The 60,948-nt window shown below is 25.8% G+C and overlaps 2 protein-coding genes across 4 annotated transcripts in view; both read right to left on the bottom strand.

Moving 5' to 3' along the window:
* Positions 1 to 221: 221 nt before the first annotated feature.
* Positions 222 to 42,488, bottom strand: LOC112594986 (transcription factor 21). 3 transcript variants are annotated; one of them, XM_025340042.1, is made up of 4 exons: positions 42,281 to 42,483; positions 33,304 to 33,640; positions 2,807 to 3,003; positions 222 to 461 (listed from the first exon to the last, which is right to left on the bottom strand). In XM_025340042.1, exons 2-3 carry the CDS (start codon positions 33,631 to 33,633, stop codon positions 2,848 to 2,850), a joined length of 486 nt encoding a protein of 161 aa, XP_025195827.1. In that variant the 5' UTR covers positions 33,634 to 33,640; positions 42,281 to 42,483; the 3' UTR covers positions 222 to 461; positions 2,807 to 2,847. The 3 variants fall into 3 exon arrangements, 2 of the variants coding, with proteins under 2 accessions (XP_025195827.1, XP_025195826.1); XR_003114680.1 differs by lacking the exon at positions 222 to 461 and adding an exon at positions 4,054 to 4,196 and having other exon boundaries at positions 2,934 to 3,003; positions 42,281 to 42,488; XM_025340041.1 differs by lacking the exon at positions 222 to 461 and having other exon boundaries at positions 2,735 to 3,003; positions 42,281 to 42,482.
* Positions 42,489 to 57,225: 14,737 nt separating this feature from the next.
* Positions 57,226 to 60,948, bottom strand: part of LOC112594931 (protein ALP1-like) — a gene marked incomplete in the record, with an annotated part of 9,493 nt that continues 5,770 nt past the window's right edge. The window contains 2 exon segments of the mRNA XM_025339950.1: positions 57,226 to 58,027; positions 60,884 to 60,948. The exon segment at positions 60,884 to 60,948 is cut by the window's right edge and continues 478 nt beyond it. Coding sequence (XP_025195735.1) covers positions 57,226 to 58,027; positions 60,884 to 60,948 — 867 coding nt within the window.

The following is a 60,948-nucleotide window of genomic DNA, read 5'->3' as shown; positions in this document are numbered from 1 at the left end:
TAAATAGTAAATTAATTAATATCACTTTAAAATTGTTCTATCTTTCTATTTTGGAATCGATGAAAAATGGACATAACATAATATATTATTATATCGTATTGTGTTATAAATTAATAATACAAACTTTTTAATTTCAGTTAACATAACAATGATCGATTTTTATTAAACGTATTTTATTTTGAGACTTTTAAACTCAAGATACAACAAAATATCAGCAAAGAACTAGGACTTTTTTTTTAAATTTAATTAATTTTATTTCATTATTACTACAATCACATTTATCATCATATAAAGTGACATTACTTTCATACTTGAAGCTATTATTATTTTTATAGACATAATTTGTTTTTTCTAATCCCATTTTAATTAATAACATTCTTATTCGCATACGCCCTTGTACATTTCTGAACGTCAAAATTTAATGTTATGGTTACAGCCTGCAACGATATTATTTTAAATTGCTGTAAAAATATGAAAAAAAAATAAAAATTAATAGAACTGAAATGTCTTATTTATGCATTTGTTTTATTAAAAAATATAAAATGATTATGATATAGAATTCGTTATGCGAGAGTTATATTATTTCACATAGTACACTTTATCACACAAAATAAATACTTAAATGTATGTAGGTATGAAAGTATTTTTAATTAAATTAATATATTAATTCCAATAAAATATTGAAAAACCATTGCATATTTTATGAGATTAATATTTTATATTTGCACTGATTTTTTTCTTTTTATAAAAACTTGAAAAATAAATTATATGATTTTATTACAATTTATATGCATGTTTATTTTTTAATTATTTTAATATTTTAAAATATTAACAAATTATCTAAAAAATAAAAATTTGATATTAATTTTTAATTTCAGTTAATTAATATTATTTGTTTTAAAAAAAATTCTCACTCAGTTTCCCTTAACCTCCAACACCGCTTTGATGTCACGGTTGCTTGGTACAAAAATTGACATTTCAAAGTCAATCAATCTAAATCACCATACACTACACTACATTCACTCTTCGCGTGTCTCCCAATGGAATTTCTAAATAATATTCAAATGTCTACATCTCAGTCGACCAAATACTTAGGTCTAATTATTGACTATCGTTTCACTTGATCACACCACATCAAAATCAAAAAGTTTGCTTTAAATGCACGTCTCCGCTTACTTTAAACACTAATCATCAACAACATGCACACTACATTAAATACAAAACTGCTAATATATAAATCCCTTTTTAAGTTAATGTAAACTTATGATCTTAAACTCTGAGATAATGATAATAAATCAAACATTAACAAACCTTCCAAAATAATATCCTTCGTAAAATCACCAATTTACACCACATATCTTAAACCTAACATTACAACATCTCAATCTAAAAATCAAAACCATCCATGGAATAGCAGTAACCTTTTATGAAAGACTCCACTCCATACTGCCGTCTTCATATCTAACCTTGACTTCCTGGAAATCCCCCAAAAAGGCTCAAAAGAAATTGATGTCATTAACTACCTAAGTTTTAATGAAAGAAAATTTAAATTAAAAAAAATAATGACAATAATAACAAGTTTAGATAGTGTAACAACTGGGTGACTTTTTCTATCATGCGACTCATATAAAAAAATAAAACAAATCCTGTTATCACATACTATTATTGTTCCTTAGGAAACAGATTGTATATAACTTAAAATAAATAAAAATAAAAATGAATTATTTGTATAAAGAAAGATAATTTTTATAAAGGATAAATAAACAAGCAATGAGCATCTTTATTATTCAAAATTATCAAAAGCATTTGGGCTGACGAGTATAATTAAAATCAAGAAAATGACACGTTCTATCATTAATTAAAATTTGAATAAAACAGAATTCTTGAATTGAATTGTATGTTTAAAAATAGTTAAAATTTAATTCTCATAATCTTAAAATACGTTTTTAGCACTTACTATATTATTATCAATTACCTCAATCGTTTTAAATAAAGAAAGTTAATCGATTTATTCGATCGTGGATAATCTAACTAAGCTCTATGTAGAAATTGTTAAATAACCAAAAACATAAAGTTTTATATTATATTTAATGATAAAAAAAAAAAATAATAATAATAACTAAAATTATCTTATTTAGCTTACATCACTAAATATTATAATGATTATATTAGTGAATGAAACAATTAATAATCGTACATTATCGTTAAATAAAATACAAATTCCACCAAAGATTATTATAAAAGTTTTTTTGTATTCGTAGATATTTAAGAGTAATTAAATATGACAAATTAGTTAATCTTATTTTCGAGTTATGTAAATATGTCGTTTAAATAAATATTAAAAGCTTTTTTTTTCAATGCAATGTTTTCAGATGTATAACAAAGTATTATAATTCACTTGTACCTCATATAATATCTCTGATATTATCCAAATCAGTAGCACATCTCAACAGATGTTTTCTTTTATCCAAGGACCATCCAATATTAGGAAATGTTTATTGTTTAGGTAACCGCGTTTTTCATTTAATAATTACTCTGTAAAAATCTTACTTGTTAAATCGTCGAGTAATATTTTATCATGAACAATTTTCGATCTACTCTTTTGTTATATTATTATGTAGTGTATCCTCATAAAACCAGTTGTTATTGTTTTCATTATTTTTATTAAATTATCATTATACAGTTAATTGAAAATTATGTGCAAATCCATAAAATAAATTAAATGTTAACCTATCATAAAACAAGAATACAAATATTTTACAGTTGTCTAGATAATATTAATAATTTTTTTTTTTTTTTTAAGCACCTAGATCTATATAGGACACAATATACATGAATGACAAATATTCACGAGTTGATCGATGGCTTGTAATAATTATCGTAAGTCGAATACGATTTTCCTTCTAATGTATTGTTATAACTATTATAACAGTTGTATCTGTAGTCATCATCGTCAGGCGATGAACATTCTTTCACGGTGTTGTGTGCGCTATACGGCCAAGTCTGAAATAAAATTTAAAAAAAATTAAAATAAATATATATACATAGGTATATTAAATACTATAAAAAATAAAAAAGACAACAATCAAAATTCATAGTCATTGCAACCGGTGTGATTAACTAATAACATATGCCAATATGAATATCGGTACAATAATTATTCATTTGTATTAACGAGAATTATCAAATTCCTAACTAAAGAATACTAAAGAATTTTTTTTTAACATTTATTATTATTTTTGTTATGTTTAGGTTAGATACCTAGGTTATTGTTTAATCAGTTTTATTGTCACACGGTGGAAACTCACTACATAATTTAGTCTTGTGAATGTATGGCAAGTAAACACACAATCGTCACACATTTATGTATTATATATAAAAGTAATACAAAATAGTATTAGTATACGTCTTACACGGTAAAATTTGGTTATAAAATAGCATCTGGAAAAACGTCGTACTTCTGAAATTAAAGGTCATGCGTTAAAACTAACACAAAATTGTGTATACAATAACAAATATTGTTTCTCTTGTATACATTTTAATTTAAGTACAGTAATATTGCCAAAATATTCTTAGCCACCGTGGCTGGTTGCTGTATAATTAAGAAAACTGCTTATGCCTAAAGGGTTCGAAATATAAATCATAATTCTCTGAAAAGTAGAAAATATAAAAGTACTTCACAAATATTAGAAAATATATCATCACTAATACTCGCACATTACTATTTCTAATTCAATCAATCGTTCGAAAGAAAACTTATTATCTAACCTCTACACAATAGGTAGCTAAACCTTTGAATTGAAATCAAATTTTTAAAAATTTAAATTTTTTTCTATTTTTAAAAAGCATATAATAAATAATTCTTATTTCAAAGTAACGCAATTTTTATTTTAATTCATATTTTTCCTCTTATAGGTATTAGGAAAATAACATTTTAGTTGATGGATGTGAGCTGATTTGTATTAGTCCCATACTTTATGTTGGTATTCGACACAAATTAAACGGTGAATAGGTATTTTATTTGCAAAAAAAAATCTTACAGCTCACATATACCTCTTTGTGTACCTATACAGTAGGTATACAGGTATTAGACAAACTCACACTCCATTCATACGACGAATGGACTAGACAACCATGACAACCTCGAACTGTACACTACACACCGAAGACTGACTGAGGCTGATTCGATCTGGATTCTAAAATTAAAAGTTTTCTATTAATTGAATCCCGAATTATTTTATTTAAGTTATGGATTACTTTAGGTAATGCACTAATTAGGTCCTAGATTATTTTAGATGCAACACTAGTTAGATCCTGGTAATACTAATACACAGCACCCATTGGGAGGATAAAAACGAGCTACGTATTTCCCTCCTTGGAAAAATAATAATAAATTATAATTTATTAAACATTACCGTGATAATTTATCTAATAACTTAGACATCATGAAATAAAATATTGTTTTACTATGTGAAATGTGTCAAATGAAGAAATGTGCAGATTTTATTTAGACTTAAATTTGGTAACTATATATTCAATTAATACATTTCACCAGATTTTATTTTTTTACTTATTAAAATGTATTTTAATTATTTATAACACACTAATACAAATATTAATTAAATAAATAATAGTATATATTAGAACATATTTATATTTATATGTTAAAATAATATTACATATTAATTTAGCTTAAATTTACTAAAATAACTAAAATAAAATTATATACGTATACAAAATATGATAAATATGTAACGAGTTATTTACATATTATCAGTTATAACGAAATAGCGTAACTAATATACTCTAAATATTTTAATAAAATACTTGATTTTTTTATTTTCCACATACCATTATAAGTATTATGAATGTTTAATATTTTGTTAAAAGTCTGAAAAATATCATTCAATAATAATTATTAAATTTGGCAACGTAGGAAAAAATCGTTCGTTTTCAATCGTATAAATGCTAATACCAAAAATTATGATACAGTATATACTTATTATACCTGCTAGAGACTTACCTACCTAATTTTACCTACCTGGATCAATACAATAATATATGGGTATATATTGTTATGCGCAACAATGGCATATCAACTGTCACTAAATTGGCAATGGGTGGTCGGGTGACTTGAACGTCCCATTTAGAAATTTGCCTTTTATAAAAATAATCCCTATTATATCAATAATTTTCAGTGGGGCATTTGGTCAGTAGTTTCCAGCTAAAGAGCTGCTGTCCCTCAGTCCTAGACAACTCGTGTTCGTTAGCGGTTGCACTTCATATCGACGTGTTTGGTCTGCGTATATTCATAACTCAATAACTGTTTCAGACTGATATCATGGACCAACCGACAAAGGCTGTATTCGATGGGGTGTGGGCAGCCTTGGTCGCCAACAATAAACGTGAAAAATACTCTTGTATGGACGAGATGGACTATAATTGGCTGGTCAGAGAAATTCAACTAATCAAATACAAAACTGCACAAGGAATAAGAAAAACGCCCAAGGATTACCGGTTACTTCGGAAGTATGACGTTATGGTCGCGGGAGGTTGCGAATGGCTGGTGAAACCGACGCTTAAGGAAACTGACACCCCCAACCTACTGTACGTGATCACCGATAATCTATTTGACGTGATACACAGGGCACACATGAACACCAACCACGGAAACTTAGATGAAATGCTCTTTCAAATTCAGGCCAGTTACTGCAACGTAACCAAACAAGCGGTAACGACGTATCTAAAACTGTGCCAACCCTGTATACGCCGGGATACGATAATTGCGGAATCCCAGAATTATCCGTCTCTCCCGTTTAAGAAATATTCTTCCACCATTTCGGTTTTCTTCGGATTCGTCAACATGCAGCAATATCCCTGCGACGGTTATAATTACATTCTGGTCCACTGGTATCAACCAATCAATTTCTACCACCTGATACCGCTCCAGAACACGGAACCTAAGAACGTAGCCATCAGCTTGTTGGACATTTACTCGACATTTGGATTACCAAATTTTATCGATTCACCGTTCGATGCGCCGTATGTCAGTTCAATTATTGACCACATAAAATCAGTGTGGTTAGATGATGTGTCCACCACGTTAAAAAATCCGATTGATGAGAACGCTATTACCCTCGGTAATAGTGAGTTGCGAAAATTAATGGAGCCGTTGGTGAACAACGAAAGTTTCCAGATCAACTGGCCGCCGAAACTCAAGTATCTACAGTTCTGGAAAAACAACCGGATAGAACCAGGTAAGGTTATTAGCTGCATACTTGTACCCACATTGCCAATAAGAAGGGGAAGGGGTCTTATGTCTAAAACTAAATCGACATTGTTAGGTATAGAGGTTATTGAATTCTGAGCGGAACGATAAAGATATCGGTTTAATAATGATATATGTGTGTATTTATAAATTCTAAGCGAAACAATGGTTGTATTTTTATTTTGTGTTTATGTGTGTAGTTTTTTTTTTCTGTCATAGAACAGTAAAATTTCTTTTATCTTTGAAGGTGGCTTCTTTTAGCGAATTGAATATACGTACTATATAACTAGTATTTTAAGAGATAAAAATTAATACATCATCAATACATTCCAAAATAATTTGGAGAAGCCCAGAACATTTTACACGAATCTAGTTTTTGACAAAATCTATATTATTATTTTTTTTTTGTGTGTAATTTAAAAATTATATATTATTGAAACTAGATTTTTTCATAAAATATTCATAATAGCATTTTCTAGATGATAACATTTTCAAAGAATTTTCACTATTTTTGGCTATTTAAAGGTATCCGACATTTATGTCTTTTTTTACCTATTTTAATTTATATCATATGAAAATATTTTTTTATGAATAAAAATACTTGAAAATTAAATACAAAGTTCATCATAAGTTTGATTTACCTATATAAAAATATAAATAAAATCCATCCAAATCGTAAAAATAATTCACAAACTACTAGATTAGTATACTTTGGTCCACGAAAGAATGCATCCGTTTCACAAACAGACTGACAGCAAGGGTCGATGTTTACCGACGCTAACGTTATAGGTTTGTATAATTGGTGGGGAATGAGTGAATTTGGACAAAGTTTTCATTTAATTAGATATTTATAAGAAAAATAATGAATTTTTACTTGAACTATTCCGTTATTTTGTTTTAATTCAAAATATATTTTATAGACGTTTAAAATTAGATATTTAAACAAACAATTACATTCTTCTCTTAAATGGTTTTAGTTATTTTGTTGTAATTTAAAAAATATTTATCGAGTCTTAAAACTGTTCACCATTACATATATTATTATTTGCTACGTACAATGAAATTTAAAAATTATTTTACCAATGTACCTACCTATTCACATTATTAATTGGCTTAAAAGTTCATAACACGAATGCATAATATAAATATTATGTTATTAATTATTATATATTGTATAACAAATAATAAAATAGTATAACATTTTTTTGCTTTTTCGATTCCTCCCATTGTTCGTCATTCGTCAAGCATGGACCATAATGAGATATTCTTAGAAATATAGTCTGCAATGCTGTATTCGTTCAGAATTTTTTATTTTTAAGTGTAACCATTTGTCATTGAAATGAAATTGAACATATCCATTACTGTTCAATGGCGTGATACGCTCGAAATCTGCTGTACATCGGAATTACTTCCCCGAATTTTTAACTTCATTGAATATTGACAAACATTTTTAAGTATGCTTAAAATTTACTCTCACTTAAATTCCCCTATTCAGAAACTAAAATGGCATCGTCGCACCAATAATTATTTATACAAATTTAGTAATTTTTTTCAAACTATTCATTTTTTTATTTAGGCTCAGACGCAACTCCGTACCAGAAAATGTTAAATATTAAAGGTCGCAAGAAGAATTTCCGATGGTAATGACGGCGGCAGTCAAAAAGTGAACGAGGACCACTTAACCAATTACACAGATGTCGATTATTTTCCGAAGTAATTTTTTCTAAATTAATAATAAATACTGTTTTAAATTATTTTTGACTTCCATTAAGACATTCCTTTCAATAATATATTTTTTTTAATATTCTCATTATACTATTGTGATTTGATTGTATTAATAATATTCTTAACTAAAAGTTATTACTTCTATAATAATGTGTAATAAAATAAAATAATATTACATTTTTATTTTTATATGCCTATTTTATTTATACACAAATACGTTACTTTAGAAGCCAATGTGTTTTTGAACGCAATCAGAGTACTTTCATATAGAATACAATAAGGCATCACCAAATCACACGAAGTTTACGTTTTCGTTTTTTTTTTTTTTAATACACTAGTAAAACTGATCGAGTTGGTAGATACCTCCAAATAAATTTCAAGTAAATAGTTCAATATTTCACCTAATTATAAGCTCCAAAAAATTGGTTGTTTTAAGGTTACATTTATCCGTTTCACAAGTTTAATGTACAAACACTTAATGCATAATATCTAAGTGTATACATATAATATGTTTCTGTGATAAAGAGTTTAAAGATTACGATTACAAGTAAAGTATCCGAGCTGTACTAACGACTTTGAAAGCAATTAACGGTCTTATATTTAACGGTTAGATTCCTTATGTACCGCTTGAGTTTTAATTAGCTGCTTTATAAGTTATTTCTATTGGTTTAACCAAATACCTATATTACAAATATGTTTTTATGTATAATTGGTTTCTATAATTTGATATTTTTAGTTCCTTTATTTATATTTTTATTATTACCTATCACTTTTATCATTTATTACAATTAATACAATTACATGCATACAGGTGCTTAAGCAGAAAGGGGTGATTAAATGATTCGCCTCCTCCTCAGAAAATAAAAAATATATGTAATATTCATTGTAAAATAAATTATATAAGCCCCTTATCTCTTGAAATTTTTTTGTATACATTTCAAATACCTACACTATTAGGTGTTCAAAAGTTAATAAAGATACCTATTCATTCTTTTTTACTATTTATGTATAATAAATTAATACATCACTATAATAATATTATCAAAATAACTGAAGGCTACTATAAACCACTAATTTGTGCGATTTATAATTATATAATAGTATAATATAATTAAATAAAATGATGTATGTAATTAATGTTGTAAAAATAGATATTTTATATTGTGATATAGAATTAACGGAAACTTAAATGGAATAAAATTTTTAAACGTTCAAAAATATGCATATTATAATTAAAAAAGGTATATTTATAATTTTGTCTGATTACTTTTAATTTAATGGTTGGATTATTAACGACCATTTTCTATATTATTTATTTTAATTTTCTTAATTGCATTGAGATAAATTTTAAATTATTAAAATATTCATAAATAAAGTAAATTGGTACATTAAATACGAATAAAGTAACATTAAATAATAAATAGTTTAGTTCTGTGAACTATATTCTACATAAGTAAAATATAAAGCAGAAAGTTATTCGAACCAATAAATTATATATTCATACAAAAAACTATTATTATAACTGTTTTAGAAAAAACGGATTAATATAATATAATTTGATATTAGAGGTTTAAGTAAATTTAAAATGTTTTATTCAAGTATTGAAAATATTATTTTTTTAAGTTCTTACTATTATAATTTATAATATTGAATTCGGTTATTTATACTAAAATAAGATTAGCGTTTTTATAGATCACAATTTCAATTAACAAAACTAATATATACCTATGTACGTATAAATGCATATTTAATATTATTATGTTACAAGAACATATTAAAACCAGATTAATTTTTTGAAAACAAATTAACGTTTTTGTGCGTTTTATACTAAAGAGAAAAAAATAGATCAAAATAAGGATTTTAGCTGTAAAATCTCGTGCAGAATTATGATAAGTCTCAGAGAAAACATTTTTTGCTAAATGGTAAATAATATTCAAAAACAAGAAAATATTTGACCCGCTCACATATATTGAATATTATTATAGCTACATTATACACGACACACGTGCGCACACGAACGGATACAATATGCAGTAGGTAGGTAGGTAAACATATTATTATTATTTTAAGCACTCCCTTCAAGCATTAACAGTACACGTACTTAATGTTGACGACATAATAATATTGTATTTGTAAAGTATATACACAGGTATACAGTGTGATTTACCTAGCATAACAACCCCTGTAAATTGTTAAACTGACTTTTTTTTGTTTTTGAAAATGTTGTTGTATTAGATCATAATTCAAACGAGTTGTTTCTGATATAATAAAATATACATAATAATCTTTGAACAATGGTTCTACAAAAATATAAAACAGGTATATATTATATGTAATCTAACAATTATTATACTCAGACAAGTTTTACAAATTATAAAATATTAATGGAAAAATTGTGTGTTGATTTTGAACATGCTATAGATAACGCAATGAATAAGGTTTAGCCATTGAGATAATGGACGGACATCCGTTTCACCAAAGGCGATGACGGTATAGAACACCAAAATTGCACCTTTCTGTAGAATAGGAATTTAAACCTACTTAAAATAGAATTTTAAAATATTGTTTTTTTTTTTTTAGTAAAATATTATTTAGTGTAATAATTATAATGCTTAAAATATAGTTAAATGACTTATCATAGTACTAGTATATGACTTTATACAATTTAATATTATTTATATTTTGAATAATTTGTATATACAATATACTTACTTAAATGATTATTTTTAACCAATGTATTTACGAATTGTATGTTAATAAAGTAATTCAATAGGACAGGTAAAAGTATCGGCTACTTGGGTACAGGTACCAATTCAATTATTCTCAGAAGATATAGGTAGACCAATCACCACAGGATACTTCTTCAATGGTATAAAATGTCATTTCAATTAAGGCAAATATTTGAAACATATAATTCTTGATAATAATAATAATATTTAATTTTAATCAAAACTTGTAAACGTTATATTTGACAAAAAACGATTAAAATTTGTAAACGTAATTATAACGGAAAACGATAAAGATAAATAATTATACAACACAAAACAAAGCATATAACACACGTTATGTATGGAAAATAATTTAAAAAAATAATTAATTTCCTATTATTTAATAGTTATAAATTATAAAATATATTAAAAATTTTAATTCTGAATAACGAAAAACGCTAAAGTTGAATAACGATAAACTCAAAATTTGTATAACATTTTAATTATAAATAACGTATAATACATTTTTTTTTTTTCTAATGCAAACCCTGATTTTAATGTAATTTAAAGTAGTGGAGGGATAAAAGAGTAATTTAATAAGCTAAAAACTAATAGAATGATATCATTATTATTTTATTATTATTTTCTTTTTATTGAAAATTAAATATTTGATAAGTGTATATTAAATTATATGTACTTCTATTATTCGAATTTAAACATAAATTCTTAAGATTAGATTTTATATTAATTTTTAAAAATTTGTTCATCAAAGTTACTACATACCTGAGGTATACTACATTGAAATCCATTCAAACAAAATGTTTTTAAAGTGCATTAAATCGTTAAAAGTGGCCTTTGATCTGATGAAAAAAAATAGAAACTAACTAATCTATATTAAGTTTGTATATTAAAAAATTGCAAAGTGAGAATTTTGATATATCCATTGTTTAAGGAAAAGATGGCGGCGAGCATACTTGGTAAATCACCCTGTTATAGCAATATTATATTCTATATTTTTAAAAATATGTATATAAGTATTACTGGTGTCCTCGTTATATCCATGAAGCACTTAGGCGATTGGAATTTGGAAACCGTGCGAAAATAAATTGCGACGATGATGACAATGTAGCTCATCTCCGTCACTGGGTATAATGATAATATCGTAAATGGTAAGTCTATGATATTATACGTGTGAAATAGTATTACGCTATGCTAGTTTTATAGTGCTGCATTTATTATATTATGCGCAACGAACGTTCGGGGTACAAAATAAAAAAAATAAAAAAAATAAGATGCGAGTTGCCGTTCAGAAAAACATACGGATAGATGATACAAAAATAATAGACCTTTCGCAAAAACTTTTAACGTCTAAATGTCGAAGTCAAAACTGTCATATTATTTACAATGTTAATTAATTTTATTTAAAAACCAATTGATAGAAATAAGCGTGTTTTATATTTCACTGGTGTTTTTTGATTTCACCTGCAACACCATGTCGAAGTCGTTCCGTTGCGTCCTGTCACTTGTCTATTTTAATAATATTTAATTTTTTGGTCTATCCTTCTCTTCACGACCAACGACGAAGACATAATTGACAAACCATCGTCGCCTTCGAGAGAGGAGCTGTGACAAGTTGCACCTGTCCGACCATTTGTCTCTTTTGGCCCAGTACCCATTAGTCAAATACTATTCTTCTCAACTGTCAGTGGTATTTATAAGTTGCCGTTTTTTTTTTTAAATCTCATCTCGGGCACCGGTACCACCACTCAGCATGAAGTCGGCGTCGCTTTTTATTTCATACGTCACGTCGACTTCCACATTCTTATTAATGATGCGACAATTGCGACATCATAGTAATGTTTCAGACCCGTCCAAGTTGGTGGTCCTTTGAATCAAAAAGTGTTGTCTCTCTATTACTCTCTCATACACACGCACACACGAGTGGAGTGTACATACAAAATTATTTTTTTATCAAGTCAAACTCATTATTTAAAAATCTATAGACGATTTGAAAATATTTTTCTTACATAATTACTAGTTAAAATATACAAATATCTTTATCGTATTTTTTTTTTTTTTTTTTTGAGTTTTTACTTTTTTGAATGTCAATAACATACACTTTTAATTTCATATTCTTAAGCAAAAGATATTTTGGTATATTTTAAAACATAAAAATTGAAATACAGACAAATCGTTTATGAGTTATAACTAGTTATAAGTATGGCTCGGATTTTATAGCATTTACTAATTATTATAGGATACAAATAAAAAAAGTAGTATGAGATATAAATTTGTTTTATGGATACTAAATAGTTCAAATACAAAATTTTATATTTTTATTTTTCACATAACTGAAATATTTTAGATTTGTAGTGCTATATTTTACTAATGTACACAATATAATGATTTATTTTGTATTTTCAGACTATTTATGTTGAATGAAAAATTTTAGAATATTTTTTTTTCGTTTATATAAAGTCGTGAATCCATAAGAAAAATACCCACATTTTCGTTTCATATTATGATGATATTATATATTGTTAAGTATCCCGACGTTTGGCCCATCAAATAGTATACATTTATGATTTCTTATCTGTATTTATACAGATATTTTACTAAATTAAGGCTTCAATATAACAGTTTAATTACCTTAAATTTAAATACATTTATAAATATAAAGATAGAATTTATTATATTATTATTTAGATTTTACTGGTCCTAGAATATTATTCTGTCTACATATTTCAAGTTAGTCAGTTCTCCGTATCGTTTGATTTCGTTTGACTACCTAACCTTACGAATATTTGTTCTGGAATGCGTTTAGTTTGGGTCAATCGGAGCAAGGTAAGAAATAAGGACACATTCAATGTATATGTCGCGTCGTACAAATTTTACATCAAAGAAATACAAATGTAAAAAAATGTCACGGTGTGTAAAAAATTCAACACAGTAGTTGTCGAATTTTTAGAATTTATTACGTGTTACCTATTATTATTATCTTCGTTTTTATTTTTTTTTACTGTTTATAATAGTATAATAAACTTAATTTAATTATCCATCAAAATTTGAACAAATAAGAAAGTTCTAACTGATATTATTAAATAAGTCAAATTATGCCCTTCAAATTACCGATTTCACAAATTCCGAGTAACACATATATTTTATGAACACGACTAAATGCACAAGAGGGGTGATGATCAGTAAGACATTTAATTCTGGCGTCCGGAAAGTTATTATATAAATAAATGATTAAATTCACAATAATATATGCGTAAAACTATTTATAGTTTATAGATAATTTAAAATGAAAATAAACGTAAATTGCTAGTTTACATAAAATAAATCAAGTATTTTTATAGTATTATAATAATAATAATTTATTGATATAAGAGGTGAATTTATCGTATTTATTAGACTATTAGTATGTACATACTTATATAGTACTTATTCGAGCTATTCGTTTATAGTTAATAAAAGCACGATAGCCTATATTATTATTATTATAATCAACTTGATTAAGAGTAAGTACAATTGATTCTGAAATCATGATTAACAAAATTTTATCAAATCAGTAAGACAACGAACTACGATGACATCAGTGATATGACAATAACTTTCTAATTAATAAATAGATATTAATCATACCTTTAGTAAACAATAAAACATATTATTATAATATTATCATTATTATCTAAACTTCGTACACCTTGAAAAGGCAACTAGCACGACCACCTTTCCCCCGTCGGAGTAAAATTATCCCAGTTGTGATAAAAAGTTAACGTCATATGGTACCTATCAACCTTAAAAATAAAAATCTCTTAATATTTTTTTGAAAATTAAAAAAAATATATATTACTAATTGGGTGACATTATTAAATTTTTAATGTTATTTATAAACGGTTTTGATAGAATATAGAAATAAAAATACTGTGACATCTAATAAAAAAAAAAAAATCAATACATTCAAATCAGTTGAAAAGGTTGGTGATTTTGATAAAAATAGTTTTTGGTTCAATCGTGAAATTTCTAAACTCCAAAAACCTTAACAATCGTCAATGAAGATGGAAGTCTATCAAATTTTTTAATTTTTTTTTTTTTTATTAAAATTAAATTAACGTTTGTCGTTTTATAGACTGTTGAAGAATTTGTATCTTGTGAATGTAAGAAATTCTCAGACAGCACTTCTTAAAAGACGTGAAATTGTGCATTAGTAGTGAATTTATTTTGAATGTATAAGGCATTACCTGCTAAATAAGGTACAACCAATATACTATCTGGATGTCTGGATGAAACATGGGTCGACCAGAACTGTCAATTCACCATAGGAGGCATTTCTCAAAAGACTCACCACTGATCAAAAAGGACCATTAGATAAAGGCAAACGATTCATTGTGTTACACATTAGCCGACTTTACCCCTGGAGATCTTTTGTGTTAAGAAGAGAAAACAAATTCCTAAGACTGCCATGATGAAATAAACGGTGGCATATTCTATGGATGGTTCGTTAAAAATGTACCATTACTAAATACCATTATTTTCATGGATTATACTTCGATATTACTCGACAAAAATAGATCCAAACCCAGTCGGAGTACCTAAGTTCCGTGCCATAAAAAGGTATGTATGAATTTCTCTCCATTGTATTAGACGGAAGTAGAATATTTTTTTCGTCTTAAGGGGTTCTCTGTGGTGTATTTATAAGAGATCCTGGGTGGTAATATTATTTTTTTATTATTATATTCGATTTTATTTATATTTTAAATAACGATAATAAATGGATTTTTTTTTCGATTACTAGTTGATAATCAATAATAGGCAAGTTGTCATTTATTATTAACCAAATAAAAATTTGGCCTCTATATAGTCTATACTATACTATCAATTAAGCTTTGTACTATATAGTATATACATATATGTGTATATAATATTTAGTTTCACTATGTTCTGAATTTACCAAGTATATATAAATATATATCCATATAATACTTAAGTACAGTGTTTAACTTTTAGCTTATAAATACTTAATAATAGCATTAACTGATATCGTAATCTATTGTCATTTCACGAAAAAAATTTAGTTTTTTATAATGGTTCCCTTCTGAATATTTATATCTTCGTAGATGTTTTTAAAGTAATTCAAACTGGTAGTGTAATGTTAATTAGTCTAGTAAAAAGTTTACTAATTTCTGTTTGTCAATAATTTAGGAAACACCGTTAAAAAAATTGAAAATCTAATAAAACAGTTGAATAAAAATAAAATAACAAGGTTGAATATTATATTTTATAAATATCTTATCTTATAAGTATATAAAACTAATTTTTTTATATTATTATTATTATTATTGTTATTTATTTACTTATTTATTTGTTATCTTTATTATAATATTATTGATCATATTAACATTTGATTAGATTTAACGTATATTTGCTTTTTATAAACTATTTTTATTATAAAATAAATTTGTATTCAATAACAATAAATTTTAAAATAAATATATTAGGTATTATCTTAATAATTGGTCATTTAAGAAGGACTCCTAATAAAAATAATATAAAAAAAATAACTGCATTCCTGAACTTTTTAGATGTAATCTATGTATATATTTTTCACGGATCTCAATATTCATGTCCTTCCATTTCCAATTGTCTTAAAAAAAGTTGAGATAAAATAAATTGGCTGAAAATAAAGGCAAAATTATACACTAGCTAATGGATCAAAAAATCCGACAAATATGTCATGACTCATGACGAGTTCGTGAAATAAAATAATCAAGTCTTATTACGATCATCTTCGTGTATCACTATGAGCTAAACCGTGGTGTTGCATGATGGTCAGTGAAACAGGTAGAATACAATTACGTACGCTGCTAATAGGCAGTATACCTTCATAACACGACTCCATACGTTAGTTTAATGCAACATTGTCGAGTTGGTAAATCATATAATATATCTAAACGGGTAGAATACAATTGTGTACTTGTAAGCTTTTTATTTGCTTAATTAAAAACGTATTAGTGTATATTCATCAACTCATGTGCTTATATCAATACTAACGGAAATCTAAGTCGAAACGGCAATAAAAATGTATTACATTTTATAAGATACTATACTAAAAATACATTTTCAAAGAAAAAAAAAATTTAATTTTCTATTAAGGTGTTTGATTTTGATAAATATAATAATAACAAGAATGTAGGCAAAATATGGATGAATTTTATTGGGCACGACATAAAAGAGGAAAAGAAGTTCTAAGAATTTCATTAGACAAAGAACTCCAAGCAATAAGCACGTTGTTTTTTAACAATAAAGCCAGGTGATACGAGTTTAGATTCCAAATAGAATTTTAAAATTATTTTTTATTTTTTCGTACGAGATTATAATTATTATATATTTTTACTTATAAAAAAAAACAAACCACATCGATCGTAGCATGGTATAATTTGATTATTGTTCAATTAATGTCCTGCAACGAGAACACATTAGTTATTGGACATCGGATAAGGCTCAAAGAGAAATTTCTCGATTCATGGTTGCCGTTTTCATCATCAAAGTAAATATATTTGATTTTATATTATTTCTAAAAGTGGAAAAGGCATTTTGGACGGATATAGAAATGAGACTTTTATTCATTTTTCGAAAAGTAGTAATTTTTATATAACCTTTTTCATCCATACACTGACCATTTATCATACATAAACATATTACGTCAATATTATTACCCCGACGTGTAAAACAAAAATAACTAATCATCTAGTATCAAGTCGATTAAATGATTCTAGTTTTATTTTTCATTATATTAGTCTCTTTATTTCTAAAAAGAAAAAACATGTCCAAAACTAATGAGTTCTTATATTAACTACCTTAAAGTCTATATAATACATAAAAATGCAAACGTGCAATAACACAATAAACAGCAATATTACCATTAGTATTTTATCAATTAAAAAAAAAAATTCGTTCGACTATAAAAAAGTTGACTTAAAGAGTTCGAAATTTTTAACAATTGATTTTAAACGAGTAAGAACTAAAATCAATTAAATTACAATGCATAAAAAAACGTAATTCTACGAGTTAGTGGTTTATTAACTGTCCAACGTTAACTTACAGAGACAAATCTACTGAGATAAGTAAACTGTGGTAATGCCAGTAATGGCATTGACGTTAAAACAGTAATTACATTTTTGTGAAAATGTCAATATTTACGATGCTTTAAACGTCGTATAAAAGTATAAAACCGTGTTTAGCTTACGGCATTTTTCACTAATTTACTTTTAATAAGGGATAACTTTTAACTTAAAAATTAAAGAAGTTTGATCAAATTTTCAAATATGTGTTTTTATTAGTTACCTACTCGTAATTTATAATAAAATAAACATCACCTACAAGAAAATTATTACTCAAACATATTTTTAATTTAATAGTTTGAAAATGAATAAAAAAAACTGTCTAAATAGTAAATTGTGGTATTCCGGATTAGAGTTTATTTTTTTAAATTAAAATTTATTAAAACTTGACTATTTATAATAAATACCTTAAACGACAACGTAGGTATAACATAAATTATTTATTAATTTTGTAAACACGAGGATACATTCGAAAAAAATCGTTAAAGCCCTAAAGGTTAAGCAAATTGGCATCTTGAGTCAACTATTCCTTGATTAAATTTGAATATTATAGCTTGTTTGATTTACGTTTCATGTATAAATAATGGCCTGCATTAAACGCCTTATAACTAGCGTATGATTTTTTTTTTTATAATTTTAACAAACATCCATTTGTTGTGTTATACGTTATACGACATGCCATACGCTTATTAATTATTTATCATTATCTACGTATAATTTTAATGTCAAAAAAAAAAAAAAAAAACAAAAACAAAAGCTGTGTCATTTTTTGTATACCAATTAATTTTAGAATAAAATACAATTAAATTACACAGTGTTGATTATAATATGCTATTTTCGAGTACATTTAAAATCATCGGAAGCAATACCTACTATTATATTATATGACATTTTGAGATATTTAAAGAAACATTACGTGAGCGATATAATTAAGTGAATTCAGTACACACAAATATTATGCAATGTCCATAGTTACATAAGATAGTAGATTCAAGTATTATCAAAATCCTTTTTAATTTTTAACTTTACAACATAAATATTATCCAGTATTTGAAAACGTAAGTCATAGTTTTGTAAGACAATTGGTATTACAAGAAAAAAACTTAACAAACTATTTTGAAATGTGTGTTCTTAAAATGTTCTTTATTTAGAGATCTGTGATTTAATTTAAATTAATAATAGTTATTCTGGTAAGTAACCCATTTTCCTATCCATTAAATAATAACCAGAAACGATGTATAAAATAAACATATCATCGATACCAATAATATTATATAATTTATTAGTGTATTTATAACCAATGATTAAATCAAATAAAAGTGTATTTTAAGTTCGAAAATTATTGTAGTTATTAGTTTTCAGTTCCAACGAATATTTATTTGTGTACGCCGTACTGTATTAATGGGTATAAATGTATAATTACATTTATATTTTGAGTGATGCGTAAGAAGTAGATGTACGAAATGTTGTATATTTTGAAACAAACAAAACCCGTCGTTATAGCCATCACGCATGTGTTACCGACGCATAAACATATATTCATTTTTATGAGCTCGTGGGAACCATGGTGATAAACATTGTGTTTGTGTGTCGTGGCGACGAAATCCAACTACGAAAATTGCAAATGATTAGATCAAATAAAATTAAGACCTAATAGGCGCAAAATAATGTGCCAAAATAAATACAAACTTTAAACGGTCTAAATTTAACTGAAGAGTCGAAAAACAAACAACAATCAACGTATTTTTAAAACGATTTTTTACTCCGATTTTAAATTGTAAGCGTGCGTCACGATACTAATCGAAAATATATATCAACTACTACAATTTATATACATGTTTAATTATGTTTTGAAACAATTGGTGTCCTGATCGTTAAATTTTGAGTGAACATTATTTTAAATACATAAAGTCAATATATAATTGATATAATAATAAGATATTATTTAAATTGTTTCATAGATTTAAAGGAGTTAAGTGATAGACCTTATACATTTTAGAAGAGTAAAAACACACTGTCGGTAACACAGGAATGTTCAATGATTGTCAGTTTAATCCAAGGTAAAAATTAAAAACATGATAAATAATTTGTTTTGGTTACTGAATAGTCTCATCGGTTATCGGAGTACAAATCATATCTTGAGAACAAGTAATAATTACTATTTAACTAGTATAGTTGCATTAATATTCTTATACCATTTATGTAGTATTTAAACATTTATTTGTATATGTATACACTGTACATTACATTCGTATATTTCTTAATTTTGTTCTTCAATACATAGATTTTAAGTTATATGTTTTACATCAAATAAATTTAAAACAATTTTATATCTCAAATAATTAAGACAATACTGATAATATGAATGATTTTTCACTACAGTGACAGGCGACAGCCATAAGAAATGTAGAGGATGAAGGATACAAAATGTTTATAGATATAAAATTCAAATGAAGTTTGTGTTTCTACTTCCACGATAGGTGTCTAGTGTCGTGGCTACTGTCTAGTTTCTAAAATGTTTAATCTTTTAAACCATAAGGCATAACTTTATTTATAATTTTAGACCACGAAGAGATTTCATTTACATTCCAACAAAAATGTTAATTTACCTGAAGAGTTTATAGTATTTGTGTAAATTGCTTCTTTTAAAGGTTTCGATAAGTAAGGTTTAAAATAAAGAAATATTTCTTGTTTAGTTTTAAAATATATATTTTTATTTTTTATTTTATTTTTTTAGTAGCTACTAGCTACACCGCTAGACATATAATGTATCTTAATATTAAATTTAAAGTAAGGTAAGGTATATAAGTAAATGGTAGTAGTTCATAAATAATGAATGATAATTCTCATACTTTATAGTTTACCTACATAAATTATAACTTTTGAACCATTTGAAATACAATTTTAGGATTACAAGAAAAAAGCGATATCTTTAAAAATGCACAAATCAAAATGTGCTAAATTAAAACTAAATAGAAGTATACTTATAAAATGCTTACTATAAATTTAGATTGAAGTATAAGTAGCTTACATATTTTATGAAATTACATTTTTAAGTTTAGCTTGCTTTGATTTGTTAGAACAGCCTATTTTTATACACCAGTCTCAGAATCTTTTTTTAAAGATAGATTTGAATTTTTACCACGAATATTTTAGACAAAAGATAATTAAAGTTTGTTTATTTTATAAACTTATAATTATTTTTACAACAAAATCATAAACACATTTTGTACTGTAATAATTAATTTTAATAAAATTATTAAAAATAAATTGCATGCAATTAAGTAGACAAATTTATTTATTTTTTATCAATATTTATAAGACACTAAACTATAGTCAATATATGAAAGAATTATGATATTATGGTTTATGAGTTTACATCAATTCATCGAATGAAATCAGTTGTGGTAAAATCGGTCAACTGAAATTGGGCGTGGTTATATTTTCGTCGCGAAATTTGAATACTATAGTTTAAAAACGTCATGTAGAGGTATAAAATGAACAATAATCATCATTATATATTATTTATGTATCTACAAATACATTTTGCATACTCTCCTTTGTACCGAGAACTGGAATTTGATTTATGGCGATTATTTAACTATTTTGAAAAAACGTTGGTTGGTAAAATGGATAGAAACGGGAAAAGGAAAAATCAAAAATTTCCAATTAGAATTTGGAATTGCTATGTTGATGAATATAACCTTCCAAAAACCAATAAATCGGTAAAGGGATGACATAATAGATTTTCATCTATATTAAATGCTATTCACCAAACATTTTTAAAAAATGAAAAATATATAAGAACCCTACAAAAAGAAGAAAAGCTAAATCATCTGAAAATGGTTCGATATTGTACTGGAGCAGAAATCTTTATAGAAAACGAAAGAAATATAATAACACCGTCGAGAGAATAAATAAAACATGCAAAAAATTTAATATTAGAACATTTTATGAATATATAATATATATATATCAAAGATAGCTCATAACTTATGAATCACAATTATTTTCACACTACTAGTTTTTCATAATATTTATAGTTACTTTTAACGCATGTGTTGATTTGAAAACGAATAATTTTCCCAACGACCAATTTCTTACTATCAATTGATTGTATCCTTGATATTATATTATTCAATTGAATACCGATTAAACGAAGTAACGGTAATAATTCTACCATCTAAATATTTGCTCATTTAGTCCAGTATCTGGTGTTTTAAGGGCACAATAACTGATGGCTGGTGTAGTGGTTATTATAGAATTAAGTGAAGTTCAAATGTGACAACATAAAAAAAAAGAGATTTTAATAGTAGTATAATGATATTATTTAATTCGTCACAGTTTATATTTTTTTATTCTTATAAAATATTAAGGAATAAAAAAACAGTTACAAAATTTACATTATTAAAATATACGCAGTGACAAATATAGTAAAAACTATTTATATTCATATAAAACAACTTAAAATTTCAATAATTTTCCGTTCGTATAACGTTAAATTACAGACCACAACCATGAACAACTTCTCCTTTTTTCGACATATTATTATTTTATTACAAAACAGGAGATTATACCTACACAATTTTATTATACTGAATAACGAAAAAATAAATCATTTTTTTAAATAAATAGCAGTTATAGTTTTTTTTTTTTTAAATCTTTTTATGATTATTTAAAAAAGTTACCATAAGTCAAAATGATTCATAAGTAAAATCTTATAAAAAAATTAAAAAAAGGTGTGCATATGGGTACCACTCTGCTGTACAATACATTAGACGTCAACTGAGTTACTGTAATAAGTGTGTTAAATATGAATTCAACGATATATTATTGCACACGAAAAACAATTTTGAACATAGACGGTCTGTCAGGCTATATCACTAGGTATATATTGCATAATACATCGTTTCATAATATATAGCTATTGAAGTAATTTATTTAATATTACTACGTATTACGGTAATTTTATAAAAAAATTTTAAAGCATTGCAAATATAATATTATTGTTATTGTTTAATCATAATATAGTAATAATACATGTTTATACCATATTATATTATTATTTTTTACTCAAAAGTTAACAATACTACAAAATATTCCGTAAAACAGAGTGAATTGGTTCATATTTTAAATAGATAATATTTAAAAATTAATCAACATATTTTTAAAATGACATAATATACTTAAAATAATATGCGTTTTAAATAAAAAACGAAAAACTATATATTGAAATCTAAATACATCGGCGTACTAGCGTACTGCGAGATACCCGTATGTATCAATCATATTTTGTGTATTGTAATTAATCGAATTAATCGTAAAATTAATAGGCGATTCTCGAGCGCCTATAGGAAAAACCCGCATCTGCAAACTGTCAACTTCCATATTATTATACGATAAAAATTAAAAATAAATTTACATAAAATATTTCCGAAATAATAATAACACGACCGTCGTCGCTCGAATTGGCATTCGACAGTCACCGCTGCTGAACATGAACAATAATTTAACAACGTTACTATAAAGAATAGGTGTTTATTATGTCACATTGTCACGGTTGACAAGCGAGTCCGTATACTCCGTGAGCGAATGTTTTGTGAGTTAATTAAATATGATAAAATTATTAACCAATTTTTTTTAAACCTATTCCTAATTCAACAAGAACATTAAATATTAATTACATTATAATTTATAATACTTATAGATAGACCACGAAAAAAAATTTGTCAAACTAAACGATAATCCGATTTCTTTTAATGTAAAAGTATTCGATATAAGTTTAAATTGTGATGAACAACCGATTCGGCTATTCATTAATTTTTTCCGTCGTAAAATTGGTGATGAACAACGTTGTTTTAAAATTGCTTGTTACAAAACATTTCCTTGGATTGAGTATTCTGTTCAACATGATACAATTTACTGTTTCTTATGACGTCATTTTACTACTTCCACAGCTCGTACAAAACATCGATATATTTCGATAGTTTCGGGATACAATGATTGGAAAAATGTTTCGGAAATGACAATAAAACGTAACGAGGAAAATTCACATAAAACATCGTTTGCCAAGTGCCAAGGTTATGTGACATCAAAAAGTATTGGAGCGGTAACAACTCAAATTTAAAAGTCCTGTCGAAGAGACCATAACCAAAAGTCGGCAAATATTAATAATAGTGTAATTCGCTTTGTTTTTTATTGTGCACGGCAAGATACAAGGTTTATGGAGTCATTATTATCTTAACGTAAATACTTCTTTAAACAAACATGAACAAGAAACTACAAAACAAACAAACAACAATTTAGATAATTTTAAGGTATTAGTTGATTTACTATTCCTGGAAAATAAAGTTTGATAACGTTTTAATGTCTTTATTTAAAAATGCAAAATGCACATCTAACATTGTATATTATGATATTTTATTTGCGTCTTCAAATATTATTATACAAGCTATTATTAAGGAAGAAGATAGTCCGGTCTACAGTTTAATTGTAGATGTGAAGTTCTGGATGTTTCAACATTGGAACAAATGTCAATATGCATTAGATATGAACATGAGTCATTAAAGAACGATTTTTAGGATTTGTATAAGTACTAAAGTTATTGCAAAAGGTCTCACCAATTTCATTATCAAATTTTTAAACTCAGCTGGTTTAGATATTAAGCAATGTATAAGTCAATTCCACGCGGACACGTCAGTGATTTCGAGTTCTACAAACGAGATGTACATAAAAATTAAAAAACTCTCTAAAAACAAATGTCTTTAAATACATTGTTATGCGCATCGAAATCTTACTTAGTCTAGTTTTGGTTGATGTTGCTAAATCAGTTGACATTATTGACAACACGATGGGATTACTGTAAACAATTAATGCATTTCAATAGAGTCTAACTTGTCGTGACATATTTTCTGAAGTCCAAAATGATTGCGATCACGTATTAAAAGTTTCTCGACGTGGCGACACAATATATAGATTTCTAAATAAAAAAGTATTCATTTTTTTTTTTTTTTTAAATACGATATGAACGTGTTGTAAATGGTTTGACATTATGTTCAAAAAAAAAAAAAAAAAACCAAAGGTATATTACTATTATTACTATAACGCGTTTTTATAATTCAGTGTTAATATTAATAAACAAAGAATTCAGTTCAGTTTTTGAAAGATCCTATACAAACGAAATATAGACAAATTTGTCAAAATTAAAAATTAGAGAATTCAATTTTCTAAATAAATATTGTTAAATATTAATTAATATTATGGTTAAATATACATTTTAAAAAACAAATTAAAAATTCCCTTAAAAAAAAAAAAAGTATAATGACTATACTGTACAAATTATTCTCATGACCGAAGTATAATTTTTATGCAGCAAAAATGTTCATTTACACAATAACTGAATAGATTTTATAAGGATATTAAAGAAACAACTTTATTTTGGTACATAATATTTCAAGTCATGAATCTATCTATGCATATCGCGTGTGTGTATTATGTATCATTTCATTGGAGAATAAAACATCAGGAACTAAGCAAATTAATTCAAGCTACACAATTTTAACAGAAAAAAAAAATACGTAAAAATATAAAAACCCTATCTCCAGTGTTCATTGATTATCAACAAAATAATAATATAATAGTTACATACCTAAACACGAAACTCTAACACGTGCACTAAGTGTGTGAAAAAATAATATAAACACATGACGGACATAAACAATGTAATTTATGAAACATGCTCATCCCTTTTTTTCATTTAATTATTATTAATTTATTCAAATTCTATTTCATGGAATTTTTAAAGACTAAATTTTTACATTCTTAAGATTTTTATTACTACCTAAGGAATATTCTGCGACAATAAGGCTTTTTTTTCTCAAAAGCCCCCCCCCCATATTTTAAAAATATTGATGTATTTAATTCAAAATTATACAAGCTAGTAGTTCTTCAGTAATTAAAATGTTTTTATAGAGAATAATAAAATAGTCCTTAAAAATAAATCATTTTACGAAAATATAAAATAGATTTAATATCAGATCTAGTATTAACTATACTAGATCATTTCTATTGATTATAAGTTATAACCAACATGTTCAAATCATCAAAAAACCTATATCCAAAAATATTATTCTTAGTTGGTACACAAAATTTAATTACTCATTCAAATTTTAGTACTCTTTAAGCATATTATTTAAATATTCCGAAAAGTTAGATTTTAAATAACTGCATTATGGTAGAAGAAAAAGGAGATAAGTGTGCAATGTTGAATCACCTGTGTATTTTGGTACACATTATATAATACAAATCTACTCCGTTGGCCGTAGCGCCTTTACACATAAATATAACTTAGACGGCATTGATTGGTGTGCAACGATAGACGAGAAGGATAAGGGAAAAAATTTAAGGGTTTCGAACACTCACAAATAATCCAAATAAAATCTAGCGATGTAGGTTTACGTGAGATCTTTAAGGTTTACGGATGTTTGCCGAGTATCGTAAAGAACAACTCATGTTTTCGTTCGGAAATTTATTGACGATACATCACTGAGTTTTATGTATAAATAACATAGCAACTCTGTAACCATGATACGGATCTCAGTTTTTCTTTTCCTTTTATTACTCTGTAGCCTATATAATAAATATATAATTTTATGCACGCGCATAAAACGCGTCGAAGAACGCGTCTTATGATCGAGACGATTATTTAGTTACGCGTTACACGTGTACGACAACTGCAGTTCGACAATGTTATTATTGTTATATGATGTGTTTATATCAGAATGCTGTGCAGCGAAAAAATAGAATACGTTATGATCGAAATAATAAATATTTATACAAACACATCAAACATATTTTTTTTTTTTTTTTTTGTCTCGAAAACGTGAAAACTTATACCCGATGTATGACCTAATGACCTGTCGGTTGCGGGCGGGTTCACTTTCCTTCAAAAATGAGATATCGTTTTCCTCCGCCGCCGTCCATTTCCCTACAAAATATTATATTATTTATGAAGCCTGCGCCAGTGTTGTGGACCGTATTACAAAGTAAGCGAGTAACAGTCGATAACATCGTAACATTATAAATTTTATTAAGCCTAATTATTAAGATATGTACAAGATGTATACACGGGTACAAATACGTACATAGGTTAAATTGTGTACCAGTTTAGTTATCACTTATCACCGATCATTATGTTGGTTTTTATGGTCTCATAAAAAACTTCACTCGTATGAAACAGACATGCAAATGTTTCGTTGAGATATTTCGCTATATTTTTAGTATTGAACTGTACGCGACTAGTGACTATCGAGTCGAATGCGTTTTATGGTTATTGTATTTGTCTCGAGTTTTAATTTTTAAAAGTTCTCGTGGCAAACCTTTAATAATTCGCGTAAATTACAAATGTTTTTAATGAAAATATTACGTATAAACGAAAATCAATATCACTTTGGCAATGTTGTTTAATTACTTGCCAAGCAGTAATGTACACAAATAAAATTAAATAAATAGTTCTAATAATCTAATGAGTTACATAAAAATTTTTATGATAGTTTGCCAGAAAATGAAAAAATAAACAAACCAAAAAATAGTGAAAACTACATGTAAACGAAAAGCAATTGATGATTTATTCTCATGATAAAAAAAATATATACTATTAAAGAACTTGGAAAAAATTATACCAAATGTTCAAATTTAAATAATACTGATATTTATGAAATCCAGAAAAATATTTATGCAACCCGTTAATCTTTACTCAACGAAAAATATTGAAGAGATAGATTAAAACAACTTTTGAAGAACAATTCTTTCTCGTTATTGATAATGGTAAAAATATATTAACATTTTCCAAGTATGAAAATCTAAAAATATTATATGATTCTGAAAATAGACAATAGTACAATAGTACATATTTTATTTACAGTGCCAAACATTTTACCCAAATGTTTACAATACATGGCTATAGAAATGAACATTATATTATACCAGTTGTGTTTTGTCTTGTAAACAATAAGCCCACTGACACATATGTTAATACATTTAACCATATAATCAATGTGCTGAATTAAAATTGACACTATATCTAAAAATTAAAACAATTGATTTTGAACAAGCTATTCATGAAGCTGTTTCCATAGTATGGCTCAATACACTTTTAGTGAGTTTGTAGATTTCATCTAATAATATAATGGTTTTGAAAATTCAAAGTTTTGGTTTAGTTCAAGATTACAAAGATACAAATTATGAAATTAACTCTTGGATTAGAAATACGTTTGGGATAAAATTCTGACTCCAAAAGAAGTTCTTATATGTTTTGTTGAAGATATTATGTCCATAACGCCAAAATAGAGTAATTAAGTATAGTAACTATTTATTAGATACTTACATTTCATAAAACACTATATTTCTAGTATTTTCACCATTTATTTGAGTAGAATTATTCTTTTCGTTATTACAAATTACTAATGCATGTGAGCCGTTTCATTTGCATTTTTAAGAAAATCTTTGTAAATAAAAACCAAATATATTTATATGAAAAAAATTAAAACATATATCTATTATAAAATAAAAAGTATTGTTATAGTCTACAGAGTAAAAAAGTGGTGTGAAACAATCGATAATACTATCAGTAAATTAGAAAACGAAGAAATTTATAGGTAATGCAAAAAGTAAAATAATTATTCATTTGTCTAGTATTTCTTTTCTTTAAACACATTTTCATTAATTTCAGGAATGCTGTACAATCATAAAAAGATTTAGGTAACTAATTGTTAATTAAATTTTATTTTATTTTTATATATTTTTGCTAATTATTTTATTTGTTTGAAATATGCGCATTATTTTAATTCTTAATTTCTCAGTGAATAAAACGGTATCTCATTTTTGAAGGGAAACGGCTACGGCCGCGGGTTTAAGATCTCAATGTTAAATGACAAAATAAAAATAAAATGCATTAAAATTAAATATGACGCCTGTTATAGGCGTAGACCTACGTGTTTGCAACATTGTATGGGTATGAATTATTATAAAAATGTATAGTATAATTTTACTGATAAATTTTTACTAAATTTTCATTTTTAATAGTGTTTATTATGTGACATGAATCGATATTAATCAATAATTAAACACCTGTTATTAGTCGTTTTTCTTTTATTGCGCTCATTTTATTATTCAATTAATGATCATGCATTTTTTTTAAATTATTTTAAAATGATTTATTACCATAAAAGCTAAAAGGTTCTAGTTTTGGACGGATAGACTAAAAAAATATTTTACACTCGAAAAAAAAAGTCGACAATTTGCGACACATCGGATTTGCATTTTGAAAATCTACAGAGGTAAGATACAATCATTAAATTTAATCTATCGAAAAACGACATAACCGGCAAATAGAATAAAGTGTTTTACTTTCAAAAATTATAAAAATTTGGTAAACAAAATTATTGCGATGTAAATTACTAAAACATAACGTTAACTCCAATTTATATAGGTATATATACGTATATTTAAATTATTTTCTTAATTAAATTAGCAGTTCTCAATTTATACTTAACTTTGTTCCAGTAATATTTTGACAAAAGAAAAAAAACCTTTAACAAACCTATAGAGTATTCATTATTTATTTACTTTAGAAGTTTCAATTACTACAATTGATTAAGTGGACTAAAGTGCATATATATATTTATGCTTTCTTTCCTCGAAAAAAACAAATGGTCAAGATAAAATGTATGATTTAAAATCCAATCAAAACAATAATAGATATTTATAAAAAAAATTTAATTATGTTTCGATCACTTTATATTGTTTAATCATTCTGTGGACTGAGTTTAATAGTTTTAATTACTTTATGTAATTAAGTCAAAGAAGTATGATATTATTGCTATTGAATATTGAATGCATTTTCATAACATTAAATTTATCAAATTATTTAATACCCTAGTTACCATTATTTATCTTGTCAAGTTTTCAAACATGTGTTATCAATAGTAAATTATTTTTCAGAAATAATACTTCATTCAAATGTAATCGTAATATAATACAATCGTAACTCATTATTTATTGAGTAGTAAGATAATTAGAATATATCAAATAAACGGTTTATAAAATTATGATTTATCTGAATTTAATAAAAATTATTTTAATAATAAAAAACAACTGTAGGTATTATACATTATTGATTAATAAGTAAAAATCACGTATATAGAGATTTATTATTTATAATTGTAACTTCAAATGTTAAGTCGATGAAAATCAAATAAAAATAAAGTTTGATAACTTACTCAAAAATATATCATTATTATTGAACAAATGTAATTAAATACATTTAAATGAGTCGAGTTCGTTATTCGATTCAGTAATGAAAATGAAAATGTTAATAATTATAAATAATATTTTAAGTATTTAAATATATTAAAAAAAAAAAAAAGTATACCAATCACAGCAAAACCAACCACTTCAAACAATATTTCAACGAAAATTAATCAAGTCCATTTCTTTATGGTAAATTAAGCTCTAAACAAATTAATCATACACCTTTTTGCAATCACTAATGAACCGACCAATTTCCTTTACACGATAAAAATTTGTCGAACCCTTGATTAAATTGTATTAAGTTTGATTATTATTATTATTATTTTATATTGCGAGATTGGAAGAAATTATATTATATCAATGAAAAGAACTGTAATAATTACGCTCTAGAGAATAATATGCTCGTAAGATTTAAAAATTCAATAATTCCACCGATCAATTTATTATTAGTGATGCTGTACGACCGGATATAGCTATTTACTATTTTCGTACACGAACTGTTTTTAAATGCAATATCGTTAATGCACCAAAGACATAAATTTATAATTATATTCACCTTATCTATATACACGAGTTACTCGGTACACTTATTATATGACCATATGGAACAACTATAATGTAGGGCAAGCGCCGACGCAACGTTTGCCATTGTACATACAATATTAGTTCGTTAAATCAAAAAAAAAAAGTTCTTTCTGTTTTATTTCGTGAAAATCAAATTAATAATTATTTTATCAACACATATTGCTGTTCAATAAAAATGAAAAAAGGATATAACATTATTATATGTCTATCAGCATATTATAACGTATTATCGCACAAGTACGCCACCGAGTGCTTAGTTCATGGTCCATATTATTTGAATATATAATTCTACAAACGAAAAATGAGCAAACTCGTCGATTCGTTTAGTGTTTTTCAGCAGGCCGACAATATTCAATTTATAGCTGGATTTTACGTTTTAATACAATATTTTCGATAAGTGATGACAAGATAATTTCAAAACGATTTAAAATAATTAGCTCCCCTTCTCTTCTCATGAGTCTTCGAGAAAAATGATTTGAAAATTGTTAAATATTTTTTAATGTTTCACTTTACGAGTGATTTATATTAGGTTTAAATCATAATAACTGCGTATTAATATCCGTGTGTTTGAATACAAAATTTGAGAGAGTAATCTTAAGCCTCGTGCCTATTTACGCCTCATTTTTAATTGCGTTGATATAATTATAAATTATTATAAATACAATTGAACATTTTATTTTTAAAAGTTTTTTATGATTGATCTATAGATTTATAAAAACTATACATCAGAGTGAGGCCATCTGTGTGTACTGTCAATTACAAAGACATTTTACTTGGATAGTTTTTGTTTACAGATAAATTATATTACATGCTGGTACATTAAATTAAATTATAAATAGGAAATGTCGACTCTTTCAAGATTTTTAAAATATTAATGTTAGACTAGTGGACTCAATACCTGTCCATTTTGATGAGGAGTGTTTCCCGAACTATTCAAATTTACACAGTGTTCACATAACTGACGAATTGAATACGTACACAAAAACGTCGTTGTCGCATTTGACAACTCGAACAAATGCCATCTTCGTCCTGAAGACGACATGTATACACACGGTTTGCTAAATGTTGTGCCATAAATTTTACCAAAATAGAATTTCACTTAAAAACCGAAAGTATTCACAGTTATTACAGTCTTCTATGTTCGTTCGCTAATACAGTGCCGTCCCGAGGGCAGGGCAAACAGGGCTCTCGCACAGGGCCTCGCACCTCGAAAAGTCTCGCATATATACAATTATATAATATATCGTGTAAATAAAAATATTTCCAAAAATTTTATCAACGACTTAAAATTTAAATATATTTTAGATAAAACCAATATTTGCAAGATGAAAATAACGTTTTTACAACAAACTGACTGTTCTTAGAATATAACACACAGCATTATTACATTTTGAATAGTTAATATAGATACTGCAGATACGTATTATTAAAATATTGTAATAGTATATGTTTAATTTCGTAGCAATTTAGATGATCCTTTCATAATCTTTTACATGTAACAAATAACGTATACATTTATTAATGAAAAACAGAAGGCTATCAGATCAAGTACGTAGAAATTTTCGTAATGGGCAGGTGGTACTCGAATACCTATAAAAAGATTGAGAGCCGCTACTCTAGTGTACTTATGGATTTTGATATTATATTGCAAGTCCAGGGGCCTTGTAAACCTGAGAATGACACTATAGTTTCCACAAATAAATGAATAATTATTTTCGCCAAGGCGTTTATTGCTATGTGATATCATAAAGTAAGTATACATACTACATAACGTCAAACATGTGAATTTAATTAATTAAATTAATATCGAGTAAATTTTCAGTACACATTTTCTTACAATATTAAACCAAAAGCAACTAATTAAAAAAAAAAAAAATTGTAATATTTAACGAACGAAACGCGATAATTTGGCCGCCGTTAACGTTTGCAGTATTACTATTTTAATATGTATACGTACATCATACATTAATAATCATGTTTAGGAGTGACGTCATGTTTTAGTTATCACTCTTGTGTCTAGTTCGGTTAAATTATTAAATTGTGTGCATAATTAACACGTATTTAGACTACTAAATCGTGGTTTGACGTATTTCGAAAAAATGCTCTGTAACACTTTTAACATTTCTATTTTGCAGAAACAATATTATTATTTATCGGTTATTTCTTACTGTTGTTTTCACTGTGTTGTTTAATTAAAACTTTTTAGGAATTTGAAAAAAAAACCTTATTACAATATAACATTACGTAACCGGAATAATAACAGTGTACATTTTTGTCATTAACCACTTAATGCAATTAATCATTATTTTAAGTGTGTTTATATGTACGTATAATTATCATAAGTGGACTTGGGTTTTCATATTCTATTGTAACTTTTGAATCTGATCCTTTTTAACGGCGATAGGGATAAAAAACTTATGGTCAAGAATGAACATTAGTTTAAAGTCGATTATTTAGAAGGATAAAGTATTATCCATATTTGGAAATAATTATCCAATAATCCATGATAATGATTAATTCTACTTACCTATAGTGTATTTGCTCGATATTAGTATATAATGTAACGTATAAGTTTAATACTTACCATGGCATAGTTTATTGGTTGCGCAGATGTGACCGCAACCTGAGTCCCGGTCTCTCCCTGGTCCGCGATGTGCTCGGTAGTCGTTAGCAACGAGCTCAAGTGTGCTATATATGTGGTGGCCAACCTTAGCGTGTCCAACTTAGACAGTTTTGTGTCAGCTGGCACCCACGGCAGTGTGGTCTTGAGTCGGCCGAACGCCTTGCTTAGCACACGCATCCGAGCCCTCTCCCTTGCGTTGGCTGCATTCCTCGGACAACCGTCTTCCAGTAAGTCCCGCTGCTGCTGTTGATGTTGCTGTTCCAACCACCAGTCCGGTCTGCGTCTGCCCATGTCACATCTGCGACAATGTACGATTGAATAAACTATTTAATTAATTTCAGTAGCAATTGTACGAGCAAAGTTTTCTTTTTTTAGTGTAGAGGCGACAGGGGTGGTACACACTCATAACAGCTATCTACCAATGTTTTGTGTACTACACTGTTATATTAGTGCTCATTACTATAGAATAAATAAAATTTGAAATGTATTGAACACTATATTTTAAAAACATAGCTGTATTCCTCCCTCTTTTTTTATTATAGTATATAAACAACCAAATTTTCATTTTTTAAATCCAATTTTCACATTTTCTAAATACTTTGAAGTGATCGATCACCAAATAAATGTCTAATATACGTATTATATTGAGAACCCACTCACGCGTTTTCGCCATTAAAATTTAAAACATACGTACACGTATAATGGTATAAATGTATAATCGTATACCAACGTTTTTTTCTGATGCGATAATTAAATATGAGCTCTTTTTTAATAGAATGCAATACAAATCGTCATTTTTTGAAAAGCAAAACATCTTTGCATTCTTTGGGGATATAGTGGGACACTTAGCTCGAAAGTAATACTGTCCCGTCCAACGCGGGACGTATGGTTACGTAATACGTTAAACATACATCACACATACACATATAAAAATATTATATATATATATATATATAGGTACATCTCAACCTAATTCGTCATCCCATCTACACAGAGCTTACACTTTCATTACTATATAGTGACAGTAAAATTCGCCACTTTATAGCCTTATTACACTGTCTCAATCTACGAGTACGTTAATCACCCGTACAGTAATGTAGTATACATACCTACAAATGTCGTTTTCGTTAGGAGATACAAATGTAAAGACATACACAAAAAAATAATACACTATAATAAGCATATAAGTTATAAATTGAAATCAAAATTAAAAAAAAAAAAATAACGCTTTTTTATATTGCACTTGTGTTCCATTTTTTTTCTTTAAATTTCATCCGCGTTCTACAAAAAGTCAAAAACATTGAATGGTGCGCATACCAGTAATTTATAGTTTAATAATGTTTCTCAATTCCTACTACACGTCTACACTTTTATATGAGCTACATAACATGTACATTCAATTAAATTGTTAAAATATTATACAGTGTGTAGATAAATTAAAACATCGGTGTACGTTCAATTGTCAATTTGCTATACTCATCTATTATCTATGAGGGTCTATTACACGCCCAAAATGAAATATTTTTCGAGAAGTAGAAATTAACGATTTTTTTACTGATTATAATATATTTTATGAATTTTTTAAACACAAAGAATCAGTTATTCTTTTAGAAACTTAAAAACTTATTACTTAGATTTTTTTTATGAAATAATATGTAGTTTTTTTTTTGTTCATAATACAATATTAAATAGTTTTTTTTAAGATTCACCATTTTAACATATCTTTCTACATAATTAAAATTAACAAATTAATGATTTAAGTAAAAAAGGATTGAGTCATGTTATTAATAAAAATTAAATACATATTATATTTATATATTTATTACACACCATACTTAGATAAAATTAATATAGAGAAATATTTTTAAAATACATCATGTACGTTATTGCACTAAAAATAATGAATTTTGACATAGAAGGAATTTCTGATATGTGTGATAATAATATTTATGCTAAAACATGGTAGACGGTTGTAATAGATTAACTATTTATTATTCTCTTACGTATAATTGAAAACTATCCTTAAACAATATGTCTAAGTATTATAAAAACAACAACAACAACAACAACAACGATTTGAAAGTTTAAATACTTATCAAGTAAAATATTATATCTTTGTTTTAATCGCCAGTTTTTTAATATATGACACATAAAGATACATTTTAAATGACCACCCATTGTATATTATGAATTCTGCTTTACTTGAATTATAATTCTACTTTATTAATTTCAATTACCTACTTTGTACAATTTTTAAAAACAAATCATGATGTTTTTCCAAACTTAATTTATGTTACATATTTTACATTATCAATCATAATATAATATAACGCGTAATATCTACAGTAAGGCAATGAAATTAAACGCATACTTGAATAAATAAAAATAAAATATACATCATGAGTATAACTTTATGAGATTATGCATTGAGTTGTAGATATTAAAGACAAATTATTTGGAATATAATTAATAATATCTATGATCATTGTTCATCAACGCCCATCAGAAAAATTTTAATGAAACTGCCATTTATTTTAAATTTATTCGGGCAAAATTATTGAAAAAGTAATAGATTTATTTAAATTAAAAATAAACAACACAAATTATGTTACACTAACAATAATCTTTTTTTCAATTCTATTCTTTTGAAAATAAATTATTCGTGTTAATAGTTCTCGTAAAATGTTATTTTTGTAAGGGAAAACAATATAAACGATTAGTTTCATTGTATTGTTTAATTATTATTTACTATTAGTTATACGTATAATGTCTACCATTTTTATTTTATTTTATTGTATATACTATATATGTAACACCTAAGTATTTATTCTTCAGATATCATAATCACATATAAAAATTTTTTTTTTTTTTTAATTAAAAACAATAAAACAATAACGAAGACTATTAATATGCGTCTAATATAATTAATACACATTTAGGAATCACTCAGAATCAGTTTGAAATATGAATAATAATTAAAAATATCTTTAGATAATATTTTAAGTATTTCATATAAATGCATACTCCGTCTAAACGGTAATTTCAATAATCAATACAGCGAACATACTAAACCATATTATAGATTTTACAGCTGAGTTGTACTTTAACGCATACTTCAGTATAAGTATTATATATTGCAATACTTGAATAGAGATAACTATACTGACGCAGTAGGCAAAGTAGCAAAATTTATCCCGTGTTTAAGTCGTGTCAACCGCGACCCAGGAATTGCATAAAATCCAAAATGTGCGGTACAGTTTAAAAGGGACGGCGATGAATTTTCGTGAAAAACATAATACGTTACACAGATATCGACTCGCGGTACAAACGCGATCCGTCCGTCAAAAAGAAAGATTATTTTGAGGTATTAGTTGTTATTAATTGCCCGCGACAACAATAATAATAATGAAAAAAAAATTAATAGATAGGGTATATATATATATTATATATATAGACGTGATTGATTGTGATAGTGACTAATTACTAACTGACGAGAAAAAAAAATGCATTTTCGCCGCCGTGCGACAATGCTGCGCAGTGTAACACGTGTGCAGTTGTATTCCACTCTCTTTATGGCCCCGAGACCGTTTTGTTTACGGTAAACCGTGTGAACCCTTTCTTCTTTCCACATCCGTTTGCACCGTTTCACATCCACTGCAAAGTTATCGTACAAGCAATTTCACTACAAAACACTACACCTTAACGCCATACCCATTATACAACCGTATACCTGCAGAAGTTAAAGGTAAGTATCAACGCGAAACGTTCGCCGATTCATCCATACTCATAAAAATATGATATAAATCTCGATACGAATACCAATAAAATATATCACTGTAGAAACGTGCGTTGCACGTATACCATGTTTGGCGTACATACCTACTTGTCTATAAAAGTATAAGCACGCACGGTGGCGGTGCAATATATTATTATGTAAAACTAGTTTTTCAACCACCGCTGCACCCGATCATAATAATAATAATAATATGTGAACGCAAAATATTAATTTTAAATTTCATGTGATGTTTATAGCTCGGTTGTACATTTTCTAACGACCGTTCGCTAAAATGTTCAACACCCGCAAAGTACGAGATTGAATACGGTTCTAACAAGAGCTCCAGATTATGAAATTTATTAACATAATCAATATACATTAAAAGTAAAGACTGGATTTATATGCATTTTAAATTGTAAAACATGCAAGAAAAAAATGCATAACATGCAAAATATAATTTAAATTTTTATTAAATTTTTTATTTGATTTTAATTTTGCAGTGATAATTATTTATTATTTTTATTTAAATTTTCATAAACAAAAAGTATAAGATATATGATATAGCAAGTATACAATACAAAAATTTAATTTGTTAAATTGTGATTTAATTTTTAATCATTAGGTAATACATTGTAAAAAATATTTTATTAAAATTAAATAATAGATACATTGGTGATATAAATTGAAAAAAAATACAGTTTAATGTAGTAATTAATTAGGTAAACAATAAGTTATTAAAAGTTATTCTTTAAGACATAAAATATTTGATATCATATAAACGTACGTTCCTATAATTTGATTTTTTTGCTCAATACCTTTTTGGATCGTTATAGGTGTATATTTTTACGGTTTTTTATTAAAATATGCAAAAATATCCAGAATATTCACTAACATCAGAATATGCAAAAAGATCCAGAATATTCACTAACGTCAGAATACGAAAAGTATATAAAAATATACAGTACAAAATTTTGATACTAAATCAATCAATTAATAATTTATGGATATTTATAGAAAATAGCAGCATGCATTTCATGCAAAACTCGGTCTTTAATTATCAGTAGAGATCATAATATACGTTTCGATGAAATCGTTTATTAAACATAAATAATTGTATTATATCCGAATGTGATTGAAACGTGCATTTCGATGCGTAATATTTTTCTCAATTTTTAAAAAATAAAAATACGTCGCTCTACGATATTAATATTATCTAATCGATACTAATATGTTATCTATGTATATAGGTTTTTACCTATTGTAGCTATGATTATAATTTGTAGATAATAGGTTTGAGATCGAAATCGATAGAATACCGAATAAGTTAACAAAGGCGAATAAACAAAATTATCTTTACTGATTGTCTTTCATTAAAATATGACGTTTATGTTGCCGTTATTCGTCTTGAGAAAATTATACGTAAATCGTGTTTTTAGTTAAGGTTTGATCTTACGATAGTAATGCATTTTAAAATCTATTTGTTGATAAAATATTTGTTCCCTTTCCTGATAGTTTCCTTATGATTTGTCACTGACGTACTTTTCTCCGATGTGAAAGTTGTTCGACTGGTGAATGAACAAAAAAATAAATAGTTCTCGGACAAAATAATGTTTTATAAATTAATTGAATGTTAAAAAAAATATTTATATTGACAATATTATCTACAAAATCTTGTTTTTGAACAAATTTACTCATGTTTATATTATTAATTTGTAATAATTACCATAGTACAATCTGCCTAAATATGTATGAATTAATTATTACACCACTGGGTAAATATCAAACGTCAATAAAATTTAAAATAAATTGTATGATATCGTATTCCTACGATTTATTATTTTGATAATTTATTGAGAGTATTTCATTTAATTGCATAAATACTATTTATTATTTGTACACATTTTTTTAATCCTTCATTCCGTTAAATTTACTATTAAAATACCATTTGATTTATAAATTTAAGTACAGTAAATATTGAGACAATTTTATATGATCTGATTAACTGAAAAAAAATATGTACATTTAAATTTTAAACATAATGGATTAGGATAATTTAGGTACATATTACAGAACGACATTAATTATGAAATATTAAGGTTCGGTTAATATTATGTTAAGCTACTCATACATGTAAGTATTTAATAGTAATACTTTTTACTATTTGATGTGTTTGAATGTAAGCCAAAAATAAAATATTTAACTACAAGTCATGTAAAATTATTCTAAAAAATATTTCAACAAAAAAATATGTACCTATACGCGAATTTTATTCTAAAAATAATTTAAATTTAAAATCTGACCTTCACATAAACAGTAAACGGGAAAATTGAAAAATTTATATTTTATAAATTTGTTTTAGCATAATTTAAGCATGAATTAATCGTTTATTATAAAGTAAATTTATTAAATTGTACATATTTCAAAATAAAATTTAACCATACAATTTATGAGACAGCATTCCTCAATCAAGTGGACGCATGTGTTAATTCCATCTTACTAACGCATAACAAATTGTATGTTCCGAAAAATTCGCTTACGCTTAATATTACAGTGGATTTATCTGTTCTCAAATTTAAAATTGAGAATACTATACAGTGAATCGCATAGGTTTTTTCATATTTTTGTTTTAAAGCATATTATGAACAATTTTTTCCTTTTTCGTAATTTAATCAACAATCTATTACAAATAGAATAATAACTGAAAGTGATGATCGATTTTGATAATTTCTTGATTATACGATGGAATTACAAAGTTTTGTAGTGAAGAAACTTTGACATTTTAAAATCCTAGATTGTTAGTGCATTTTAAAATGTTTATTACTCGCTTTAGAATTAAAATATAAAAAAATACTTGTAAGATTCACTAGATAATATTTTTACTTTTAAATTGAATAATAGATAAATTCGCTGTAATATTAAACATAAAACAGTTAAATGGATTTTTTCGATTTTTTTTAAATTTTAAGTCAATAATGAGTATGTACAATACTAAAATAAAAAAATTCTCGTAACTTGCTTAAAAATTAAAACACATTTTATTTGATAATAGGTCGATTTGTTCTAAGTTAACAACACAAAATCGGTTCTATTGAAAACTAATTTGCTATGTTATACGTTAGTGAGATGGAGACAACACATGCGAATATAGCAACTTTTTAGTGTATAATATTCATTGCGTTTATAACTTATACGTCACAATATATTTTATTTTAGTTACTTGATATAGAATATAAAAATATAAGTTTTAAATATACCTATTATAATGAATATCACATTATTTTATTAAACAATCAATATTTATTTTTTTCTCATTTTATTTTTTTTTTAATTCCACCATCTTATATTTTTTTAACTATACGTGGACATGTGATTCATGGAAATAAAGTACAAGTTTACCATAAATCATTATAAAATATCTAAGAACTGAAAGATATTATTTTAATATTATAATATAGTAAATATTATTTTAATTATTATTTATGTTGACGTTATATAACAAAATCATTAATGTAAACATTAAAAGCTAACAATATAAATATATTTATTTATATTGTATACACTTTGTATACACTAAATATACAATTTCGTTATATTTAAAACTCAATTTTTTCATTAAACAACCAAACAATTAATTACTCTGTTTATAGTCTTCAAACTTATTGGATGTAGAGAGTTATTGATTTTGTATAATACTTTCGCAAGTATGTCGAGTTGATTCTTACATAATACCTTCAATAGAAATTTTTATTTATATTTTCGTGAAAATTTCACGTTTCACCCTTTAACCATACAATTTCAAAGTTTTGAATATATTAGTTAATATTAGGAATATAAGTATAAAAATTTTAAATAAATAAAAATATTTATTATTATTTTTTTTTTTTTTTTGATTAATAAAAAAATATTTACAATATTTAATTACTTCACTTCAGAAGCAAATTAGATAATTTTTTAGTATATACAATACGAATAATAATGATGAAGAAGATTTTATCCTGTCATAGGTAGGCATGCCAGTTTATGTTTTAAATTTTAGTACTTAACCACTTTTTTCTATGTTATTCTAATGGCATTGTTTATTTAAAATAATTCTTACTAAATTAACAACCAATTTTCTTCATACGCAGTCTTTATAGAATATTAATAATAATTCAAAAATATGTAATCATTCTAACTATATAAGTGATTTTTACCTAACGAACTTTATTTCATTACTAATTAATATAATTAGTATACCTATATTATGTAGTAAATAATTTTACTCAGTTATTTTCTTATGTTACATGTTAAACCATAAAAAAATATTTATAATCAAATTTCAATCAGCTTAGTTAAATAATTTAATATTATTTTACAGTTTTATTAGTCATCTTAATTCAGATTTAAAATTATTTAAAATGTGTTATTATTTGTGTAAATGACTATATTACTTATTTTTGTACATTGAACATTTTTACAATTTTGTATATCATGAGGTAATTTATATTATTAAAATTTCTTGTTCTAATAAATATAATGATATACAAAACAAGTTTGTATTCGTGTAAAAAAAAATATGTAGGTATTTTACGTTTCATGGTCATTCCTTTCGGAAATATGTTTATAGCATATAAATAAATCTACTACAAAATAAATAATATAATATATAGACTTAATAGTATTTAATAATATAATAGAAATACCTTTCTACCTAATATTTTATATATTGTATTAATCATTCAATTAATAATACTACTCATTGTATCTATCATCATAAATATAAAAATAGTTATTTCATGCAAACAAATTAATATTTATGTATAAATTATTATAAGAAAATATGCAATTATAAATATTGTTATTTCTTTACTAAATAACAAAGTAAAATATATTGACGAAGATCTTTAGCAATATAAAATAATGTTTGTAGTTAATTTTAAATTTGAATTAATTTACAATTGTATTTATGTAAGATACTCACAAGTTGAAATACCTATAGTTACTTGTTATTTAATAATAAATTATTTTTTTCCGTGTATGTAAAATAATAACTATTTTATTTTACATCAAATAAATAATAATATAATTATTTCGAAAACTCGAAAAGCATTAAAAAAAAGTTAAGCTAAAATCTATATTATTAGTAAAAAAATATCGTATTTTCGTACAATTGAATACACTTACAATGAATTTTCCGCTCGGCATCCAGCAGCAAAATTAAAGTCATTCAGGGTTCAAAAGAGTCTCATGCTACTAAAAATAAGATGTTTCCGATTTAATGTAATGGGTGGAGTCTTGGTAGGATCTTTAAAAATTGTCTACCAATAGAACATGGTTAGAGGAGGATTTTGTTCGTTTTAAATAGATATCAACCCTGCAATAGACTAGACGAGTTTATTTTTGTTCACACGTGTGTGTTAACCATAAACTGAAGGGCCCCCCACAAAAGAATGTCGTAGTTCGAATGTAAACGAACCAATAGGAAACGTAGTAAAACGGATACACTACATTAAATAAATGTGAAAAAAAATACCAATAATTATCAAAATGCTGAAATTAAGTAGAATAATGTGTTTTATTATATTTAATTAGTAATTTTTAGATGGGATACGTTATTAATATGTGTGTGTGACTGAATTATTATCATGACTATTGATTGCCTGATGCGATAATAATTTATAATAGTACCTAAATACTGAAACTGTGTGGCTATTTACATATTATAAACAAAACAATTACGACCGTAAAATCTGTATAAACATTATTACGTTGCCGTTCTAATACACATGCTACATGTATAATATGGTCTTCGTTGATTTGTTATTGTTGAACATATTATATTAAACCAATACTTTCCAATTGGCTAAAAATTAAATGCTTTTACCAAACATACAGGTGCGAGCATATTATAATATGTCTAACACTTAAAAAAATGTTATGAATATATTAGCGATTCATTCATATTATGTGGTGAAAAAACATTGTGTGGAAAATACTAGTATGCCTACAGCCTATATACTACTCAACTAAAATCGAATATACATAATCAGATGCAGATTAAACCATAAAATTTAAAATGAAAATATATAATTTAAAAATCAAACATAATGAGAGAAGTCTGTGGCATCAGGGGCGCCTGCGGGAAATCTAACAGGGAAGAGCGTAATAAAATCAAACACTGAATATCGCATTAAAAAAAAAAAAAAAGAAAGTTTATTCTTTGTAAACTACAAAATAAAAATAAAAAGCACATTAAGAAATTAATCTTTACCGAAGTCGAAATATCAATGAAATATCGATTTAAACAATATTAACGGTTAAAATTTTCAAAATTATAATTGAAGTAGAAGCAGGAAAAAATGTATCGTCTAGTCGGGCGCCCATGAGTAAATATAAAAAAAGAGTGCAATTATTGTGCGAAATGTACCAAATTTCTCATCATTTTCTCAGTTGGCAAGTTGTCACGGGCACGTAAGTAATATCAATACGTACTCGTTTATCTTCGATACTTATATATTATATTAATAACTAAATGGTTAGCAATTTTTATATCAGTGGACATTTTTCTGACACAAAATATATGACGGACAAACTTAAGTGATTATTTTGTTTTCACTCGGCGTCTCTGATTTCAAGTAGGTATAGCATTCAAGAAATCTAAAGTTATATAATATATATACATATACATTAAACATACATAGTAATAATATATGATTGCGTGCGCTTAATCAGTATACACCTTATAAACGACCGAGGATTATATAAATTGGGTAAACAAAAATGTAATCGACTCGAAGTCGATTTCAATAAAACATAATATCAGCGATATAATCGCTTAACGCGTATAATTCGACGCGATCGGCCAACACAGCCACGTCAATGAACCGAATAAGAGTAGTGATTTCTTGACAAATAAATATGGTGCGACGAGTGTCTACATCCATGCCACCCCTCGTCATCCACTCAATCCTACAAAATTGTCTGTACGGTGTGAGATATTATTATTATTATTATTATTATCGTTATGCTATTATTTATCTCCGGACGTCTTCGGACGAGGACAACAGCTGCTGAAAATTTTAAATATGACACCTATAGCTTATGATCGTCAGTATGGGGGAGGAGGGTCATCATCACTCGTATTATTTTAATAGGTACACGTCAGACATACGATTAGGGGTCTGTGCCTAAATAAATAAAACTGTTCCATCCGCTACCGACTACCCCTAAAACATCGGGTTCGTTCGTCTACTCGCTATAAATCTTGTATTCGTTTCGCTAAGATGCAGTGCGAGTGATTTTACTCGAAAAACGTTTATATATATATATATATGTGTGTGTGTGTGTGTGTGTATAATATTTTTTTTATTCGACCATTTATCATTGAAAAACCACACACATTGTCTTATGTGCACGAATACGAACTGTAATATGATACTATGATACATATAATATGTGATATTTCATTGACGGTATTTCTGTGTGAGTTGATTTTGCGTAGTTAAACATACTATTACATGTATTCGCTCAGTAGTGATATTTTATGATAAATTAAATTATATAAAAATCCAAAAATACGTTCAAATTAAGAGATTCCTATGAAATTTCTTCGATACTTTAGTTTGAATAATCATATAATCTGAATACGATAATGAAAAACACGGAATATCATTTTCATGGTTATTCAACAATTTGTTGTTCTATCAAACTAAGCAAATATTATTCAAATTATTTTTAAACTAATAAAAACGCTTTAAACTAATTATAAAAATTAAAATTAATTATAAAATTAAATATTTATTTTGCTTAAAACTTAAATATTATAACATCAGTTTCTTGTAAGATTCATAATTTAAATTTTTTATCATCGTTCGTTGTACACACGTTTCGATTTTTTGTATTATCTATAGCGATGAACAAGTGATTAGTGTAATATAAAATAAAGCATATATTTTGCATAATAACATTCATGTATATTACTTATATATGATTAATTAAATTATGAGGTCATTGGTTTATGGCTTTTCGATAATTGCGTGATAAAAATAAAATATAAAATTTTCAGCTAAGCTGTATATAATTATATTCAAACAGTATATACATTATAAGAATTTTTAAATATTTTGTTTTAATATTATTATAGGTATTTACAAACTTACAACATAATAATATAGTCCTCAAAAATCAAAATGTCTCTCCTTAAATTAAATAAACAATTATATAATAATTTAATATTTATTATTATTAACCAGCAGTCACTTTTATTTAAGTATGTTAAGTTTAAGTATTACCTACAAACATCCTGTTTTCAATTTAATTTTTTTTTATTTTTATTTATGTAAAATAATTAATTTAAGTACATAATATTAAGTAGATGAGATTATTCACATTAATTTTAGTTCCTTAAAAAAGTTCATAAATTACTCTTTAGTCCTTTAACTTTGTCAGTTGTTATAGCTACAACTGTCACAGTTTAACAATTTTTATACGAACTAATTTATTAATTTATTAAATATTGTACAGACATTGTTCGACTAATAATATTTACGTAAATCCATTTAACCAAAACTAATGAGAATAAATATTAAATTTTAATTCCATCAACACTAAATAACTTATAAAATAATAACTATTAACATTTTTAGTTTAACATAAAATTAACTATTAATTACACTAATATACTATATAATAACGTATCATAGTTTATATTTCAACATTTTTTGTTTAGATACAAAGATGAATTATATTTTCAATTTTGTGAACATTTCACTAAAAATCCACGAATATTGAATATTTAGGTAATATATAATATGAATAATAGGTAGGTAGATATTTGGGTTTACTGTTTACTACAACTTATTTTTCTGTAAAAACTTATGGACTGTAATTGTCATTTTTTACATATTTTTATTAATCTTCACCAGCTCAGTAATGAATAATTACATTCATATAATATTTTATTTTACTTATTATATTTAATATTTATTATATTTATATATATATATATATAGATCTATAATTGGTAATAAATGATAAAATGTATTATTATCAACTATAAAAAATTCACATGACTTATCGTATTAAAAGTTGGACAAAAATATCAGCTAATGATTTAACCACTTGACTAATGTACTTTTCAACGATATGATTCCAATTGCTCAATAGCATGCTTGGAATTTTGATTTAAATTAAAACTTAGGCTGTGAAAAAAAATTATTTCAATAATTGATTACACAATTAAATTTACTAAACCTATTTCAAAAAATTAAAATTATAAAAAATTAAATAATAAGTTGTAATAATACAATTATCTTTTATAATACATATAATACATATAAATTCAAACATTTATATATTATTATTCTGCTATAATTGATATGAAACATAAACTTAAAAAAAAATGTGTATAACTACTGCAGCTATTTTTTTATTTTTTTCTAAGAGTTTATATTTGTATTTTAAGCGTGTATTGAGAATAATATTAAATGATTAATATTAGTAAAAGTTACCAAGATAATATTTTCAAGGTAAAATAAAAATAGTGTACACAAAAAGTTAATACTAACATTTTGTATCGTAAATATGGTAATTAATTTGATATCAGGATATTCCAAATATTTGAATTTTCTAACGTCATTATCAAAACCGACATTATACAAACATTTTTTACACAATAGTACTTTCTTCTAAATTTTGTTTGTAAAAACAAACTACCGATTAACAAGTTAATAATATTTCCCTACTACCTAAACCACAAAATAAAATACATGATATTTAGATAGTTTTGTAGTACTTAATTTTAATATATGATTAAATTTAAATTTTATTGTGTACCTTATACCTACTTAAATTTCTTGAATGTTTAACAAAACTATTTACCTAAATAAATAATGATATTTTTTTACAAATAATCATATACCATACTGAACATTTTAAATTTAATGTATCTATTAATAATTTGAAAACAATTAATATCTACTATTTAAATGTCTTGTAAAATTTATTTAACAGATATTATTTCAATATAATAATTTTCATCTGAACAATTATGATACAATATTTTTTTTTATTCTCGTTACAGCTTTAACAACTTTGATCAGCGGTTCTCAAACTTTTTTTTTCGTGTCCCAATGAAGTATATTATCAATTAATCGTGTATCACTAATAATTAAATTTAGAACGATCCAAATTTTACAAAGTTAAATACATTTGTTTTAAATAATAAGGCAGCAAAATAACAATTTTTCAATGAGAACCATGGATTTGTAGGTTTGATATTAGAGATGAAATATCTAATAAATAACTTATAGGTAATTATTTTATAAATAATATTATAATAACTATTACAAACAAAAGTAAAAATATTTATTTTTAATTTTCTGTTTTACAACCAAGCGGCCCACCGCGCACCTCCATACTGTCTTTTGGGTACCACAATTATTTAAGAACCGCTGACGTAGATTATTAGTTTATGATAGGTAGTAAAAATATTAATGCTACATGTGGTTGAAAACAATGGTTTTCCTAGATTAAGTTGTACATATCAATATATTTGAGAATAAATGATTTTGTTGATGTTGCCTTCGATTAGGCCAAAAACTTCAAAGAGGTTATCGAGTATTCCCAGGCTTTTTCTAGATGCTAAATAGTTCTGGTACTTGGTAGTACACAAAGAGATGTTTGATTGTAAGAGATTCTCCACAGGTTTGGCATAGTGTTGGTTCTTCTCTTCGTTTAAGATGACCATGAGACATCTTTGAGTGACCTATGTTATAAATTATTATAAAAAACAATATTTATTACATAAATTTAAATATTAAATAGAGATATGCTTATAAACATAAATACTTTATTTTAATTTCGATGAACTATATGACGTCATTGATTACAAATTACTTCTCTCTTACAATACAACATTAGATTATATATTTATATAACTAGTTATAAATAAAATTTTGATAATGGCAGCTTGTTATATTACAACTAATTATAAAAACTATATATCAATTAGTCGAATTATATACTTTCGATAACAAATGTTATCAAAATAATTTTGAAAAGTTAAATAAAATATTTAAGCTGATGTGTTTAAAAACGGTTCAAATAAACAATTAATTTGACACATCATTTGAATGATGATAAACTATAATTAAATAAAATATATTTATTTATTTTACAATTATCATAACTGTATTTTGAATCATAAAATGCTTATATTTTATTAGATACAAAAAATATCAGGATTTTTTTTATTATTTAATACCTCAGCCATTATTATTTAAGACTTAAATTCAACTTGACTTATTTTTTATTAATATAGCATCTATTTTTAAATAATTAAATTATATGGTAATTAATTGATTGACAAAAAATTGAAACAAAACATTAATTATATACATTTATTATTAGGATTGGAACACTGCGCTACTACAGTATGTTGTTTGGGAGATGAGTTTGCATAAAACTAACACTAAAAAAATAAGCTATCCTTGATTATTTTCTTTTAAGAGCATCGCCAGATGCGTCATGTCAACGTTAAATCCCTACGAAGACGCGTCAGGTTTACGTCTATTTTTCGGGTTGTCAGCGAATTTAGAAAAACATCCGTTAAGTCCCATATCTTTACTGTGGCCATTATTTCGAACTTAACCCAACCAAAGCTTACAGAGGTAATCTGTGAAAAAATTATTCTTGCGTTCAATTATCAAAACGTTCAACTTCTATACATATATATATTTGGTCGATTTATGGCAATATTGTCTTATAAATTAAGTGAAAACAATATTTACATTATATTATATACAATTTTTGTACACGTGTAAAATGATAAAGCTCGTGTTGAAATAAAGTTGAAATTCAACAAACATCAATGTGACACACATTCGCTTGAAATTTAATAATTATTCCTGTTATATTTTATAATTAAAAAATGTAGCTACCAAATAGTTGTTTTATAGGTACTATTTACATGTTTACAACGAAATGACGTTTCTCTGAAAAATTCAACCGTACTCTTTCACAGAATAAATATTTTTCTTGAAGTAATAATGAGCAATATAACTTTTTTTTTTTAATTATTTATAATTAGAAATATCTGATATCATCTTCGATATAATGATTTGTTTAATGACGTATATATTTAAAACTTAATGGTTAAGATTTCTACATAAAAATACTTTTAAGTTCAACATGCAGGAGAATTTAAAATAAATATTTTTTAAATTTATACCCGTATATCTGGTTACCTATTTGCTAACCATTATAACAACGATTATAAAAACATTTATTTTAATATGATCGAACTTGAAAGTGTTTGTACTATATTATAACGATGATATATTTTTGATTCATATATTAAAAGTTAATAAATATATTTAAAACAAAAATCAAAAATATCAAACATTTAAATTGTATTCATCTCTGAATGTAACTTATATTACATGAATAAGATGAAAAACTTTCTTTTTATTTGTACGCCTCTTGCTTTTTGTATATTAAATATAATAATAGAACTTACCATTATTAAGTGTTTCTAAGATACTATTGAACAATACATTTTACTTAAAAAAATTATTGTGGAAAAGAAAAAACTTAGTTCGTACCGGTACCACGTTTACAGGTCTTTATAAATTGTTGATCAAAAGTATTTGAACAGAAGACGTCATCAACAGCTAGCTGAAATTAATTAAACAGCAGCACCATAACAAAGCCTACGTGAACTATATACACAACATACATAGTACATACCTATCGTAGATATCCACTAATGTGATGAGAATAATAATTTTATTATTTTATGACGGATGCGACATTATTAATCAATTTAGCATATTTGAATGGACTTTTTTGATTTCCCTGCAGTTCGTTTTAGTATTTTGCAGTTTGCACGTCACATATTTTAAAACGATAAACATCGATTATCTTCTTACCGAGGAAATTTTGCATAGAATTCATCCTATTTACAAGACCTAAACTTGATCTTTTGTCGGAGATAATTAATGAACATTAGGTTCTACTACACAATATGTATTATATATATTGATCCAATGGTTACATACCCGTACAATAGAAAAATCAGTTTATACCAAAAAATAGATTATATTCTTAATAAGTTGTTGTTATTAAAAAAAACATACTTCATTTAATAATTTAACAACACGATTTATCAACTTTGTACATATCATAAACATTTTCTATAAGCTGCATTATATTTTAATATGTCGTAGATGTATTAATGTATGTATAATTATAATTCCACTCTTTAAATTGTTAGTTTAAACCTATTTAATATTCAAATATAATATTATAAGATTATGATACATAATCATAATTTATGCTTAGGTATAAGATAACTTATAAGTCCATGGTCGCATAGCTAATTACTATTTACATATATAAGCTACCTATATTAATGATGTTTATTATAAATCTAAGTTCAAATAACCCTATAATATTGGTCATTGAAGTATAATAAGATGTTTAAATAAGTGTGATGTAATCAAAAACTAATAAATAATGAATATTTTCACGATTAATAAATAGTGCAAAATTTGACATTATATAAATTACTAATAATTGTACTGTTACATAAAATATATTATTTTTATCTACACTGTAAGGGTAAATAAAAATGTTTGTAGCATGTAATATCAGTTGATTCTTTTAATATTATCGACAATAAAATAATACTTTGAAAATATCCATGATGTGTATTGTATATACACTTAAAATGCAAATATTTCATACATAAACAAACTATAGATAAGGTGTACTGGTATCGTGTATATTTTTCATAGATTTAATAAAAAGGGTAACAATAATAATCCACTTCGTTTGTATACGATTTATGTGTAGGTGCCAACCACTCAAAGATGTGCAGTTCAACACTGTACGCACTTGCGAATGGAGAGCCGAAAACGGTTTGATTGAATAATGGAAAATCGGACGGTGCCGGCGTACTTAGAGAAAACCATGATCGGCGGCAACCATATATTCAATTAAAAACGACCGACAATGAAAAATATCATGGTTACCCGATTGCAAGTATAAGAGCCCCGTACAATGTATAAAATATATTATTATGAATCGCGATCGCTAAATTATTTAAACTATCATTTTCACGCCTGAGCTTTAATCTCTCACACAACCTTTTGGCTCTACCTATAAAACATATAGAGATTATCTAAAATGTAGATACATTAATTTTCTTTTACCAAAATTAATATTAAATCATGTTGTTATTATTTTTAAATTTTGTAACAGTTTAATTAAAATACTAACTGTTCAATATTTATACATATACTAGTAATAAATAAATTCAAATCGGCTGTTAAAATAAATAGAATATTTTTTAGTCAAATAATAAACAATGCATTACTATTAAAAACGTGAATTTATCTTATTAGTGAATATAATCAAAAATTTATCTTCGTACCAACTATCTTAGATCAATTTAAAAATAAGCGCTATAAGAACTTTAATCTATACCAGCCAATTTCATTGGAATTGCTTTTATACAGTAAAAATAAAATTATCAGCAACTTTAATTTTCTATTACAAAATTACATAGCAATAAAATTTCCATTAATAAATTTCAATCTTATTCAAGAATATAAATACGAATAATAATAGAAACTCTTATAACTAAGAAAGATTAATTTAAAAATATCTTTTGTCAATAAATTCTGTAGTTTAGTTATCAAATTCGTCAATCCGTCGACTGATTATCAAAAATAAATAACTAATATACGTACATATTTTCTTCTGTTTAGGTAATCCTTAGCCATTGGATTAATTATATGAAATTACGCGCAATATGATTTATAACAATATTTAAAATATGATGTGTACAAATATAATCAAATATTAATTTTTTTCATAAATTTATAAATACGATAAATTTTTAATTATTTGCAATTGTTAACGCTTAGGTATGATTAAATATTAATGACTTGTTTTATTTTAATTTAATAAAATTGAAAACGCTACACCATAACTATAAATAATTAGATACTTTTAGATAATTTGTAGCAACAAATATACAATACTTACATATAGATTATACAGTTATCGCACTTACAAACGTGAGTATAAATCTCATTACATAAGATATTTTCCAATTCACGAACGGGAAATAGTTGTTGAATAATGTTATGGTGAAGATTTATGTAACTATTAAAAAGTTTTAAAGCAAAGCTATATGTGTATATTATTATATTAATACTCTTATACAAAGATTTTAGTGAACCTTTCAACTGAGTCGACCATACATTGTTGGTAAATGTCTTCGAACATTCTGATTTTAATGAACTATTGTTAACTTGATTTATTAGATACTTAAACAGTCATAAACAGCTTGCAAAAGTCTATATAATATAAATTCATATTGTTATGATGTCCCTTTAAGAGCCATCTGTCTCAGATTCTTCTTGCGTTATTCATTAACAGCATTAATAATGTTGTATTATTTACCATTGTCATTGTTATTTTTGAATGACTTTAAAATTATCAGAGAGTCAAAACAAAATATGGATTGTTAATTTTACAATATATCTAAACGCTGTTTAATTATTTAAGCTGCAAGCTTATGCAGTGTTAGAATTAATCTTCTTTTAATGTATAACTACCAACTAGTATCTATACATAATACATGACATTATTTACATATAATTATTTATGTACAATTTTTCAGCGATTTAGATTATATTAATGACACTTATCTTAAGCATATCGAAAATTCGATTATTTATTGATGGGTTCCGAATTGAGTATTCTTGTTTATACATCACCAAAACTGCTCTGTATTCATCAATGAGGATCCATTATTTTAGTATTGATAAAAATGTTAATAATTTTAATTATATTTAAATGTTGTAAAAATATAATAAACTATTAGGTTATTTCAAAATAATTCAATTACAGTTAATAGGTTTTTAAGAAAATTTAGATTTTTATAACGTTATGTTATGGCTTTTAAATCTGGATTATATTGACGATTGGTCCGTATTTTTTAAAAACAAATTGGTAAATAAAAATATCAAATAGAATTTAGAAATGATTCAAATAACTAATGAGTAGGTAATCACGTAATAGTTTCTTCTTACGTGTTCATAATTTAGGTACCTAAAATCAATTATTTATTATTTTCGTAAAATCGTGTTTTGTTATGATTTTAGTTAATATTACATTCTTTACTATTATATTTTATTATATTTCTATTGTCTGCACACTCACTGCACTTCCCTTTTCTATTCGATAAATTGAACAATACCAATATATTTTAAATAGCATTTTATATTAATAAAGAAATATATTTTTATACTGCACCATACATTTGTATATTACTTTATTTTATTAACCTTTTGACTATCGTCTATTTTTATCAGATTTATTTTCAATATTTCTTTATTTGCCATTGAATAGCTATATAAACTTTCATTTTATTGAAATTACTTTTTAGTTTTTTCACGTATGTTTTTAAAGTACATTATAATATATTTCTAGTGGGTAAATTATTATTTATTTTATCTCTGAGTTAAGTTATTATAATAAAAACTACAAGTTCATAGATATAGATATTTCTGACAACTTAAATGAATATAATTTATTATTATTTATAATAATAACAATTAATACGCATAAGAGTACTATTTTTTTTTACAAAAATGTGACTGAAGCATTTTCCATAAAATTTAAAGTATCATCTAACAGTTTATTTATTTATTCATTTTTCCAACATGTATTTAGTTATTAAATTGTTTATTTACGAAGTGATCTATTTAACTAAAATATCCATTATAACTTATAAGTCATACAGATGTTTTATGTTAAGTATATTACACTATATACTATAACGTTAAAACTCAATACATTTCTTACAATAATTTATTAAAAAGATGGGGAATTATGTTGTAATGCGCTGTATAGTATGTGCGAGTGGGTCACTATAATAAATGTGTTTAATTTAATAATTTATTATTTCACCGACGAGAAACGATTCTAAGCGGTAACGAACAACTGTCAATATCACTAACTATATTTTATGATGTTATTTTTAGTTTTATTGCTAATTCCTATTAATAAAATGTATTTTACTATTATTATTATTATGGTAGGTAGCCTTAGTTGGTTGATTTATTTTCAGCCAAAAACATTGTATTTACTTTATTGATATTTTATTATTATAATAGTACCTAAAACCTATCTATTTATATCATATTAAATTATTGTTATAAACTTTTAAATTCAATTTCTCAAGATTATAACATCCATAAAACGCTTTAAAAAAGATATTTTAATTATATGTTTTCGAAATTTTTTAATTGTCATAATATATGAGTAACTCATAAGAAACTAAGCGTTAAAATATATACTATAGCAGTGAATGGTGATGCCCTCGTAATGAATAACTGTTCAGTTGTTGTGATAAATCATAAATGTATTATATTTATTCTTAGAAAGGTGTTAAATAAAAGAAACCGGAAAGCTGTTAGAAATTATCAATGACAATATACGTGCAACAGTGGTCAAGTTATACTTCAAGTTTCAAAATATTTTAATATGATACAAAAAATACCATATATCATATAATATTATACATCAGTACAGGACTTGGTTCACTCGCATATCGGTCACGAATAAAATTGTAATTATTTGTTTTAATAAATATTACTTGATAATTATTTATCTAAATTATACTAATTGAAGCTCAACAATTAAAATATACAAAATACCAGAAATAATATTATAATAATATAAATTATAATTTATGCTAAGGACTTATATTACTTTAACTACATAATATAAAACAGTACCTACAGACTACGATTAAATTTTTGCCAATAACTGTAATTAGTAATTTCTATCAAAATTAAAACTAATTATATAGAGTATATACTTTAATGAAATGCGATAAAAATATAAAATGCATAATTGAAAAATTAATTTTTTTTTGTCCTCTCTATATAAAGTAATATTTTAAGAGGTTGTCAGCACAATATTTAAAAACTCCAGGCGTAACATAGAAAAAACGTATTTACGTAAAATCTTATTTTATGATTTACGAATAACCTTAGAATAAGATCAGTAATCACTTATTACAAAAATTATAGAAAGTAATATTTTAGAGTGTTTGTCATATTTATATTAAATGTTATTATTATTTGACTTCATACTATATGACTTTAAAAATAAAACAATATTTTTTATAAATTTAAATGTACATTAAATTGTTTTGTAACAATATTTAGGCAAATTGATTTGTAGTACCCTTAAAAATATTTTTCTCTACTGCTTTTACAATGAGTGATTTTATTCTAAGATAACTCAAAAATATTAAAAAATTGTTTTGAATAAATTTATTTAGTGTGTGTTATGCGTGGGCTATTTCTGAAATAGAAAAAAGCGCTTTAACATTCTCTTATAAGAATAGGATACGTAAGACCTAATGATCCATAAAGGCATATCTATAAATGTGGAAATGGAAATCTTTGTTGGGCATATTCTCTGAAACTACTTATCCGATTGTGTTGTTTTATTTTTATAATTTTATTAATCGCGGAGACAGCTGCCTATGTTAACATACTGGAAATATGGTCTGTACGCCAAATAAGAAAACCAAAAATATTATGTATTTATACGCGTTACGCTAAATGTTAGTATTAGGCAACCGAATTTAACACGGAAGTATTTTGTACGGGCAACGGAGTGTACCTATGAGGATGACTATAGTGTTATATGTATACCTATATAATTCAAATACTACTCATCAACGCCCAGACCAAACCACTGGACTAAGAAACTTGAAATTTGGAATAGTGGTTCGGGATTTCTCTAATGCTCTGGATGCGAAATAAAAAAATGATATTAATGATAGGTACTTGGTAAAAACGACCAAACGCATCTAACATGTTTTGACGAAGTTTAAAAAGCTGAGGATTTATGATTAGCCGGTAGGAGGTACCTATTATTTATGTACAGTGACGAAGTGGTGTATCGTTTGTTGTACACTTCAAAGGAATCGTCGTGACATCCTTAAAACGGTTATAACGACTGCGCGCAGACGCGTCGGTTGACCGCCAAGCGCAGCAAAGTTTTCAAACCTAGTACGCCGGGAGTGAAAAAAAAATGTACACGTCTATAGGTACAATTATTATTGGTAGGTACGCTCGTCGTTGTTGGACGCGTCTGTCTCGCGAGTCCGTTCTCACCAGCAACACCGACCACTGCGGGAAATATCAAATGTTGTGAATTTTTTTTTTTTTTTGTTTTTTTCCTCAAACGACGTTACGACATTGCCCGCGCCCGCCACGCGTCGCGTAGGTATACTGTTAAGGCCGGGACACACTATTCACACGCCACGTCTTAACACGTCTTAACATGCCACGCGTTAACACGCCGATAATTTCAAATCGCGTGTTAACTCATTTATTTTTAAATATTATTCGATTTTGTGATCATATTTATAACACACAACGCGTTCCCACTCAATTCCACGCCACGCGTTTCAAACAATTTTGAAAAACGTGTGACGTGTGATGGTATCGTATTAATTAAAATACGATCATTTTACTTCAGACATCGGTCGATGCTGTTTGTTTCTCCTATCTTTTTGAAAATGTCTTCATTTGAGGAGTTATTAATTGAAAATGTCCGTGAACATAAATCTTTATACGACATTTTTTCTGTCGACTATAAAGATAATAGCATTCGTAAAGAGGCATGGGAAGAGATTGGTGCAAATTTACAAATGCCAGGTAAGATATTAGGTTTTTAATAATTTATAATAAGGAATACATACTTGCATATTGACATATTATTATACGTGTCATACATTTCTTAAGCAGTTATACATAATACATCATACGAAAAATAAATTTTTAATAGTTATGTTTTTATTTATTGTACATACGACCTACCTGTATAAAGTATAAATAAGTATAAAGAAAAATTTTTAATTAAAACATTTTTTACAAGGTTTAGGTGCATTTTGCTATTTCGGATCGTTGATCAATCATTAATTCTTCCTCTCCGAACCATTTCGTACTGCCATGGTACTGCCCCCACAGATGATGTAAAAAAATCTTTAAATTTGTCACGTATTTCAAATGATCTCTGGGTGCTATTTCCTCTTATTGGTACAATGGTACCATATTTACAAAACCTTGGGTACTTTCATAATTATTTATTTCATCCAATTGGAAATCATGGCTTTGGCATAACATATTATGAAGACAACATGCAGCAAGTACTATGTTGTCTACGGATTTCGGTTGTATTTGAATATTTGTTCGGAATACTCTCCAACGATTTGAAAGTATTCCAAATGCATTTTCCACAACACGTCTTGCACGAGAAAGCCTGTAATTAAAAATTTTATTTCCTTCATTTCCATCTAAAGTTGCCCTGCTATATGGTCTCATAAGATATGACTTCATTGGAAACGCCTCATCTGCAACTATTACGTACGGAATTGGGTCTCCATTTTCTTCAATTGGTGTATCAGGTGGAACATCTAATGTACCGTTTTCTAATGCTTTTCCTAATGCGGATTTAGCTAACGCATGTCCATCAGAGTTTCGACCATAAGAACCCACATCAATAGTTATAAATTTATAGTGAGCATCTACCAAAGCAAGTAATACGATCGAATTACTTCCTTTATAATTAAAATATGCCGATCCACCATTTATGGGACATTGAATATTGATATGTTTACCGTCGAGAGCTCCAATGCAATTGGGAAAGTTCCATAATTCTTTATATTCTCTGCTAATTTTCTGCCAATCTTCTTTGGTAGGTTTCGGCATGTAAATTGGTCTTAATGTTTTCCAGATGACTTCACAGACTTCTTCAACGATTTCTCTGGTTGTGCTAAATCCCAGACGAAAACTAAAAGCTAAAGACCTATAAGATTCCCCGGTAGCCAAAAATCTGCAAATATTTAAATATTTAGAAGTTAAAATAAGAATATTATATAGGTACTTAAAACTTACTATTAAAATAATAGTTAACCTATTTATTATTAATAATTATCATAAGAAATATAAAAAAAGAACAGAAAAAATGTAAAATTACCTAAAAACTAAAAAAAATTACCTTAATAATTTAAAAAAAAATTATGAAAATAAATAAATAAATAAATACATTTATTAATTATTTGAAAAAAAAAAATTATATTATTCAAATTATATATTGAACAATAAAATGTGTTTTCAAGCAGTAATGTATATTAGCATTGAGTATAGATAGTATACTATAGTATCAATACTCAATGATATTATTAGTTAACTATTTACAATAAAATTGTAATATAAAATAATTAATATTAATCTAATTTAATACCTAATATCAATATTAATTATTATTAAGTTATGCAGGTTAGGATAGGTTAAAATAAATTCATAAATCTTTGAACACATAATTTTATATTTTTTATAATAGCTGATAAGTGCAAGTCAGAATGGACAAAATTGCGAAATTGTTTTCTAAATGCTATTAGAAGACGTAGAAGTAAAACAAGTGGTCAAGCAACTAAGAATATTCCACCTTGGAAGTATTCCCAACAAATGGAATTTATATTGCCCTTTTTGGAAAACCGAGAGTAATATATAATATATAATATTATAATTTATAAAAGATATAGACTATATAGAGGGTGTAAAATACTGTATATAGGAATACCTGAAAAATTAAAAAAATTTTGTTCTAATCAATATTTTAAAATTTTTTTTTTCTATATAATTTACAGACGTCTACCTTGTACATATACCTTAGATACCTTTTAGATTCTGAACGAAGTGATGAATGTATTGATTTTACAATGATGTGTGTTTTTTTTTTGTGTGTCTGTGTACAGCATGCATAACTATTTTCCAACAGTTTTCGACTTTTTTGAGAAATTTTATTTTAAAGTGTCGATAAAAAATTTTTGGATGACCAAAAAGTTTTGAAAATTTAATACAAGGTTCCTTATGAGTTGTTTTTATTGTAGCTAAAAAAAAAATAAAAATCGTTAGTCACAATTTTTTTTTTTATAAGCGTTTATAGTTCAAATTTTTACGAAATCTGTTGAAAACGCGAAAATTTGCAAGTAATTTTGAAGTTGAAAAATCATAAAATTTTTTTCTTTTATAACAAAGTTTTGAAAATTTGGTACAAGGTTCTCCATAAATTTTTCTTCAAATATCTGTAAAAAAAACTCTACCGGATTCAGACAAAACATTTTTATAAGTGTTTGAAATTTAAATTTTTACAAAACCGCGTTAAATAACGGTTTAGCCTCAAACGATTTTTGATATTTGTTATTTTTCAAAAAGTATAAGTCGTAGATACTTGAAAATTTTACCAGTTATTTAGATTGGCATTTTCTTTACATGATTTAATTTTCAAAATATTTTGAGATTTTTGAGCTATTTATAGACAATTGAAATTTTCAATTTTTCTGAAAAATTTTTTTTGAAGTGTCGATAAAATTTTTTTGGCCCTATAATAATACTTAAAAAAAAATCGAAAATTAAAGATGTAAGCCAAACTTACGAAAAATCTTATTAAATTTTCAACTCTTAACTATTTGTACAAAATTTTTTATACATTTTAGCTACAAAATTATTAGCAATTTTGACATAGGTAGGTACATAATACAAATATGAACTTTTTGATTTATTTTTAACTACAATAAGAACAACTTATAAGAAATTTCGTATTAAATTTTCAAGTTTTTTTGGGCAATCAAAATTTATCGACACTTCAAAAAAAATATATATATATCATTTTAAATCAATTATTCATCACTTCGTTCAGAATCGAAAATAATGTTAAACAATATTAAAAATAATATTGAATTATAGGTACCTAAGGTATAAATTATATAAATATAGATTGTTGATTGTAACAAAAGTAATTTAATTTATCAGGTCTTCTTGTTATACCCAGTATTAAATATATAAAAAAAGTTAAATATTATCCTTTTTTATTTTATTTAAATTTAATTTTAGAATACACAGTAATTTAGAAACGGGTCCATCTCCGAGTAATACGTTGCGACCAAATTCCGATGTTTTCTCTGATACAACTGGTAATACTTCCTATAACATAAATGTGGAATCGCAGTCTACAGATATATCTAATAATTCAGATCTAGAAAAAAGTTTTGAATCCAGAAAAGAAACGCAAATGAAAAGAAAAAAAATAGATCACGCTGGAGAAATAGTGAATATAATGAGGGAAAATGCAGCCATAAGAAAAGAAAAATACGAAAAAAAGCAATCTTCTGGGCATGATGATGTAGAGCTATTTTACTTAAGTATGGCTAAAATAGCAAAGCGTCTACCAAAGTCAAAAGAAGCTAAACTTCGTATGGAAATATGCAATAAGGTTTCGGAAACAGAGTTGGCCCACCTATTGGAGGTTGAACAAAACATAGCAGTAAACCATCAAACAGCTGAAACAGCCAATCCAGTATTTCATAATACTCATATTCAAAACCAATCAACACATTTACAACCTCAAAATTTAAGTTTGCATCCAGAACACAGTGAAGGTAGTTGGTCTACCTCATCAGCAAATTCAAACGGCCGGACTTATATTTATGAAGGTCAAAACTACTGTCGTCCAATCCTGCACACCAACTTACGTCTTGACCAACAAAATTTTGAATACATTTCAGAAGAAAGTTCTAACCAATACGAATCCCTTAATTAACATAATATTATAAGTACCTATGTCTTCTTTAATTAATAATAATATATTATGCAAACAAAAAAATATTAAATTGTATTAATTACTTACCTTAAGCACACAGCTAATCTCTGTTCAGATGGAACCGGTGTCCGAAATTGTGTATTTTGCTTTTT

The sequence above is a fragment of the Melanaphis sacchari genome, unplaced genomic scaffold (genome assembly GCF_002803265.2).
Source record: "Melanaphis sacchari strain LSU unplaced genomic scaffold, SCAv2.0 Contig24_pilon_pilon, whole genome shotgun sequence".
Taxonomy (NCBI): domain Eukaryota; kingdom Metazoa; phylum Arthropoda; class Insecta; order Hemiptera; family Aphididae; genus Melanaphis; species Melanaphis sacchari.
This window is presented reverse-complemented; position numbering and strand designations above follow the sequence as displayed.

Bases quoted from the DNA above. Each gene is read 5' to 3' on its own strand.
- LOC112594986 (XM_025340042.1), bottom strand. From the start codon at position 33,633: ATGGGCAGACGCAGACCGGACTGGTGGTTGGAACAGCAACATCAACAG. The intron at 3,004-33,303 runs GTAAGTATTAAA...ATTTTATTTCAG, and splicing joins AACCAATAAACTATGCCATG to ACTTGGCCGTATAGCGCACA.